The sequence below is a fragment of the Nuphar pumila genome, chromosome 9 (assembly GCF_984573655.1).
Source record: "Nuphar pumila chromosome 9, dmNupPumi1.hap1.1, whole genome shotgun sequence".
Classification (NCBI taxonomy): domain Eukaryota; kingdom Viridiplantae; phylum Streptophyta; class Magnoliopsida; order Nymphaeales; family Nymphaeaceae; genus Nuphar; species Nuphar pumila.
The window spans coordinates 116,279,245-116,340,192 of NC_143257.1; the positions used below are offsets into that span (position 1 = coordinate 116,279,245).

Below are 60,948 nucleotides of genomic sequence, written 5' to 3' on the forward strand. Positions count from 1 at the left end.
CCGCATTCCCCTTTGGTATTTGCACTCGCCCACCTGCTCTACTGGTCTCCTTATTACGGAGAAGAGGCATTAAACTTTCCATTGTTGAAAGGTTGGTATCAATACTTGTCAATCATTCAATAATTTAGAAAAAAAGAGCGATAACAATGAAGGCCATATTCATGGAATTATCAATATGGAACTGGAGTCAACGTCAATTTGATTGAAAGAAAAGAGCAGCACCAGAGGGATTGCACATGGGTTCACGTGTTGTTAACAGAGTTCATCATTATCACCATCCTTTGAGTTTGAACACACAAAGATTTATACTCAAAATGTGTGATCTGCTGTTGCGGTTCAATTGCTGTCCCCAAAGCTTCCCAAATGCACATGCACATTTTACCATTATTATCGTGCATGGTTCTGGGAAGTTCCTCCATATGCGAAACCTGACGTTTCTGTTAAACACTTCCATGAGTTTGGTCTGAAACTGTAGACCAGCTTTTTGGACTATTTAGAAACTTGCTGGATCTAGACTTTGATGCGTGTGATCTGAGTGCGCGCCCCTTGCGTTTTTTAAACCTGAGGTGGCTTGGGCCCAACCTTGATTTGATTGTAATTACATATAATTCAGTTTTTCAAATGGCCATGAACCATTTGTTGGATTTTTGGATAGGATTCAACCTAGATGTAACTCATATTGACCCGGGCATATCAAGAGACCAAGTGGTTGTGGTTTATCAATTTTTTGGGGTTTTGTTGGTTACGGAACAGTTATGAGAATGTAAAGAGATCTCATAACTGACCATGCATGATAACCACCTATTATGAGCCTCCTACCAATCTCCCACTATAATAAGGCCACCATGAGAGCTATATGTGTAATACATGTTTCTCATTCTCTCTGGGGTTTAAGGGGCCTATTCACCTCTCACTTGACAGCTTGAGCTCATCGAGGATGTCGATTGACTGAGGAGAACGCTGACAACTTGCCTTCACTGAAGCATCGTTCGGATCGATAATGGCCACTTTCGATAAGTGGCTCTCCCATTAAGATTATGCTAACATTAGGTTATGGGCTCACATTGTGTTTTTGCTGCGCGTGTTATGGTTGTCAGTGCATTGACGTCCATGCCATGCTTGCCGGATTTGTCGGTAGTATCTTCTCCCTTGCCAGACTCTCGTTCAGTTTGTGGAAGTCGGTTGGAGAAAGGGAAGATGTCGACAAGTGACCCACCACCATACAGGGCCCTGTCAAGACCAATGATGGTCGCCGCCAATAAGCAAGAACATTAGGAGCCAGGATAAATCCAGCCCACCACCCCACCTCCCCTGCATTTTCTTTCTGTTTCTATCAAGACCGCTGGCAACTGGTCATCGACAATGGCAGTCGTGGCCAGCCGCGCAACTGGCGGTTGCTAGCAGTGGAGGCAGTGGAAGTGGGTGTTTTCTTCACCCACTTCCCTCCTGCATTTTTTTCCTTTTCTTTTCCTTTCGTTCTTCATCGTTGTAGTCACCAGCAGATGGTTGAGGCTGATGACAGTTGGCTGCCGGAGGTCGGCCGTCACCGACGGCAACCATGGCAGAGGTGGTAAAGGAAGTTGGAGGGGGCGTAACCCTTAAAAAATTTGTTGATTGCAAAGTGAGGGGTTGGGTTTCACTGTAACACTATAGCTATAGTGAATACCCGATCTGGTTGGACCGGACCCTATACAGGGTTTCTGGGTAGATCGGATCTGTGTCTGAACCGGTCAACCCTGGTCCTAGACCCAGACCCGTTTTGAGGTTTCGGGTGGACCAGGTCTGGCCCGATCCTGAACCTGGATCCATTTCCAGGGTTCTGGGTGGACCTGATCTGTCCATGATCTGGTTGGACCCAATCCTAGACCCGAACCCATTTTGGGAATTCTGGGTGGATCGGGTGTGTTCCTGACCCGGTCCTAGACCCAGACCCATTTTTGTGGTTCTGGATGGACTGGTTAGGTGCTCTACCCGACTGGACTCGGTCTAAGACCTAGATCCAGTATTTGGGTTTTTGTGTGGATCGGGTTTGTCCTTGATCCAGTGCAACCCAGTCTAGGACCCGAACCCATTATTGGGTTTTAGGTGGACTGGGTCAGAGCCTTGGGTTTGATCAGGTCCAAAACCAGACCTTGTTAACTCATTATTGGATAGAATCAGCTATGAAATCGATTTGGTCCTTCTGGGATCTATTTGGGTATTCTGAAACCGGTTTTGGGCCTTTCAGGATCGGTTCAGGGTTTTTCTGGATCGGTTTAGGGGTTCTGGGACCGGTTCAGGGCTTTCTGGGACTGATTCAAAGGTTTTTTGGGACCTATTCAGGCCATTTTCAAACCTAATTCCAGGTATTACTTATAGAAGCATGCTTTTGTCAATTCTCTCATACTTTTATATGGTATTTTTATCATGGATGATGACTTTAGCATGATATTATGTTTATTTCATGTTGTTTTTTATTTGTCTATGATATTTAAGCAAGAGATTATGACTGAATTCAAAGTATATATGTTATAGCATGCGTTACAATATGAATATATTTACGGTAAAAGATCTTGATCAACTCACTCTTGCAATTACCAAAGTGATCTGAGTTGTTGATAGAGGATTCTTTAGACCGTGTTGATATTGAAATTCGGTATTGCGATTGTGTGTGACTTTATGAAGCAATGATTCTACCCAGAAACAGGTCATTGTGTTTCAAATGCACATTGAGTGTAATAGTAGGTGTGTACACCAGCCTATGAAGCATATTCGTATCCAAAGGTATAGTGTTGAATTGCCTTTGGTCACATGATCTACTTGTTTCACCAATTAAGTGTCAATTTCTTAAGAATTGGGGAAGCAAAGCAACTCTAAATATTATTGTTTTCACCAAAGTGAAAAGATAATGACCATATTATGCTTGCCTTTAAAAAAGTAAATACTAAAGGGTTTTATGTTTTGCATTTTCGATATGAATCTCGTATAGAGCAATTAACCCACTCCTACAGCGAATGGCACAAGTAATCAGGAGGTTGACTATGAAAAGTGGAAGCACTCAAATAGGTTTAGCCTGTTACTTTTGCAATCTTGAGTGACTAAGAATATTTGAGGCATCATCTCTCATTGCAGGACAGTGAAGAAATTTCTGAAAGCCATTGATGTAGAAATTATTGCTCTACACGATACTTCATCTCAGACCATATAGATTAAAAACTTCATTTTAGGTCTTGATATTATGGATTTTATTGAGAGATCACTGAAGTTTTTTTGTGATAATGAAGTTGTAGCTTTCTCTAATAACAACAAGAGCTTCACTTCATGTAGACACATGGAGTTAAAGTACTTTGCTGTTAAAAAAATAACTGAGAATCATTTAATGTATATTGATACAATTGAAACAGAAAAAAATGAGTGTGAATCTTTTTACTAAAGGTAGAGAGAATAGTAGAATAACAATATTTAAATGACCAAATAAAATAGGTTAGAGACCAACTTGTTCATAAATGTACTCTTGACATGCTAAACACTTAAAATGAATGAAATTGTGATATATGAAAATATGACATGTGATTCATTGTTATGATTTAGTATAGTATATGAACCCACATGAAAATTGAATTGAGATAACAGTAAAGAACCTCGATAATGTGCTTTTTTATGTCAATGAATCAAGTGAGAGAGTATTGAATTTTTTGATCGGATCCAACTTAGATGTGACCCATATTGACTCAGGCACATCAAGGGACCAAGTGGTTGTGGCTTAGTTTTTTGGGGTTTTGTTGGTTACAGGAAAGTTATGAGAATGTGAAGAGATCTCATAACTGCTAATAAGATAAGATACATGTAACTCTTAATAAGAGCATCCTTCGTAAACAAGACTCCCATAATTGTATGAACTCTAAGAAGATGTTGAATTGTAGTGTCCCAATCAATATATACGTGATTCTATAAATAAACCAGGACCAGCTCCTCCTCTCAACATGTATTAGAGAGAGAGCTTTAACCATGTACGTAGGTCAGTCTCGACCAAACCACTTTAATCAAGTGTGTGCATTTTTGTTTATGTGTTCACATTCGAGCATTTTAAATATTTTGCTAATGGTTTTTGTGTGAAGGATCTACAAAGCGGGACTACTCTCCTAAAATGATCGATTATAGGAGGACTCTATCCATGGCTGAATGGTCAATGTGAGAATGCGGACCAACTCCCCTCAGTTAGTTTTGCTAAAGTTGGAAATAATAAATTTAGATTTTCTCATGTTGGGCATTGTTGTTTGGTCACCCCAGTTTTAAACTTTTGAAAAAACTTGGAAAAAACAATTATGTTTTATTTATGAATGATAAATTTGATTTATGTATGTCATGTGCTATACACAAGATTCACATGTTGCCTTTTAATAAGGCTGATTTTTCTACGCAAGATCCTCTGGAGATGATTTATGCAGACCTCTGAGGTCCTTCCTCTATATCGTCTCATGAAGGGTACCTATTTTATCGGCTTCTTGTAGATGATTTTTCAAAGTTTTCATAGTTATTCCCTTTAGTCAAGAAATGTGATGCTTTCTCATGCTTTATAAACTTCAAAAACATCATTGAAAAGCAAATTAGTAGCCAAATCAAGATCTTCCATAGTGATGGGTGTGGAAAGTTTGTCAATAACGATTTTACAAAAATTCTATATCAATGTGGCATCAACCATTGGTTGTCATGTCCTCACATCCTCGAACAAAATGGTGTGGTAGAAAGGAAACACTAACATGTTAAATCGATTCTGGCTTTGTTATTTCATGCCTCTTTGAATCATATTTTTTTAATAGATACTTTTAGAACTGCTACTTATCTCATTAATCATCTTTCTACACCAAACCTTAACCAAAAGTCCCCATATTAGCTTTTTCTTAAACATGTTTTTGGGTAGGAGCATTTAATAATTTTTTGGTGCACTTGCTACCCGTATCTGGTTCCCTACACCAAGGTCAAGCTTGATATGAGATTCAAACCCTATGTTATGGTATCAATTATAAAGGTTATTTATGTTATGATTCCATAACCAAGAAAACCTTTATCTCATGACATGTTGTCTTTAGTGAAGGACAATTCAGTCCTACTATTCATGAAATTCTAAAAAAGTCATTCACCTAGTCTTATGTCCTTAACTAACCCTGAGGTCATCCATCCTAATGTCAATGGATCCATCCCATGATCTACCTCAGGACACATGTCCCCCTAAGTCACCTCACCATGAACTTGAAACTCAATCTAATCAAACCAACACCAACCAAGATGTTCCATACAGCTCTGCATCTTCAGGTTTGAACCTTATTCTTGACCTTCCTCATCAAACCCCAGTTATAACTCATCACATAGTTACTAGGTCTCAAGGTAAAACCCTAAACCAATATTATTTCTTAGAGTCAAATATCCTATAGCTCTTCTCAGTTGATTGAGGGTAGAAGAACAAGAACCATACTCATTTCACCAAGCTCTTATTGAACCCAAATGGTGTTAAGCTGTAAAAGAGGAAGTTAAGGTTCCTTATCAAAATCATACCTGGTCTCTAGTACCTCCAAATAAAGCTACCAATTTTGTTGGGTGTAAATGGATCTATAAAATCAGGAAGCATGTTGATGGGTCTATAGCTAGATATAAAGACAGACTTGTGTTTAAGAGCTACAATTAACAGGAGAGTACTGATTATTTTGAAACTTTCAGTCTTGTTGTTAAGCATACATCGGTCAGAATGGTTCTTTTTATAATTGTTGGTTTGGGTTGGTCAATTCATCAGTTAGATGTAAATAATGCTTTTCTTCATGGTGTCCTAAAAGAAGTATATATGAGTCAGCCTTGAGGATTTAAAGCAAGACTCGCCATGTGCAAACTCAATCATGCTCTCTATAGCTTAAAGCAAGCTACCCATATGTGGTTCGAAAGGTTACGCACTTATCTAGAGAAATTGGGATTCACTGAGTCAAAGGTTGATCCATCATTGTTTATGTCTCACAATAAAGAGTTACATATGTTTGTCCTGATTTATGTCGGTGATATCATTATTACAAGAAACTCACATAAAAATATCAAAAATCTTATTGAAGACTTTGAGCTTGAGTTTTCTATTAAGGATCTAGGTAATCTACGTTATTTTCTTGGTGTAGAAGTCATTCATCAGGCTTCAGGCATCACCCTTTATCAAAGAAAGTGTATCCTAGACCTCTTGGTGAAGACATGTATGACCGATTGCAAGCTAGTTGTAACTCTTGCAGCTCCAAATGTGGTCTTGTCAAAACATGAGGGACAACTATTAGAAGATGTCACACAATACAAGAGTGTTGTTAGGATATTGCAGTATGCCTGATTTACCAGACCAGATATTGTATACTCAGTTAACACAGCTTGTCAGTTTATGCACGAACCAAGACAGGACCACTGGGCTCACGTAAAGCAGATCTTGCATTATATGAAATGAACCATTAACCTGGGCTTACAGATTAAGAAGTCCTCTTCTCTTTGTTTATCTACATTTTATGATGGTGACTGGGTAGGATGTCTAGATGATCATAAGTCCATAATTGGTTATCTAACATATATGGGAGCTAACTTCTTGTCATGGAGTTCTACCAAACAGCGAAATGTTGTCAGGTCTAGCATAGAGGCCAAATATAGAGTTATTGTTGGTGTTGTGTCTCAGCTTGCATGGCTCAAAAAATTGTTAACAGAGTTAAACCGTTCTCTCTAGTGAAGTCCCCCACCTTGTGGTACGATAATCTTGGTGCCACTTACCTTGCGACTAACTTAATTTTTCATGCTCAGACTAAGCACATTGAAATTGACTATCACTTAAGGTTTACAAAGGCGAATTTAATGTTGAGTTCATCTCTTCTCAAGAGCAAATTGTCGATATTTTGACCAAGCTACTTCTAGGACCTAAATTCAAGAATAAGCTCTACCTCTTGGAGGTAGGCTTGAGGGGGCGTGTGAAGATAATAGATCTTATCGTCAATCCAAAAGGAGCTTAGGAATCCAGAAGACTCTAGATCATGATCTTATAAAAGGAATCCAGAAGACTCCAAAAAATTCCAAAGAAGCCCATATTGATAAAGAGTCTCAAGCACTCATACAAATAAGATACATGTTGTAACTCTTAATGAGAGCAAATCCTTCATAAATAGGACTCCCATAGTTACATGAACGATAAGATGTTGAATTGTAGAGTCCTTAATCAATATGTATATGGATCTATAAATAAACAGAAAGCAGCTCCTCCTCTCAACGTGTACTAGAGACAGAGAGCTTTCACCGTAAACCTAACTCAGTCTCGACTAAACCACGTTAATCAGGTGTGTGCCTTTGTGTTTGTATGTTTACATTCCAGCTTTTTCAATATTTTCAAGTAATTGTTTGTTTAATTTGACCTCCAAATGTATTCAGAAATTTTGAATTATATTAGACATGTTTTTTAACATTTTAGATGTCTTTTCAAGCAATAAAAAATCAATGACTCATATTGCACTAAAAGTTGATGGAAAAAATGGAATATTTTGTATAAATAGATTCCATTCAAAATATGCTTTTAATAAATAATAATGACAAACACATTTAGATGTTCGGATTAAGCAAACAATGCCTACATCTCAAATATTTAAATGCTTTGGAGATAAAACTCTCTCTATCATACTTTTTTTTTTAATATCTACATGGAGAAACCACCCTTAGGATCAGAGACCTAGCCGCTGGCCCTACTTACAGTTGCTATACTAGCAGTGTAAAAGTCTGCGGGCTTACCCCCTTGCTCACATAGAGTCGCCATACTTCAGCTTGCGCAAGAAGTGATGCTTATGGAATTTGAACCTATACCACCTGCCTAGCAGCCTAGGTCTCATCCCACTAGGCCAAATCCCTTTGAGGCTCTCTCTCATACTTTTTCTAAAGAGATTTATGGAGTTTAAAATTTTAGGGGGAACTTTATTATCTTTTCACAAGATGGTAAAACAACTAGTAATTAATCAGTGGCTCAAACTTTAAATAAACTTAATAATGCCTGCCCTTTTACTGAACTATATATAAAAAAAAAACCCTCAGCAAATTAAGAATAATATATATATATATATATATATGTAAATTTATAAAAAAAAAAAACATTCCAAACACCCTTAACCCTAAATCTCTGGATAAGTTCGTCCCATCCCTTTCTAGGTTCGAACTCATTTGGGTGGTGGGCTTGCTTTGCAGACGTAACGTGACACCCCAGAGGCTACATGCCATGTGAAGCACAAGTGACTATCTCCAAATAATGAAAAAAGGGACTTTTAGCATGAATCTCTGCACATGATGAGAGGCTTCCAAAAATTCCTGTGGCCCCTCATGCACTCACCCATCACTGCCATGGGTAGGCAGTCTTGCAAACGGATCGGTCCAGGCCTGAGCCCGACACGTGGGACCCATATGCTTGGATCCGTTAGAGCTCGCTTGCTGATGGTGAGAGTAGGGGTGTCATTATCGTGTTTGGTTCGGACTCAGGTTGGATCAGACTTGGACCAGATTTGGTATTAGGTTTGGACCCAGGTCTAATCGGGTCCACTATAAAAAAATCATACCTAGACCCGATAAGAACTACATGAACCAAACTCGGACCATACCCGGTAAAACCATATTTTCTTATCATTTTTACATTGAAAAATTGCAGGTCTCAATCAAAACTCAGTTGAATCCGGGTCTGGTATAAAATTTCACAAACTATGCCTGAGTCCATTTATTAATCGGACCTTTGGATCTGAACCCGGGTCTTAATCAGGTCTTATTATTTATCACCATACCCAGGCTCTATAGGGTTTGGTTAAGGTCGGGTCCGGGTAAACAAGGACCGTTGACACCCCTAGTTAGGGAGGGGCGACGAGGGTTCATGGAATTTCTGCAGGTCTCAGAACAGAATCTGTAGTGCTTAGATCCGAACAGAATCTGCCCCGTATTCTCTCTCTCTCTCTCTCAAGTAAATTCAGTAGATGGTGATACACATGTTTTGGTGCATAAAATATTTACTTATTAATGACATTTAAAACTTCAAAAATATTGTTAACACTTAGAATCTCTCTTTTTTTAAGTGGTACAGAGAACCTTAATTAGCTGCATCCTATCGTCTGTTGTGTCAGAGAACCTTAATTTAATTTGATAAAAATGACATTAGATTCGGGTCATTAACTTACGAAACAAGCACAAGTAGATGCATAAGACTAGGTCTACTGATCATGAAATTCGTGTATAATGGTTAGATTCATGTACAAGTTAATCAAATTTTAAACCCTTAAAAAATGGTAAGAATTGATGTTTGATTGCAAGTTCAAATCCCAATGGTATAATTGTATAACTGGTAGGGATCTGGATCTGCCTAACCCCAGCTTGCCTTTCAAAAAAACACGTGATCGACAGGTCAGATTTTACTAAATCAAACATATAGTTCACATCTAGAAAGTCAAATATACAAAAAATTAAAAATAAAAATAAAAAGTTGAAGTTTTTCGCTTGGATTTGAAACCCATGAAGGTAGCAAACATTATCCCAAACACACACATTTGGAGCAATGTTGTCAGTATCGGTATCGATCCTCAATAGTTTGGCCAACAATTCAGGTGAATCCGTCGATACTGATTCTCAAGTAGTAAATCGTTCTGAATTTGTAATTAAAAACATTTTGTGTCAATAAAAATGTGACACATGTTAAAACCATTAAAATAATATTAAAATTTTTAATTTTAAGCAGTTTTTTACATTTATTAAAAAATAACAGATCCAGGTTAATATCATATCGATTTTCTCGGCCGAATTCAGGCTGGTACTGGCAGGCATTGATTTGGAGGGTTAATGTGAAAAAAAAAAAGTGTTTTCATTAGGGGATTCAGAACCCACGAGGGTAGCAAACACTATATATATATATATATATATATATATATATATATATATATATATATATATATATATATATATATATATATATATATATATATATATATATATATATATATATATATATATATATATATATTTGTCTACCCACATGGGTTCCAAGGTCTTTATATATATATATATATATATATATATATATATATATATATATATATATTGTGCATCTAACAATCTAAATATGATTTATGTTTGAAAAATCAATGGTTTACAATGTGGCAAATTTTAAATCACCAAAAAAATGTATTTTTATGTTGAAAAAATATAGCCCAAAGGTCGATCACATGTAGAGGTCAGATTTTGATAAAAAGACTTCCTATTATGAATTTCAAGTAGAGTGCTTAAAACCAATGCAAGCCACTGCAAATTCTAATGTTGACACACAATTTTGGGTGTTTCGTTGAGTTAAAAAAATAAAAATAAAAATAAAATAAAAAAAAATTCAGAGGGGAAGGATTTTCCCTTGTACTATCCCAAAAAAAAAAAAAAAAACTGATCATCATAAATTAAAGAATTTTTGTGGTGGTCCAGGACAAAATTTCACATGTGCCTTGGACAGCTCATGGATTCACCAAAGGACAAGCTCTTCATAACGTGGAAAAGAGAGATGATTGCTTCATTTTAAAAGCAAAATGTTCCCTTCTTGGCAACACAAAGCCTCAATTAGAGAATCCTGATAATATTCTTTGTATTATTATTATTTATTGTCCTTTACTATGTGGCACATTTTTTTTTATAATTCGTCCATTAAATTATGTGCATAAAAACCTTGAGCTAGGTTGGGCAGCTCTAAACAACATATACAAATTCTTTTATCTTTTGCTTTTGGTTATCTTGATTATGCACTCAGATTGGACCCATAAGGTTGAATGTTAAGGTGGGACCCATGAACCACATTAATGATTAGGATTCTCTTAAACATGATTAGATACTTTTAGTGCTTTATCCAGCGTAGCACCTACTTCTTTTGAGTTGTATTAGAGAAAGATCAGGTAAAACGTTTTTTGTAAAATGTCTACTGCAAAAGCAACACCTGTCCTGTATTGTTTGAGGATGCAGCTACTTTGAATAGGTGTCACGTCGTGTTAGTGTTTTACATTATAGTTGTAACCCACCATTTTACCTAATCCACTTCTTGCTGTATAGGGCTGTCAAAGCCATATCCACCATGCTCTCCTCCGTCGGTCACCCCCATCACGTTCTATGTCATCTCCACCCGGCTAAATGACCTTTGCTTCCACTGCTGCGTTGGCCGGCCACCCCAAAATCATCCTTTCCTCCTTCGAGCCGACCATCGCCCCCGTCGTGGTGTCGGTCCCGACATAATCGTCGTATTCACCAAGAACTTAGTCGTCTACAAGAACCAAACACTACCAGCACCCTCATGATCCAAGCATGAGCTGATGGAGCCCTCTCAGTTTTTTCATGCTACACAAATAAGTGAAAAATTTTCATTTAGAAAAGTTATCATACCAAAACTTCGCAAAATTTTATTTTCTCCGGCCTCGAAAATTTTTCTTGTTTCAAAACGTGCCTTAAAAAAATATATAGATTTAACCTATAAATTAAGTTTCATAAAAAATAATAAAAAATTAAAATTTAAAAAGGTATGTGTACCTCATGTGGCTGTTATCAATTGTTACCCCCATTTCTCCATATTGAGTTGGATTAAAATGGTTGGGTAGTGTTCGATATGATATGAAACAAGGTTCTTATTGTACATGTGGAAAGATCTTGTCAGTTCTTGAGACTAAAATCCAAGGTATACTCACATCTCATAGGTCCGGCCCATATTATCCGTTGCACATAGCCATATATTCAAATCCCAGTAAGATTTGGAATATGGCCATATTTGAGTGCATTTGGGTCTGGTTCAGAATCACATGGATGAATATATTCAGATCCGGATGAAAATTGTGTACCAACAAGGGAGGATCAGGCGAAATGTCATTGCACACATCTAGTGTACTGCTGCGCTTGATGGCCCACCACGTTTGGGATACCGCATGTCAGCTGTGGGGCCCAACACCAGGTGATGAGACAAGTGCATCAGCACACACATAGTGTGCAATCACATTGCACCAGACCCCAACTAATCTCACCTGTTTTAACTTTTCGCTTTGAAAATCTATAGATTTTTTTTGGCTTGGTTTTTACTTTTCTGAAAGTTAGGCTGTGTGCCAGTGGGGTTTGATCCAGTGCCTTCATCTCAGCACCTTCACAACCACACCACTGGCCATGCTGGCTACCCTTGTCGTGGGTAGAAACAAGTTTTTTTTTTTTTTTAATTGGCAGCTATCATGTCTAAACCATTGTTCAGTAGGGTTTGATGAGGGTTTTTTTGGCATAGCAATAGAAAATTAAAGTCTCGAAACACCATTAAAATGTTAATTGGTTCTAATAGTTGATTGAATTTTGATTAATTCGTACATAGGTGCTGAGCTTATGGTAAGTTTATGTTTAGTCTCTTCAATTAGTAAATGATTAACACTTGCCTTTTCAAGAAATGACTAAAATGACCATGACGGCCTCATTTATTTTATATATATATATATATATATATATATATATATATATATATATATCACCTGATTCTAGTTAATTATTTAAAATACTTCTTTTAAACTTTATCTTCACTTTTGTAGCTTCCCATTTCCAAAGAGTAAAAATAACACGGGTGGTGTCTCTCTCTCACCAAAAAAAAAGTACACAGGTGGTCACTAGAGTAAGGAACCGAGCCAACTCGGGCTCGGGTCGTCCTGTAAATGAGCCAAGCTTGAATTAAGCTTGTGGCTTGGCTGAGCAAACGAGCTGAGTTTAATCGGCCTACCGAGCTCGATAAGGCTTGACTCATATATATATATATATAATATAAAAATAAAGCTCGATAAAGATCGCCTCTCTCTATATCTTGAATGCCCCCCATCTCTATTCTGAGCCTCGTCCAAGTCATCCCATCTCTCTTGAGCCTTGTCTCATCTATAACGACCTCAACTCATACCTGTTAAAAAGAGATTTTTTTTTTAACATTTGCAGAAACATTCTTAGAGACCCGAGATTTTTATAGTCATAACCAATCCACAACCACAAGAAATCTTACACTACCATTATTCAAACCAAACTAATTTTATTAATCAAAAGCAAAGATTCTAATAACAAGATATAAAGGAATATAAATGAATCAAAAAATACAGTGATGTTGTCCCTAAGTAAAACTGTCAACTAGTCGTGTAGCTCTCATAGGCCCTCGTAGTAGCAGGTCCCTTCATTGGGTGTCAAATATTGTGAAAAGCATATAAATAAGGGTGTCAGAATCATTGATTATGTGTACGAGTTTCTCTAATAAATTAAATTAGTAAAAGAATACAAATAAGATTCATGTAATATTTTTGAGGACTACAGTTAAAATAAATTTATAATTTAATTAATTATTCATGCAATAGAAAATAATTATTAAACAATAAAAAATACTATTAAGCAATAGAGAACAAGTATCATACATTTGAGAACAATGATCATGCAATCGCTAACATAACACAAGCAAAAAAGCAGGTAAATATGCATGACAAAAATATTCATGATATCAATGTACATGCATGAACAATTTATTATCTTTTATTAGAGTTTTCTTTTATATGCATATCCCTATTAAATGCACAACATTTTTGTTCATCTTTTTATTACTATAGCATGCAGATACTCAAAACGGTTAAACAATTCTCAAGATCAAGTTAGGTTCTTAGTTATAGCTCAACACACAATTTGTATTTTATTATTGAGTTTCATACTTAGCCTTTGACCGATTTCAGGAATCAACATCATCCATTAGAACAATAAAAATTAACATTTAATGTCGGGATACTAAGGAAATCAACATCTACTAATATTACTTTCTTGGTATACCAATAACAATAGTTGTGTCTACACACCACCTCCAGGCAAAGTGGTGGAATCTCTCTAAAACCGTGGTCGAGAGATGAATCACCTAGTTGAATTCAAATGCACACAGAGTTTTAGTATCTTCATGGTTCTCCAAAACTGCAGTCTAGGATTTTCACTCTAAAAAAGAGACATTTAGGATAACGTAAATTACACTGTTATCTTCTTTTCATCTTTTTTATTATTTCAAATTCTTTATTTTACAAATAAACATGCAAAACCAATAACATACATTTCACAAATTAACATATGAAACTCATCATAGGACCACAACCCATGACAACATGAAACAATGCAATTAGTTCAATAAACATTAAATTGATTTTTGTGATGCATAACAAAAACAAAACATTGAGCCACACCTGCTCAAGGCCCACACGGCCTATGATGATTCATTTTTTACCACCGATGCATTTAATGCAAAAACCATAATGAACATGTCACTTATGCATTCATTTCAATGCTTTCAAATGCACATTCACACATGCTAAGCAAGAATGTACATGAATAACAATTTTCATATGCATGTATTCATATGTTCATGCAAAATAATGTCTTTTTATGCTTAATATACAAATATGCATATACATAACAACATAAATTTCCACGTTTAAACATGCACATGTGAGTAACATTGCATCAAAAATATTGATTATGCATAATCAATCAATCATAAGCACTCAAAAACTCAATGTTTAACATACGTATTGCCCAATTGTTCCTTATAGACAAATTTGGGAATTTACTACACCAAACTAAATTTTCATCAAACTCAAAACAAAGTATTTAATATGCATAAATCCGAATGTCAATTCCACGTAATTTGATACATAAACCATATCAAAAATTCTAAATGTATGACAAGCATGAATCTACATGGTTACTAAGTTTGGCACATATGAGAAATTCTGCTTTTATATATAAGTTTGAGCAAACTGAGCCTAGCCGACCCAATCGGTTGGGGCTCATATTCAACCCAGTCCAACCCTGTCGACTGGGGCTCAAATCCAACCAAACCGAGTCTAGTCGGTTGGCAGTCCAGACGACTGTCGCCTGGGCTTGCCAATCGAGTGGCAGCCTCAAAACACCAAGACCCCTTTTTTATGCTTTTTTTTTTTACAGAGTCCCAACACTAGCCAAACTCAGTTGGCTCAGACTAAACCAACCTACTTCAATCCAATCAGCCCAACCCAGCCCAGTCGACTGAGGGCTTAAAAGAGGCCATTTAGAATGAACAGAAAAAAAAATCTCTTTTACTTACCTTTTTGTATATATATATATATATATATTGTCATACTTAACATCATTTTTTTCTGATAGTGACAGCCCAACTGAATCAGTCGGTTGGGACTGAGCTGTCTCAGTTCAGTCCAGCCGACTGATTCGGCTAGAGGCTCGCTTATATATATATATATTCCCTTTTTTTTAACAAAGACTCAGTTCCAACCGATCAGTCGGTTGAGACTGGACAGGGATTTGTCTGGTCCCCCAAAACCCACTCTGGAATATTTTTTTCTTTGAGCTATATATATATATATATATATATATATATATGAGTGTGTGTGTGTACCACTTTTTTTTTTTAAACAGGGGCCTAGTCTCAGCCTTGACAGTCGGCTGGGATTGGACAGTTGTTTGTTTCATCCCGGACAAAAACATATAAAAACCTTAAAATTTCTTTCTTTTTTAATAGATATATATACAAGTCTTTTCGCTTGTTCATATTCAAATTTCAAGCACTGCAGTCCCTTATCCACCTGTCTGAAATCATCCACTTATCCAGCGGACAGATCTGTCTAGGACGGACAGAATGAACAAAGGTTCAGATCTGTCTAGATCTGCCCACCATCGTGATGGTCAGATCTATCCAGATCTGTCTGCTTATAACATGGGACAGATCTGGATAGATCTGTCCAAATACATATGTAAATACGTATGCTTCACATATGTATATATGTGTATATATAAAAAAATACATGAATATATGCATGTAAACTAGCGTAAGAATAAAAAATATATATTCTAACCATGCAAGCACCGATTCCTATAGATCAGAATGGTGAAATTAAAATAAAATCCATGATTTTCTTTTAAAAATCATGCCTAAAGCTTATTTATGCTTTTTTTTCATCTGAAACAAGAGAGAACACCCGTACTTGGATGAAGTTTGAAAAGAGGGATCAAGGAAAATGTTGGATATCCGTGGAGGGCAATGGTCTTCTCCTCTACCTTCATCTTCCTTCTCTTTCTCCTTCTCCTCCTGTCCTCTCTCTCTTTTTTTTGAGCTTATATAAAAAAATAGGCCCTTATCCTTTCGGCCCCTTCTAATGTGGGCTGGAGAGAGAACTTTTCATTTGAGAATCCTTCTCCAGCATCTTTTCAATTTTTTGAAATTCTTTTTATGTTGACTTTTTCACTTCCTTACTTAATTCAAGTAGCCTTTCTTATTTGTACTCTATCTTCTTCAAATGAGTAATGACTTTATTAAGGAGTCCTAATTAATTAACAAATGTTGAAATTTGAAATTAATTATAATTTAATAATTAATTAATTAATTATTAAAATAAAATATTAAAAAACTTTCAGAGGGTACCTTATCCCTCTGAGAATCATTTTTACTCTAATTAACTTTAATTCAAGAATAATTATCGAATTTAAAGCTTTATTTTCATTGGACATAGATTTTAGATCTGGATCTGGATTCAAGATCCAAATTCATATCCAAAATCCAATTGAATCCCAAGTTGGATCAGTGCCAATTTAATATGGGTCTTAGACTGAGTTCAGGTTTATATTAATTTGGATCATGCACATTGGATCCGGTCTGATCCAAATCTGAACCCAACTCGTCGAGGCGGTCATTTTTTAAAAAATTATGATTTTTGAGCCGACCGTAGCTCGAATTCAAAAAAGCAAAATACCATAATACTTAAAAGTTTGAGATGCATCTAACGATATATAACGCAAATTTTATCTTTAAAATTTGTTCGAATTTAATTCGAATTTAGCTTAAATTTAAAAGTTAAAAATAAAACTTTTTATCATCTTTTAATTGACTCGTTTTGATCTCGTCAACGAGACCTGGGCTATACCCAGACTCAATTATCGCATCCTAATATCGAGGGTTTTCTTATATTTCTACAACACTTAGCCAAATTTCAGAAATCTCAAAATTTAACAAAATACATGATATTGCATCCCATCTCTCTCTCTCTCTACATATTGGATCTATTTTTATTTTTTTTAGTTGTTTGTAAACTTGTTCTACTTAAAAACTAACATTTGAATCATTTTTTTTTCTTCATATGTCATATTTTATGAGAGTTAAAAAATTAACGACTTACAATGTATCAAATATTCAAACATAAAAATACCTAGGTAGTATCGGACCATGTGCCACGCTGTAGACCCAGGTTAGAGAATCCGTCTCTCACATTAGGCTTAAGAGATGTCTGGTAGGGTTAGACGGAAGCAGATCAGGTCATGCATGCCAACATCGTGGCCGTCTGTTTGCATTTTGGATGAATGCCACGTGGTTTTGTTGACTTTTCAGCTTGTTAAAATGCAAATAGGATGGCCACGATGTCCGCATGAGAAAAAACACTCATGTTCACAGCATGACCTGGTTTGCCTAACACCAGCTTGCCTTTTGAAAAATAAAAATAAAATTAAAAATAAAAATAAAAATAAAAATAAAAATATTCAAGCCTAAAAAACATTTTTTTACATTAAAAAAATGATCCAAAAGTCAATTCTTACTAGTTTAACCGCGCTGAACATTTCCATGGGATTGGCTTAAAAGGCCTTCAGCCTGAAGGACATCGCAAGTTCAATACTCAAGGTGTGCATCTTTCGCCCGTAATACTGAACCTGCCAGTACGGCTGAACAGGACCCGCTGGGTTCGTAACCATTTCGGCCACGGCCCACGATAACTGGATTTCAAATTTTCAAAGCGTATTATTCTTTTCTTCACCACGAGAAAAGCAATATCGTTTTCACTTGGAGAACAAGTCTGGCATGTGTGATCGATCACCTGAGCCTTGATTGAACTCAGAATCTTTGAATCGACGGTCTGGATTCGCTGTGATGAGCTGATAGAGATTAATTTCCACCAATAACATTCGCCGATCCAGTAAAACACACGCCGGTTCTTTGGTTTTTGATCGGCAGAATGGTCGCCAAGTCCTCCTGCCAGATGGCAACCGATCTGCGAAAGCGAGCTTTCCGGTTCCGAAGCTTTCTGTGGGCCCCACGTGGACACTGGTAGATGGCCAATCAAGAGAGAGCGGTGTGGATCGTGCCACGCTAGCTTGATCTTCTTCGGAGCTCGCACGTGTAAGGAATGTGCTTGCCAGGGTGGACGCTACTGACAGCTGGTGTGACCAGTGGCGCGAAACCGTGCGCTCCGTGCCTCCGGGCAGCGGGCAGCTGCCAGGCTGGCAGAGGGGCGTGGCTCACAAGAAAGGCCCGACTTTTCTTACCCCGCACCACGGTGGGGGGTGGGCGCCTCCTTGTTTGAGATGGATTTACTGAATGCCTCTCATTTCAGCCATAAATGCCGTTGATGTCCCCTGCCCGCTTAAGGAGGGAAAAAAGTATGCAAAAGGGCAAACGGACAAAGACGCGCCAGGCTTTATGTCTCATCGGTACGGCAGTTCCCCTGATCGGCCCAAGAAAAAGGACGGTTTTGGGGTTCGACTTTTTCTCGGGTCACGAGGTGGAGCTGTAGAAGGGCAAGCTACTGCGGTTTTCCCGGGTCGAAGTTCAGCAAATTATGAACCATATCCGAGACCCAATTCAGTCTATTTTGCGTTACCTTAAACTTAAATCGCTAATACTAAATAGGCTAAACAGATCCTGATTTGGTTGAACTTTGGGTCCAAATTCAAAATCCCAACCATCGACATTCCCTCCGAACCATTACCCCGAATTGAGAAATTGATCAAGCCCGAGTCTAATGTGCCATGTGCAATCTTGACGCACAAGCCGAGTTTTGTGCAGCTCAAGTTTCAACTTTCAAAGCGTTCACACTACACCGTGTTGTTTTTTTGTCTCTTCTTTGAGGTTAAAAACAGAAAAAAATATTTAATATAACTAAGTATTTACAGATCTTATGCTATAAAAAACGAAGAAAAAAAGGGAATCTCTTACCAAATCAACTTAAAAAAAAAAAACTAATTTTAAAATTGGTAACTTTGTAAGTGTTTTTAAAGGGAAATTCATCATAACGGTAAATTACATCGCCGAGAGACTTCCTGCAACGTTGTCCTTCGAAACACGAAATCCCGAAACTACCCTTCGCCGAGCACCCCCCCAGATAAATTGCAGCCTCCAACTGCTCTGCTTCTCATCGTTCCCACTCTGTCTCTCTTCACGCGGGTTGGTGGAAAAGTCTAAGTCTCTGTCTTTGGTTCGGAAACCCAGAATACCGAAACTGCCCCTACCGGCTCCGGCGATGTGGCGGCCGAAGAACCAGCGGCAGCTCTCATACATCTCCGTCCCGGCCGACCTCGTCCGGTCCTTCTCCTCCTCCTCCCTCAACTCTCTCCTCCTCTCCCCTAAGAAGAATCGCCGAGGAAACCTCCGGTGGATCTCCGGAAGGAGGTTCTGGCTCCTGCTTCTCTCGCTCGTCGCCATCCTCAAGATAGGCTTCGACCTCGATCCCTTCCTCCCGCCCTTCTCTTCCAAGCCTTGCTCTGATGCTCAGGCAATCGACTCGGGTGCATTGGCAAGTGGTGGCGGCGTCTCGGGCTTCGAGGCGCCGCTCCCGGCGCACGAGTTGGCGGGGAGGGGGATCGGCGGCGAGGAGTTGGAGTTCTGGAGGCAGCCGGACGGGGAGGGATACCGGCCGTGTCTCGGGTTCAGCAAGGAGTATCGGAGGGAGAGTGAGACGGTGGCGCGGGAGAGGCGGAAGTTCCTCGTGGTGGTCGTCTCGGGCGGGCTGAACCAGCAGAGGAACCAGATCGTCGACGCCGTCGTCATCGCCAGGATACTGGGCGCGGCGCTCGTCGTGCCCATACTCCAGGTGAACGTCGTCTGGGAGGACGAGAGGTAAGCGTCCCGTTCCCGTCGAATTCCTCGTCGGAGCTCCGCCGAGTTTTTGATAAGCTACGGCGTTGGTTCCTCGGCTACTTCTTAAGCACGCAAGTGTCTTTGAACACTTTTGTTTCAGTGAGTTCTCGGACATCTTCGACGTGGAGCATTTCAAGAGGTCCTTAGAGGGCCACGTCCGAGTCGTATCGTCTCTGCCGTCGACTCATCTCATGACCAGACCCGTCGAGGAGAAGCGGACGCCGGTTCACGTCTCACCCCGTTGGGTTCGATCCCGGTACCTCAGAAGGGTGAGTCCCTAAAACCCAATACACCCCTTGACATTTTGGTGTTTTGCCACTGTTCTCGGCCCTTGGCACGCGGCTGAAAATAACGTCTTATTAAAAATTTATGTTTTATATGCTGTTGCCAACTTGCCAGGGCCAGGAAAACGGGCCCGTCCATTGGAAACGCATCACTCGTTTTTTTCAGAACTTTAGTGAATATTTCGTGTTCAAGTTCTTTTGCGATTCCGCGTGTTACTACTGTGTTCACCGAGTCGCCCGTGTTGACTATGCGTGTGTTGCATCCTGCAGCTTAACAAAGAAGGGGTGCTGCTTTTGAGGGGTTTGGATTCAAGGCTGTCCAAAGATCTACCGCCCGATTTCCAGAAGCTTCGATGCAAGGTATGACGACCGAGAACGCCTTGCACCAAAGTTTTCTTTTTTATTTCCTTGCACCAAAGTTTGCTTTTTGATGCGTCGATGACCATACTTCCGTGTTCTTTACTGCTAAATACCCACTCACTGTGATGAGCGCCGAACTTGATTTATGAGGATCATAAGTTTGTTTGATGCTGATTTTTTTGCTTTGAAGGTGGCCTTTCATGCTTTGCGGATTTCGGCGCCGATACGGGAGCTGGGAAACAGACTTGCAGAAAGAATGTGGAAGCAGGGGCCGTACATGGCGCTACATCTGCGAATGGAGAAGGATGTGTGGGTCAGAACCGGCTGTCTTCCGGGCCTAAGCCGCGAACTCGATGAGATGATAAACCGAGAGAGAAAATCCCGGCCGGAATTGCTAACGGCGAGATCGAACATGACGTACCAAGAGCGGAAGCTCGCCGGCCTCTGCCCCTTGAATGCCATGGAGGTGGCTAGGTAAATCTCTTCTCTTCTTTATGCATTCAGTGAAACTCGACCGAGTCCGCTAAATTACACTATGGAGTTCATGATCTCCATAAAGATTCATTATGTTGCAGTTTTGATTGTTACAATGTAGTTCAGAAACTTGGTTGTGTTTTCACATGATGTTGAGTGCACAATTACTTGTCGAAGTCTTAAGTCAGGGATAGACCAAACAGAGAAATAAAAGGTTGTCTTCCTTTATTTTCCTCAGATTGCTTAAAGCATTGGGAGCACCAAAAAATGCAAGGATATACTGGGCTGGAGGCGTTCCTTTTGGTGGTATGGAAGCACTTGAACCGTTGACGAGGGAATTCCCTCATTTTTACAACAAATACAACCTGTCTTTGCCTGGAGAACTGGAGCCCTTTACGAACAGAGCGTCTCTTCTTGCGGCCATTGACTACATTGTCTCTGTAAACAGTGATGTCTTCATGCCTTCCCATGGTGGAAACATGGGGCATGCAATTCAGGTATTACTTACTTCTTCATCCCCTTCTTTTCCTTGTTATAAAGGAACTGGTCGGTAGCGAATTCTGTTCCTTTACAGCATTGCCATGTTCTATACTCCTACTGTCCTACAGGCGTTCCATGCTTCTCTGATTCATCTCTTCAGTTGGGAGATTTGCTAATCTGAGCTGCATTTTGCTTGAGCTTATAAAAAAGCAATCCAAAAACTTTGGGCTCGAAATATCCATCTGTTGTATCAAAACTACTGCAACAGATAAAATCCTTTGCATACTTTTGCTGCCAAAACTATTGAGTTTCTGTCTGCTTGTTTCCAATCTATGTCACATGGGCTCCCCATTTTGGCCTGCGCATCCCGTCCCCTTATATGCCAGTCATATTGAAACTTCATAAAATTGCTGCATTTCCGTATCCACAACCGTATCCATGTGCCATAGTTTTCGATAGCTTGCTTGCTTGAAACCCGATGCTGAGCACATTAGTTTCATTGATTAGCTTTCTTTATTGAACTGCTTGTTTTGAAACCAACTTGGCTAAGATCAGAAATGGTTGCAAACTTTCCATTACATCAAGCTGAAGAGCATGAATCAGAATTGGTCCCACTGGGCTTAAAGATTGAGACCGACACCCGGGAGGCCACAGTGCTAGATAACTTATATAGCCTAGGATCAGTCCAAAGTCGTGGCCAATTACACCCAGACTCATAATTTGATAAAATTAGGTCAATTGATTTCTAGAGTTACTAAACTCTGCAACCTGCTTAATTGATCTTCTATTCCTTGTAATTGCAGGGGCACAGGGCATATGCTGGTCACAGGAAATACATAGTTCCGAACAAAAGGGTGATGCTTCCTTATTTTCTTAACACCTCCTTACCAGAGCCGGAGTTCAACAGAATCATAAAAGAGTTGCACCAGGAGTCATTAGGTCAACCAGAAATTCGGACAGCGAAGGTCGGCCGGGATGTCATTGCATATCCAGTCCCAGAATGCATGTGCAAGGGCAACCCCACAACAAGCTAGCTGGCATCTATGACAAGCTTATGGAGACTAGCATTCAAATCAAACAAATGTGTATGGATTGGCATCATTCAGGAAACAAGGTCTATGAAGGCCGCATGTGCAGCACATGATTTGTCTGGTCTCAAGGGACATGGCTAATCATGCACATGGAAGGCAAAATAGCATCTCACTATGATGCATTAGAGATTTGTTCTTGAAGGAGGGTACAGGGTAAAGTGGGGCTTTAGCCAACTCTTGGATGTTATTGGTTACTGTGGTGAGTCGGGTTTTGTTCTTGGACATTCTGGGGAGTGAAGTTTTAGCATTTTATGTGGACATCAGTTTATTGGATTGGAAAGGGGTTTAGTTGGAAATTAGTGGGGGCAATCAGGGATAGCTGGTTATATTTTTCTGTATTATTTTTTTAGTTCATTCTTTTTAGGGGCTATTTTTGTATAACATTTATTCATTCTTTGTTGATATGATTACTGATGTATACAGCATTACTAGATAAAAATTTTGCTTCATGGTTTTCATGCAATTGATAAAGTACCAAACATTGTGGTATGTTAAATCCAAAGTCAATAGACAGGAGAGGATGATAAATTCTCTTCATAAATGAAAACCTAACTCCTGTTTCAGAAATGACTCCTCGACTCGATCTTTGCCATGTTTGGTTCAGTTAACCTGGCTCAAACGTGGTCCCTCCCAGTACACATTCAATAAAGGCATAAACAATATGTTTAATGGATTTAGTTCATATTCAAGTAAGTCTATGAATGTTCGTCACATGCGATTAATAAATGATAAAAAATCAAAAAGAAAAAAGAAAGATGATTAACGCTACAGAGAAGGAAGAATAGCTTATGTTGGTGATTATTACCATGATTTGAGTCTATAATTGATTAAATTATAATTATTTTCCAATTCTACTGTTCAGTCTACAATTATTTTCAGTTGTCTACCAACGTGGCTCCACCTGTCTGGTAGGATCCCCTAGTGCACGTCACTTTGTATTGGGATGTTGCAGGTTCAAAACCCAATGGTATAGTTGTATAACTGGTAGGGGTCTGCCTAACCCCAGCTTGCCTTTCAAAAAAAAATGATTTTCAGTTGTCCATTGTTAAATAAAAAAAAAAGAGTTGCATTAGGAAATAGAATCCAGGACTTTGAATTCCTAACTTGGATGTGTTAGTAAGAATCCTTTTGAATCAAGATATCCAAATCAAAATTGTTTTTTTTTTTGCTAAGGAAAAGACAAACACGTTCAACTCTTCCCTTGCATCTACAAGCCAACCTTGAGTCCATAAGAAACTATAGAAGAAAGCAAAATATTGGGTTCCAGTAAATTTATGGCAGCTCTTCTATTCAATAAAAAACCAATATTATTATTTGACCTGAAACAACAGAAGTCCTAATTAACCAAAAATATTAAAAGGAAGTTTTACTTAAAGCCAAAAGAATAACAAAAACTGAACTTTAGCCCCTAAAACTTTATTCACCCTGTTAACTTTATGAATCACTTGAGATGAAATCACATGAGATCCAAGCAAATCTCGTTGTGATTTCATCATTTCTAATGCCCTGTGATTTGCAATGACCTGAGATTCTTGAATTTTTACTAGACCCTGTGTTTGCTAATCACAATCACAACACTTTCTTAAGGTTGGTGAAACATGAGGAAAGTACAAGGTGTAATTGTGATTGCCAGCTGTGATTGCTTTTGTCTTGAATATAGTGAAAGTTGGTCACAAGATTCCAACAATTACTTTATCAACTGTGATTCATCCCCACCTCTGACCAAAGCAAACATGCCCATGCATGTGATCTGAAATCACGTGATTCCAAAATCACAGGGCTGGACAATGAGATCTATAATCACATAAATTTTTTATAAATTGACCTCAAATTTGATTTCAAATCTAACAGCCTCATTTTTTTCATGTTTGCTTGCACATGAGAAATGAGAAATGGGGTAAGTAAAAATAATTCTTTAAGCATGAAAGTGTTGGCTCACAGGCCCATCTCACTTAAGTATTGATTTCACTTCAAGATGTCTACTTTCACCTGAAAGCAGAACTCAAGGAAACCTTTCACCCATGACATCATAGATAGGAACTAGTTATTTTATTTTATTTTTTTCATAAAGGATGTAGAAACAGCCCTCAGAATCTGGGACCAAGTTGCGCTGACTAAGCCTGCTGTACTTACCGTCGCTGTTTCAATCAAGGTGCATCTCCTGCTCCAGGGAGTTGCCAAGCTTCGGCTGAGCAAATGGTTATCCCTTGCCCTCATTAATGCAAGGGGCTGATGCTCATGGGAATGGAACCCTAACCACCCGTCTAGTGGCCAAGACCCCTTGGGGATAGAAACGAGTTGTTACCAGGTTACAGGAAGACATCAACACCTGCCCCCAACAATAACCCCCAGAATACGAGGGAATCACTATACCCACTAGGCTGCTGATGACTTAACCATTTTGTAAGCTTCAAATATGAAGTTTTGTAGAATAAGAATTACATCACAACTTGAATTCCTTCCAATACTGAGCATCAGTAGTGCCCCCATATCTGGCAGTTGAGAAACGGAAATGTCTAGAAGGTGACAATTCAATATTTCTATTTGTTTTAGATACTTATGTTCTTACTTGGTAGTCTTGTTTAACTCTTTAATAAATGAAAAATAAAATTGTCTCCTTATGAAAACTTTATATATATATATATATATGTGTGTGTGTGTGTGCCCTCGATGGTAGTACATTCTTTGATTTACATAAATAAGCTCCAAAAGCAAAATCTGACTGTTGCATCATGCATGGTTGACATATTCTATTTATTACCTTTTCATGTTAAAGTTGACTCAAATATCATGTTTTATACCATTTTTAAGCTACCCTTATTTTTATAAAATGTGAGTAATTAATTTTCACCATCTCAAAAATAAATTTTTATGACATATTAAACATGATAAAACCTTCTAATATAGCAAATAAGTCATGTTAAACACATATGAGTGGTTAGATTTACCATTTAGTCACTAAATCTATGCAAACAAAAGTGTTTGCCACCCTATGATATCATATGGTATAGAACCACCATATATATATATATATAGTCACTAGAATATGAGAACTAATGTGTGAACTGCAATTTTTGTGGATTTTTTCTTCTTTTCTATTGAATCTAACCGTATGAATGTAATCTATAAGCTTGGTTTTACAAGAAATCTCTCTTGAATCATCTGATTTTAATGCATAAATGAGAATTTTTTAAGGCTTTAAAATCAATGCCTCATAATCTTCATAAATATTCAAGCATTCAAAACTCACATTTTTTCATCAAAAATACATAATCCAATGGTTGATTCCTACCAAATTCACCATGCCAAGCACATCCACATGGTTGAATTTGCAAAAAGTGTTGGAAATGCCCATATTTATAGTTTTCATATTTCAGTTCTCATATATATATATATAAAATGTTTCAAGACATGTTTTGCCAATCGGAGATTATAGATATGTTCAACATGATATATTTGCTAGGAATAGACTGTTGAATTATGCTTTTGATAAAAAACATGTTTTTTATGAGCTTTGAAATTTATAAAAATTTTAGGCCATTGATTTTTGAAGCCTTAAAAAGACCTGCTCACATGTGGTAATCAGACGATGTAACATTTGATGACCATGCAGATCACATTTGTAAGCTCAAATAAAAAAATAAAATAAACTCTCCATATCCTACCCGGGTGTGAGTAGTTGCCTACCACCAGTCTAATGGGCTTTCGAAAGTTTTTCTTCACATTTTCCTTAAATATGACTATACAGATAAGTTCTACATGCTTGAATTTGTATGAATTGACTCTTGAATCATCTGATTCTAACACACAAGTTTTTATAAGGTTTAAAAGTCAGCAGTTTAAAAATTATTCAAATATTAAAGGCTAAAAAAAACATACATTTTTTTTATAATAAAACATTATCCAAGTGTCATTTCCTAGCAAATCAATCATGCTAAATACATTTGTAGGGTTAGATTTATGAAAAAATAACTTAAAAACATGTGTTTGCTAGTGGTAGGCTAGCGTTAGATAGCTATCCTTTTTGTTTTATATATATATATATATATATATATATATATATATATATATATATATATAGAGAGAGAGAGAGAGAGAGAGAGAGAGAGAGAGATGCACTGGTGCTGCCACTTTTCTCATTCTGCCCCGTTAGGCCCCTTTAAAAATTGTATTTGTTTGCAATTTTTCACACATCTAAAACCATAGATGTGATCTGCAAGTTTTTTTTAGTGGGAACCGGCTTTTGGATCACCAAAATATGACATGTATGCAAGGTTTTTCAGTAATCCAAAATCAATGGCTATGAAGGCATCAGTTTTTCCCGGCTGATAAAATCACATTTTTCATAAAAAAAAGTAATCCAAGAGTTGATTCCCACTAAATTGAAAATGCTAAACACATCTAAAGGTTCAGATCTATCATAAAACACTTCAAACTATGAGGCCAAATGAGGCAGAACGCGAAAAGTGGGACTAATATGTTCAGTTCTCATATATATATATATATATATATATATATATATATATATATATATATATATATATATATATATATATATATATATATGTGTGTGTGTGTGTGTGTGTGTGTGTGTGTGTGTGTGTGTGTGAAAAAGTAGTAGCTGCTAACCGCTCAGCTAACCAAACATTTAATGGGGGTTTTCACGTTTTAGTTAAATCTGACCGTATAGATGTGTTCTACATGCTCGATTTTATAAGAATCAACATTTAGATCATTTGATTCTTATGCACAAGTAGGCTTTATAAGGTTAAAAAAATGACAATTTGAGATTTTTGTAAATATTTAAAGCATAAAAAATCATGTTTTTATCAAAAAACATAATTCAAGTATTGTTTCCTAGTAAATCCAACACATATGTACAATCAGATTTAAGAAAACAAAAAAACCCCTTCGAAAGTCCCATTAGCTAAAAAAGTAGGAACTAATGTGTGAACCACAATTTTCAAGAATTTTGCATTCTCTTCTCTTGAATCTAACCATACGGATGTGATTTGCATGTTTGGTTTTATAAGAACACATTCTTGAACCATCCTATTTTGATGCATAAATAAGATTTTTTAAGGTTTTAAAATCAATGACTGATATTCTTCATAAATATTCAAGTGTTCAAAAATCATATTTTTTCATAAAAAATACATGATCTAACAGCTGATTCCTAGCAAATTCATCATGCCAAACACATCCACATGGTTGGATTTGAAAAAAAAGTGTTGGAAATGCCCATATTTCCATCTCATATTTTAGTTTTCATATTCTAGGGATTATATATATATATATATATATATATATATATATATATATATATATATATATATATATAATTGAACATATTAGGCCCCATTTCTCATTCTGTCCCATAGGTTTTAAGTGTTTTATGACATATATGAACCGTTAGATGTGTTTAGCAAACTCGATTTAGTGGGAATCGACTCTTTGATCATGTTTTTTTGACAAAAAAACATATTTTTTTGAGTCGAGAAAAACTTAGACCTTTATAGCCATTGATTTGGATCACCAGATCAGATTCCAGCAATCCAAAAGTCAATTTCCACTAAACAAAACCTATAGATCACATCTGCAGTGTAAGAAGTGAGAAAAAATACTTAAAACAATGATTTTTGGAGAGGCCTAACAAGACATAACGAAAAAGGGTGCCTAAGGAATGCATTACTCTCTCTCTCTCTCTCTATATATATATATATATATAAAATCACTAGAATATGAGAACTGAAAATATGGGCATTTTCAGCACTGTTTTTGCAAATCCAACCATGTGGATGTGCTTGGCATGATGAATTTGCTAGGAATCAACCATTGGATTGTGTATTTTTGATGAAAAATATGATTTTTGAATGCTTGAACCTTTTTGAAGAATATGAGCCATTGATTTTAAGTACTTAAAAAAATCTCATTTATGCATCAAAATCGGATGATTCAAGAGTGTGTTCATATGAAACCAAGCATGTAGATCACATCCATATGGTTAGATTCAAGAGAGAATAAAAAATTCATAAAACTTGTGGTTCACACATTAGTTATCATATTTCCCCTTCTCATATTCTAGTGACTATATATATATAATAGAATGAATACCTCCATGGTGGAAACCATCCTAAACCTCATCAATGATTTTTTTTGGTATTTCTTTTTAAAATTTTGACCATACAAATGTGTTCAACATGATTGATTTACTATAAATCGACACTTGGATAATGAATTTTGGATAAAAAATAGTATTGGAGCCTAAAAAATTTATGAAAATCGTACGTTGTTGACTTTGAATCTTATAAAAACCTATCCATGCATAAGAATCAAATGCTTCAAGAACTTATTCCTATAAAAACAAGCATATAGATCACATCTGTATGATCAAAATTTTGAAAAAAATACAAAAAATCCAATAAAATGTTCATTCGAGAGGTTTGGGAGGGTTTTCCATTGAAAAGGTCTTCATTTACACACACACACATATATATATATATATATATATATATGTATAGGTGGTATAGCTGCCTACCACTTCTCTAGCCTACCGCTAGCTTATTAGGATTTTGAAGGGGTTTTTCTATTTTTTTTAAATCTGATCTACATGCATGATTTTGTAGGAATCAACTCTTGGATCGTCCAATTCTGACATTCAAGTAGATTTTTGTAAGATTTAAAAATTGTTGGTGTGTAATTTTTTATAAATATTCAATGCTTAAAAGATCATGTTTTTTTATTGAAAAAAACATGATCAAACTGTCATTTTTTTAGCAAATCAACTATGCAAAACACATCTGTAGGGTCAGATTTGCGAAAAACAAACTGAAAACATCAATCAGCTGGTGGTAGAATAAAAAAGTAGTAGAAAACTACCACTTCTCTCTCTCTCTCTCTCTCTCTCTCTATATATATATATATATATATATATATATATATATATATATATATATATATATATATATATGAGAGTAGACAATGCTGGATTTTGAAGTTTGAAGAGATGTTTGTTAAATACGACCTTAAGGATGTGTTCAATATGTCCCATTTGCTAGGGATCGATTGTTGGATCGTGTTTTTTTAATGAAAAATATGATTTTATGAATATTTAAATTTATAAAAATGTTGAGCCATCGATTTTGAATCCTTATATATACTTGGTCACATGTTATAATTAAATGATCCAAAAGTCTATTTCTACTAAACCGAGCAATCTATACGTCTAGATTCTAAAAAAAGAACAAAAAAATTGAAAGTTAAGACTGTCTGCACCCTCCTAATGTTAGGAGGAACCAATCTCTCTCTCTATATATATAATTGCATTCTACAATAACAAGATATATAGAAAACGACCATTTTATATTAAATTATTCATTTTTTGGTTTCAATAATAAATCTTCACATGATAAATATTACTTTCCAACAAAATTTGTAGTCAACACCTAGATACATTTTTTTAGGCAAAAGTGTAGTATGTGATTCATGATTTGTCCTGTCTCAACAAAAACCTTAGTGTTGAATTGAAATTTAAGATTTTTCTTTTTGCATGGTCAAGGGAAAGAGTATTGTTTTATTACAAACAATTTTTTAAGTACAAATGCCTTTAGATCTCTATACTGCAGATTTTTTTTATCCATTCGGACCACATAAATGGATTTAGCATGTCCAAATTAACAGGGACTTACCTTTCATATCCTTTAATTTGGATCACATCACCATAAAGAAAAAACCAAATCCAGGTTCGATCGATACAATCACTTTGCATTTCGATATGGATCCAGATATGCAGTTTAAGAAGTTAGATCCAAACCCGATCAACTATGATTTGACTCCTACCGTTGTCTCCTCTAGCTGGAGTTCACCAAACTTGATTTACTACTTGCGATTCATCAGAAACCGAATCGATCCAAGTCGAGAGTGGATCCATTTGGTCGTCAGTTTCCGTATAAGTCCTCAAAATGTGTCTGCTATTGAAAAAGAGCACCCCGACTTTTCAATTATTACAGTTTGCGTCGCCACACAGCCCTTACAAATAAAATAATTGTTTTTAACAAACAACTCAACTTATGTCTAGGGATGGCAGTGGACCCGGGGAAAGCGGGGCCCCGCCCCGCCTCGCCCCATTTGGACCGGGGATGAAGGGTATGAAACAGGGATGGAGGCGGGGACGAAGGTTAAAATCCATCCCTGTCCAGGGGTGGAGGCGAGGATGGAGGTGAGGATGGACGTGCACTTTTCCCCGCCCCGCCCCGTCCCTGCCACGATCCCCGCCTCATCTCCGCCCCGACCACTTTTCCCCGCAATATCCCCGCCCCGCCCCACCTCATCCTCGTTTGAACGGGGGATGGAGGACATGAAACGGGGATGAAGGCGGGGATGGAGGATAAAATCCATTCCCCGCCCGGGATGGAGGCGGGGGTGGAGGATAAAATCTTGAGGCGGGGCAGGGGTGGAGACCTTGTCCCCCGCCCCACTGCCATCCCTACTTATGTCAACCTACCCCGCTTGCTTAAGATGAGGGCATTTTAGTCACTTTTTGTTTGGAAAAACAAAATGACTTTAAGAATAGCATTGGTTTGAACAAAAATGATAAAGAATCAGGCTGATGGTAATAACTGGAATTTTAAGAAGTTTTCTGTGAAATAGAGATACATTCTGCCGCTTCTTGTAAATTACTGACATAAAAAACAGCGTTTTTCTTCCTCCTCTGCTGCTACGATCGCCGCTCTTTCTTCTTGCGGGGGCACTTTTTCCGGCAGCAACTCGCCGGAAAATGACTGATCCGGCGGATGTCAGGAACCTTCCGATAGATATCTCTTTCCCTCGCCTTGGAGGTAATCGGAGAACTCTCTCTCTCTCTCTCTCTCTGTTTTCTGCTTGACTTTCGACGATTCTTGAATTGATATCTGAGTGTTTTGATTCAATTGTTGTTGAATTGGAAGAATGGCTGGTCGATCGGAAGAGGATACCAGCGGATTGGCGAAAACGGTTAGCGTCGATAAGGGCTCGGATTTCGTCGGCGTTTGCTTCATTGCCGAAGGATTTGAATCCCATTTTCCTAACCCTAGACTCTGATTGTAAGGCCCAAAATTGGGATATCTCTCTTTCTTATTCTTTGCTCCAAAATTTGGTATTTTTTCCGATAACTATGTTGACATTCATAAGATGAGATGATTTGTGAAGGAAAAAAGAAAAGGAAAATTCATGGTTTGCGTGATGTTTGTTATGGGTTTCTCTTGATTCAGTTGTGTGCTTTTAAATCATTGTATTGGATTGAGTCGCTCGATGAATGTGATGAGAGTGACTTGAGTATGTTATCTTGTGCTTGTTATGTTGGAGGTACTTGGATTTTCCTTTATTTTTGTGAGTGTGAATCATTCGTGCATTGGTCTTGATGACCCAACTGTGTTCGTGGATTGAATGTTCATTTCTTTGAAAATTATAGCGTATGATTAGGCTTCCTGTGTATATTTTGGAGAGAATGTTTGATTTTGGTATAGTGTGTCTTCTCCAATTGGCCTTTTCTCGAGGGTTTTTGGCCCTTCGCCCGTCCAAATATATTTTTCTTTGTAAGTGGTCATGGGGAATATGATGACAAGTTAGCTGATTAAAGTCTAGGGATTGCGCTTGGTGATTTGTGTGCATTCTGTTGTGGGTTGTGGAATGTAATCAGAGGGAAAATGTGTTACTGAATATGAAAGAATGATTTGAGGCTTTAAATTTAGAGCTTTTATTGGAATTCAAGGACGTTCAGAGGGGGTCGTCCTCTGTTTTAGGATGAACAACGTGTTGCACTCTATTAGGATTTCTATAGATTTAGTCCTCTGTTTTAGGATGAACCACTATTTGCGCTCTATTAGGATTTCTATAGATTCTAAATGGCTGATATTTCATTGTTAACTTCTTTTAGTTTGAGATAAAGTCATGCTCTCACTGTAATGTGTAAGGAAATGAGAATCTTTCACAAAGCACAAATGCTTGCAATAAGTGTCTATCAAGGACACTTTAATCATAACCCACAAAAGGGCATAAATGAGAGAACTCAAACGAAAAATAATAAACATTCTTAAGAAACATTGTTACAATGAGAGGGAGTTACCCTTATTTATATACATTGAGAGAGGGAGAGAGGAGCTTTTAGAGGACTCAAGAAAGTCGTTGGAGCTAGTCCAACGGCTCTATTTGTAGCCGTTGGACTAGCTCTAACGGCTATTCAAAACTAGTCAAATCTTTGACTAGTTTTGAGTCTAGTTTAATATGAACTAGACAATCCTAAAATATAAAAAATAAAGAGAAGAAAAAGAAAAAGAAAAAGAAAAAGAAAAAGAAAAAGAAATAATATATAAATGATTATATATAATTGTATTTATGTGTATATATACTTTTTAACACTCTCCATAAAACTTACGGTACAATGAGCAAAAGTTTATTTAAGAGGAAATGAAATATAAAAGCAGCGAGATGTTTGGTGAAGAAATTCGTTAATTGGTATTATGATGTAATATAAGGCAGATCGATGGTTCTATGTGGATACTCCTCTCAGACATAGTGATAATCCATTTCAATATGTTTGGTACGTTCATGAAATGCTCGGTTATTGGCAATGTAGATCAAATTCTTGTTGTCACAGTACATGCATGAGGCTTTTGTCACTTCTGTTAAAAATAAAATTGTATTAAAATACCCGATAAGGGTATTTTTGTCTTTTATTATATAGTACAGTCCACTAGGGACTGAAATGTAATTTAGCATTGTAATAAATATTTTTTCCAACAGTCATATTTATGACTGTTGGGCACAACAATCAAAATATGACTGTTGGGAGGCACTCCAACTAGACGTTGGACTGCCTCCCATGTGATGGAGTGAGGCTCTATAAATAGCACCTCACTCCCTTGTAATAAATATTTTGCCCAAGAGTCATATTTATGACTGTTGGGCACAACAATCAAAATATGACTGTTGGGAGGCAGTCCAACTAGACGTTGGACTGCCTCCCATGTGCTGGAGTGAGGCTCTATAAATAGCGCCTCACTCCCTTGTTATTCTACAATGCTCTTAGAAGCATTTGAGGATTTTCTCTAGAGTTTTTCCCATCTTATAGGCTTGTATGCCTCTTGTGTTGTTTGATATTTTTATCTCTTTTGAGATTGTATTTGGTCCATTAGTGACCAACCTTAAGTGAGTTTATTAAAGCCCTTTGTTGGCATTGTGTTTGTTTCACTATTGTTTCATTGTATCTTGTTTCATTACATGGTATCAGAGCTAGGCTCTTGAAAGAAGGAGAATCTCGTGAAGGAAGTGTTCTTCGATCATTGATCATTCCCTATCTCCTCTATTGTAAACTCAAGTATTCATTATGGGACAAAGAGAGTTCGCCACCGTCATCACCTATAAACTCAATGAAAACAACTACTTGATGTGGGCGACGGCTATGAAGAATCATATCAAAGGAAAAAGATTGTGGGGTTTTGTTAGTGGTTCTACTAGTGAACCAAAACTCAAATTGACTAGAAGAGAAGGAGATCAAGTCAAAGCCTTGTCCGAAGAAGAAAAAAAAAAGCCTTGGAAGAATACCAAAATAAATTGGAAGATTGTCAGGCAAGCAATGCACAAATACTCTCATGGTTTATGAATACCATGGAGTTCAAGATCGCCACCAATATCATCGAATTCAAGAAGGCATGTGACACATGGAGCTTACTTTATTATCTCCAAGACAAGGTACGTAATTCAAAACAAGGAGATAAATGTGTAAGAGATTTTTACGGTATTTTATCTCTTATTTGGGATGAATTAGCCATGCTGGAACCAAAATGGGAAGGTTCGACTATTGATATGAGAAGAACCCAAATCGAAAGAGAAAACCTTTTCTCCTTTCTTTATGGCCTTCGACCGAAATTTGAGCAAGTAAGATCTTCCTTACTTCATAGGACCACTTATCCTTCTATAAGTGAGGCCCTTGCTCAAATTTGTCAAGAAGAGACAAGACTTGGAATGCACAAGTCTAATGATGAGTTCCTTGCCATGGCAAGACCCAAAAATTTTGTGAAAACATATAAACCACCTCACTTTGAGAAGAAGTTCAATGGGGAATGACACAATGAAGAATGATACAAAGGAAAAATTATTTGTCATCATTGTAAGGAACCCAGACATATAAGACCGGAATGTCCCAAATTTAAAAAGGTGGCTGCCTTAAGTGAAAAACCTCAAGGATCAAGAAAAGGAGCAACTTCAATGAATTAAATCTTGCTCAAATAGCAGAAGCTGTGTCACAACTTCTTAAGGCTACACCTTCTACATCTGGGGCTGCCATCTCTTCCTCGTCTCCTCCAGGTAAGACCTCTTGGATTCTAGACTCAGGTGCTTCTTTCCACATGACTCATAATGAGTCTCTATTATCTGATTGCACTAAATAATATTTCTCATATGTGTCAATTGCCGATGGTACCTCTTTAAAAGTCAAAATATTTCAAAAAAATTCTTTGTTCCAAAAGTGAGAGTCATTTCCAAACTGGATTTAAATCTTTTTTCAGTCTCTCAAATTGTTGACTATGGTTGTAAAGTATTCTCCTCATCTAAGGCGTGTTGGGTGCAGGATCTCCAGTCAGCGAAGCTGATTGGGCAAGGCCATAGACTAGGAGACCTTTACTACATGGATTTCCTGTGTTTACCAAAATACTCGTTTTGTAATCATGTCAAAGACATTAATATAGATCTTTGGCATAAAAGATTAGGACACCCAAGTATAACTAAATTATCTCTTTTTCCATTTTTGAAAATTTTTTGTAAAGATAAAAATTTTGTATGTGAATATTGTATACTTAGAAAAATGCAAATGATACCTTTTGGGTCTAGGACCTCTCTGACACATAAAAATTTTGAATTAGTGCATTCAGATGTGTGGGGTCCCGCTCCTGTTATGTCAAAAGGTGGTTATTCGTACTATGTTACATTTATAGCTGATTTTAGTAGACATACTTGGATTTACTTTCTAAAACTTAAATCCAAAGTTTTTTCATGTTTTAAAAACTTTCATAATCTAGTTAAAAATCAATTTAAAACAAATATTAAAGTCTTCCACTCCGACTCTGGGGGAGAGTTTCTTTCAAATGAATTTCAATTATATCTAAAAAATCATGGAATTGTGCATAAAAAAACATGCCCTAGGACACCTCAACAAAATGAGATTTCTGAAAGAAAACATCGTCGTATCATTGAAACTACTATAACCCTACTTATTTCAAAAGAAATTCCAAAGCAATTTTGGGTTGAAGCTGCTCTAACCGCAGTCTATCTAATAAATAGAATGCCTTCTCAAACTTTGGAAAACAAGTCTCCTATTGAAAAACTCTTTAAAATTTCTCATGGTTTAAAAAGGCTAAGGGTATTTGGTTGTAAATGCTTCGTGCTTCTTGAAAAATATAACAAACTCTCTCCTAAAGTCATAAAATGTGTCTTTCTTGATTAGTTTTAAAAATATATATATAGCCGAGTGCCGAGTCCCCGTGTCCAAAATTTTTGAAATTGCGCTGCACCCGTGTCGCACCCGTACCCGCACCCGCACCCGCACCCGCACCCGCACCCGCACCATGTGACAGATATTCTCTAATACTTTTGTCCCTTTGGGTCATAGTTCGCACCTTGTCTTGTAAATTGCACACATGTGCAATGTCTTTAAGAGAATACATATTTCTAAGATATTCTCAACCTTATTGACATGCTCAAATTTTACAAGACTAAAACATTTCTTGATATCTACGCTATTAATTAGCCATGACATGATCTTGGTATGTCCCATATTCCATTCTTTTCACTTTTTCTCATAGGTAGTTAATGCCTTAGTTTTCTCTCATTTCGTGAGAGGTACCTCTTTCTCATTTTCAATATTTGTGAGAATTAGTTTTGGTTCCGAATTAGAACCATCTACTAACCCCCGCAACCCCTTCCCCCAAATGTAGTGCTTCATAATCGAAGCCCATATCAAATAATTGGTATCATTTAGTTTTACGGCATGATGAGGACTTTATCATTATCATCCATTTTTACAACCACAACCATCTACTAACCCCCACAACCCCTTCTCCCAAATGTGGGGCTTCATAATTGAAGCCCACATTACATAATTGGTATCATTTAGTTTTACGGGCTTGATGGTGACTTTATCATTGTCATCCATTCTTACAAAGGTGAAGAAGAAAGCGAGAAGATGAAAATGAAAAGAAAAAGAAGAATGAGAGAAGATGAGCACAATCACGATCTTTGAGTAGTTAATGATCCTTCAAATCACTTGTTTCTTCAACTATGTAGGCACAAAAGCACTTGAATCACAAACAATGAGACAAATCAACTTTTTGCTATAATGACACAAAAAACAAGGTGACAACTTTCTAATATCTAGAAGCCTCCAAGTTTTGATACCATGTAAGAAAATGATGATCTTACATGAAAGCACAAATGCTTGCAATAAAAGTCTATCAAAGGCATTTTAATCATAACCCACAAAAAGGCATAAATGAGAGAACTCAAAATAAAAATAATAAACTTTATTTCATTCACATAAAATGCTTAAGAAGCATTGTTACAATGAGAAGGGAGCTACCCTTATTTATATACATTGAGAGAGGGAGAGAGAGGAGCTTTTAGAGGACTCAAGAGAGTCGTTGGAGCTAGTACAATGGCTCTATTTGTAGCCGTTGGACTAGCTCAAACGTCTATTCAAAACTAGTCAAATCTTTGACTAGTTTTGAGTCTAGTTTAATATGAACTAGACAATCATAACAACAACAACAACAACTACGCCTTCATCCCAAAACAATTGGGGTCGGCGATATGAACCAAAAAAGAAAATCATTCTGGGTCTTCCACATGAATCCTTCTCCTCTAATCATTTCTATCCAATGCCATGTCCTCAGTGAGGTTCAAAGCATTCATATCCTTTCCTATCATCTCCATCCAAGTCTTCTTAGGCCTACCCCGACCTCTTTTAACTAATATATTTTCCCATTTCTCCATCCTTCTAACTGGAGCATCATTAGGCCTTCGCCGAATATGTCCAAACCACCTTAAACGATTTTCTCTCATCTTATTTTCAATGGATGCAACACCTACCTTCTTACGTATCTCCTCGTTTCAAATCTTATCTTTTATTGCATTTCCACACATCCATCTAAGCATACGCATCTTAGCTACACTCATTTTTTGAATATGATGTCTCTTGGTAGCCGAACATTCCGTACCATATAGTAAAGCGGGCCTAATTGTCGTCCTATAAAACTTTCCCTTTAACCACAATGGCATTCTATGATCGCATAACACTCCAGTTGCACTTTTCCATTTCATCCACCCAACCTTTATCCTATAATTTACATCTCCATCAATTTCTCCATACTTTTGAATGATAGATCCCAAATATTTGAAATAGTCATCCACCGATATTTCTTGCTCACCAAGCTTCACTACACTCCCATCACTACTTACTTAGCATTAACCCCAACTCTTGACTCATCAATCAAAATAATATCATCAACAGACAACATACACCATGGCACATTTTCTTGAATTGATCTCGTAAGCTCATCCATCACTATAGCAAATAGGAAATGGCTTATTGCAGATCCTTGATGTAACCCAACTGTTATAGGAAAATTGGTTGTCACCCCTCCGCAAGTGCGGACATTGGTTACTATTCCTTCGTACATATCTTTAATTATACTAATGTATTTGAGAGAAACATCTTTCTTCATTATTGTCCACCAGAGAACATCCCTAGGTACTCTATCGTATGCCTTCTCCAAATCAATAAAAACCATATGCAAATCTTTGTTCATCTCTCTATATCTCTCAATAAGTTGTCTAAGAAGATGTATAGCTTTCATAGTTGATCTTCCAGGCATAAAACCAAATTGATTCTCCGATATCATGACAACCTTCCTCAACCTATACTCAATCACTCTCTCCCAAAGTTTCATAGTATGACTCATGAGTTTTATACCACGATAGTGTGTGCAATCTTGTATATCACTGTTATTCTTATATAGAGGCACCAAAGTACTCTTCCTCCACTCATTAGGCATCTTATTTGTCCGTCAAATCTTGTCTGAATAAATTTTGATCTGGGAAGATCAATTAGATGCTGTCACCTTCATCCAGCTTTGTGATCTGAAAACTATGACTTCTTTTAACTGAAATCAGAACATGTATTTATAATTTGTGATTGAAATGTTCGTTGTTTAAGGGTTTTGAAGTTTCCATTTTTCAGTTAAATGTATTGTGTTGCCAAATTTCAGCGATAGGATACCTGGAAGCAAAACGAATAAGTGAAATTCTTCTGAAGTCAACTCCGGAGACTAGAAATATTTTTGGCCGCCTATCAGGTTCAGCTGTAAGGCCTCATTCATCCTATACATTTTCCTCTTATCTATAACATGCTATTTTGTTTCTCTATATTTTTCTTTCTATCTCCCATTGTGTATATGTATGTAGATTATTGTTTTTCACAGGGTGAATGGGAATATATTGTGCGAGCATATGAAAAGGATCATCTTTATCTTGGTGAGGCTGCCCAAATTATGGTTCAGAATGTGAATTATGACATGTATGTCAATTTGTTCTTAAAGATTATTATCTTTGTCTTGTATCTTGATAAGACGAATATGTCATTTTTGTATGTTGTTAGTTGTGCTTTATGTATGCTATGTTGCTGTGGTGTTTGATATTTTGTGCTTGGTCAATTGAAGCCCCTATCAGAAAAAGCAGATACAGAAGCTTCAGCAACAACTATCAGAAATGGAGCGTAAAGAGGTTGACATCAAAAGAGCCATATCTTTATCAGCAGCTAAATATGAAGAATCCTGCCAAGAGCTAGGATTGCAGGTCAGTTCTGGGTTATCCTTTCATCAATTTTGAACTTTAAGACTTTCTTTTCTGCTGCTGAGGGATCAGTGATTCCGTAAGTAACTGTCAATATCTCCAGTATCTTTTATTTGATGAGTTTAACCTATAAGGTTTGCTTCTGAAGGGGAAAAACATCAGAGTTGAACTTCTGGAATCTGCAAAGTCTCTTTCTGATATGTTCAGCAAGACTTGTGAAGTTCTTAATGGTGATTCAGTATCAAAAGCCATGGAATATTACTTGAGTTTTGTGAGAGATATTCATACTGAGACAGAGGTACTTTGGAAAAAGCACTAAAGGATTTAACACAAGGAATTGTTGGAGGCCTTGAATCTTAATCTGTAATCTCGTGCTTACACAATATTCACATTTAGGTTGATGCTGTTGCATGTGCTGATTGATTTAGTTTTTCATTGCTGACTACAGAAAAGTTCTGTCACCGTGCTTCCAAATTTGAGAGATCTTTGTGAAAATCCTCCTTCCTCGAATATCTCAATGGACCCTGAGATCGTGGCTTCAGACGAAGCTCAGTTCAAGTTGAATTCATCTTTGCCTATGATGGAGAAACAGGAGCATGATGTGGGAGACAGAGCAGATTCTATTGACTGGAATATCACACTGGATAGTTCTAGTATTGACTGGGAAATTGGTCCTGTAGATCAAGCAGAGGAACCTGATACTGGATTTGGCTCAAATGAAATAGTCAACCTAGAAGAAAACCTGAATGAATCCTCGTCAAATGGTGGCATACACTCTGATGACATTCCACCAAATGAGTTGGTGAACGGCCTCAATAAAGAGAGTTCTAACAATGAAATATGTTGGGATATTAGTATCGAAAATGCTCAGGTGGAAATACCAGATGAAAGCATTATATTTGATACAGATCAGGAAGCTAAATTTTCTGATTTGGATATCTCTTCACTCAACAAGGCCAAAGGAGAACCTAGAAGTAAGCTTTTAGAGACGGAGCATAGGAATAGACTCCTTGATGATTTGTTTGAGGTATGCCATGTACATTATTGCTGTATTCTTTATTTTGCTTCATTGAAGAGTTTATTACCTTTTAATAGTCTGTGAAATGAGATCTTATTTTTATTGCCTCGGTTAGGAAATGTGTGTGTGTGTGGGTGGGTGTGCATGTCCGTGTGTGTGTGCACGTGCATGCACACATGTAGGTCTAGAGAAATATTGGGAGTTCTTGGAGATGCCAAGCATTGGTTACATCTCCTAGATCAAAGTCATCCCTTTCCTACACCATTTACTGTTACGGTTCATTGTTGATCGAGGTTGTTCAGTGGACTGCTTTATGGGCTTAGACCACACATGCATGTAGTTCTGGAAAAAAATTCTTCATATGTGAAGTTCTAGGAGATGCCAAGTAGCCACTACATCTCCCAGATCAAGATCTGCTCTTACTATGCCATTCGCTGTTATCTGAGTTTGATTTCATTAAGAATTTCTTCACAGTTCACACTGGCTTGGCCTGGGATAGCTAATGTAGTCTCACTAGGGAGCTTGTTGTTAGCCAATTGATTAGATTACACTGGTAAGAAGTGGATGATGGCCTTGATTTGGTGGACTTTTGGTAGTTGATTTTACTTGTTTCAGGGCCAGAATTCCTCCTGTGGAAAAAAATCACTATCTTTTACCAAGTAGCACCAGGATGCTGCCAGAGCTCATTGGCCTGACTCAAGTACTGTATGCTATGACCACATCTGTTATGGTCATGATCTGAATACTGGTGTCGATGACTGTTTTGCCACATATCCTTCTTTTCCTCATTATTGTTACAGTTTGTTCATAGGGGATTCTTTTTATGTCTTCTGAAAGAAGAAAAGCATAAAAGACTACTTGAGGATCTCATGCAGTAGAAGATATGAGGTTAACATCAGTTGAAAAATGCTACAATAAGGGACCTAAAATGCAACTTCCAAATGCCAAGGGTTACTGAAAATTGCAACAGCTAGTTATATGTATCTTCAACGTGAAAAATCAAATGTAGTTGTTTAATAGAAATATAAAGCAATATAGGATTCAGGGCTTGTATAATGCACATGGACTCTGCAAAATTTTCATGTGGAATTTGTCCCTTGATGTGCTTGGTCTTAATTTTTGGGACCAAGCTATTGTTGCAGGACCTGCTTGTGCAATAGTTAAGATGCCTTCTTTACATAGTTTAAGCATGTCATCTTTCATTGGAGATTAGCGCTATGTAATTCTTTTGTTAAGCTCTTGAATTTACCCTTAGATATATATTTACAGCTTAAATCATTTCTTACACGACGACTTGTGGAAATGGGAAATGAGGAGACAGCCTCCTTACAACATCAAGTTCAGGCCGTTGCTCCTTTGGTACTACAGCAGTACTCTTCTGATGTCATTCAGACCATGCTATCTGACATCTCGTCAGCCATCTTTCTGCTTTCAAATAGGAAGACACGTGATCTGATTATGATTTTGAATTCCAAAAGGTAATTCTTGATTATCTTGTTAAATTGTAATCCATTATCATTGTAATGCCCATATACATTTTATATATATAAAGAAAGATACATATACATATACATATATATTTCATATATATGTATATGTATCTATCTAATTATATATATATATATATATATATATATATATATATATATATATATATATAGTATTTTAGTCTTTTACCTTTTTGCGCATATTCCCTTTGGAATGTGCATGTAATTTTCCTTTTTCTTTTTTCTTTTTCTTTTTTTATTCTTTTTGATTTGCCTTGGGAGGGACCCAATATGATTGTTGGGCCCAAAGTTACCGGAAGCTTCTTAGGTAGGTGGGAAGCTCGCTTCCCGGAAAATCGCTTCGGAAGCGCGATACTCCTCGCTTCCGAAACTTCATGGGAATCTCGATTCCCCCACGCTTCTTCTATGCTTCCCACACACATGGTCTATTCTTCCTATATGCTTTTCTCACGTTTCTTTTTATGTTTTTTATATATTTTCTCACACTTTCCATATACTTTCTTTAAATTAGTAACCATCATTGTTAGATTTTAACAAAAATTTGACTCTTTTACTGAAAATCATGAAATATAAGAATGATCAATTTTATTTTAGTTTTTATTTGTTTCTTGTTCGATTCCTATCTAATTACCATATTGCTTTATTTTTTTAATATTTTGCTTTTAAATTGATACTTCGCTTCCTGCTTCCTATAAATTTTAAAATGCTTCGCTTCTCGCTTCCGCTTCCCGCATCGTTTCCTGCTTCCGCTTCCTAGTTTGGCAACCTTGGTTGGGCCCCTCCAACAGTCACATTTGTGACCGTTGGAGGGGCTCCAACGATCACATTGGGGCCTCTCCAAGGTCCTCTTTTTGTGTTATATATAGGGGTCTTCTCCCCTTTGTAAAGACATTCTTTGGAGCTTATGCTCTCCAATTTCTTCAATATAAATTTCATATATTTTTATGCCTTTGTGCATTTGAGTTCTTTTTGTACCTTTGTGTACATTTGTTCTAAATGTTCTTGTGCCTTTGTGCACATATCTCTTTGTGGTGTTTGTGCTCATAGTGCACATTATCTCTCTTGAGGTATTCTTCACATATCTTATCATTGAGTGCTAAATATTTGAACCAGTATTGCCTGATTAACTAAGATGGAATATGTTTGTTTTTTAACTTGCAGCTATTTTTCTCTATGGCTCAACTAGTTTACTACTTAATGATATGATATGCATTTACTCCCTTCTTGAGTGAATTGTCTATATGCTTTTGAAGTTATTACACTTACACACTCGCTGCAACGACCATAGTTCTGACTCTACTACTATGATCTCCTGAAGTCCAGGGTTGATGATATTTTCAGTAAAATGTTTATTAATTGGAACAAATTATGTCCTACAGTCCTTGAGCTTTAACTGGCTTCTTTTTCATTCTTTTCAACATGATATTATTGTGATGGTCTGTAGGAGGACATTGAGCTATTCTAACAGATGCCTGATTTATATATGCAAGTAGTTAGCATGAGTTCCCACTTAACATGAGTTCCCACTCAGATGCATCTTGAAGTGATTTTTCTTGATATCCTTGAAATTCTGTCTTTATCAGAACAAGTTAGGTGTCTGTTCTGGATTCAAATTGTCATATACACCAGGAGCCAAATACATCTCAAACATTTTCATTCCCCATAATTTGTTAAAAGTTTAATCTGTATGATGGAAAGTTTTCATGGTCAACTATGTCACGTGGACACTTCACTTAGAATGTGTGCATCCAATGTCAACATGACACTACACAATAAGACACTTTATGGGCACAATCTAACTTATGTCAGACACACACAACACCATGTCCTTAACTTCTTTTTATGATTTTGAATGTTTATTTTTCAAGTACTTGCACTTTTCTTCCAAAATGTGTCATTATTTGCAGTACATTTCAAATTTCAAATTGAATGTATTAATTACTGTTTATGTTAATAATATTTTAGAATTGTTGTCAAAGAATTTATGGTTAAAATGTATTTATTATTTAATGATTATAGCAATAATAATTTATAATTTTTGTTAAAAAAATTCCAAATAAAATGTATTCATGCTTTATTGCATTAGATTTTGCATGTACCTAATCATGTACACTTTTTACCTAAATTAAATATATTTATATTTAATGCACATTCGTGTCCCTATTTGCTAGTTTTACAAAAATTGTATACATGTTTCTATGTCTATGTGACATACATGATCAAGCATGAAGTCCAATATCAAGAATGTTCTTTGTACATTGGTTTGGTGATGCATTTTGGTGGGCCTGGGTGTTAGGTGGGCTAGGTTAGGTTTATTGAAAGTCTATATAATATAGTGTATCATAAGGTTACATAAAGTAACTTGTTTGACTAATATGTACCTACCCTATAAAGAAGGGGTATACTAGTCTTTTTACTTTTTTCTTTTTGATGTCTCAAGGATGGTCGAGCCCTTTATTTGTAATATGCTCTCATTCACGATTTTTATTTTAAATAGAACATTGTATTTCTAACGCCCCAAAATTTTAAACTTATAAACCTTTCTAAAAAGTTCAAAAGACTAGAAAATTCTTTTTCTTTTCAGAGTTTTGTTTAATAAATCAGCGGAAACGATTTTCTATGAATGAGAAAGATGAAAGGCAAGTTGACAACCTTGGGCGCATTAGCGTAAAATACACATTTCCAAACAGAAGTAACTCGCTAACACTTTAATAAGCCATTTGTATTAGAAATAACTTTAGGTTGTACAAAATTAGGATTTTTTGAGAAAACCTTGGCAAAAAACCAAAAAGGTCCAGGACGCGAGCTGACAGAAGAAACACTTTAATAAGCCATTTGTATTAGAAATAACTTTAAGTTGTACAAAATTAGGATTTTCTGAGAAAACCTTGGCAAAAAAACCAAAAAGGTCCAGGACGTGAGCTGCCAGAAGAAACAATGGGATCTTGAGATCATCTTGTAATCGCGCCATCGCCTGTCTCGTAACCTATTCATCACCTGTGCCCATAAAATGGGTCAGTTTGGCAAAAAATTGGTAGGTACACAAAAGACAATAGAGAACATAATTAAATACTTGCATTTAATTCTATTATGCTTAGCAGTTTAAACAAGTGAAAAACTACTATTAACATTAACAATTAATCAGCGCAAGAGAAACACCACAACTAGCATTAACAGTTTAATAAACACACAATGCACATCCAACAAGTAATGTGAGCAGTATAACTTTTGTTTCGATAATTAGCTGGCCTGCGGGTACGCGCAAGGCACGAATCGTAGAAACAACTGAGACTAGTTCGGGGGTCTATTATGCCATGTATTTTCAATATCCCGAATAGCTAGCTGAGTCTGCTTCTAAGGGTACGGTCAATGACCGAGAGAGGATTCCTCACAGGCGTAAGTAGACAACGGATGCATCCTACTTCTGCAGAAGTCTATGAGATCTACTACCTAGGATAATCTCCAGTAATCCCGTTCCCTAACTTCGATAACTGGGGATACCGAGTCATTGCTCAAGGGGGGGTGGTTAACAACCTTTCCACCAGAGTTTTTGTACCATCCCATCCTCTTCCTTGATGAGAAACAATTGGTCGAATGGGTGCTTCAGGTTTATTTAACTAAAAACCCATTCGGTATGCTCTGGTCCTTCGACCCAACTCGAGCATCTTGCCTGTAAAGGCGAATCATCACTATTTATGTGATTTCAGCATTGTGCTAATAGCACTATTCGAGTTCGCATGATTGTCTCATCCAATCATCGTAGTACTAACATGGCACGCATGTCTACAAGTACGCTACGATGAAATGGGTATATGTTTCTCAAAGGGAAACCCCAACACAATGTTTCACAAAGATGTAATGTAATGCAAAAACTCATTTTTGACATGATTTATCTTTCAAAACAGAAGTACAACTCTTATGCCATTCGCACAGTACGAGATCATCACGGATCTCTCATCTGTTTATCATAGTACCCATATGCTGCGTATGACTCGATACTAGCTTTGATAAACGGAATATGGGTTTCTCAACAGAATCCCGCCTAATCACTTGCTCGTGCCCCTCATCGGGGTTTTCTGAGTCATATCAGATATGCAATAGAAGCACTAGAGATACTTCTCCCAAATATAGCAATTTGAGAGGCTTGGTTGTTATCTTGCAACAGGAAAACAAGAAAGACTTTCAATTTTTGCTTTGCAAATACGCATTTGGGAAAGCAGATTCGCGCTAGGAATCAACCTTTTTTAGAGAATTGAAATGCATAAGTGTGACTCGCATATAATAAAACTATGAGTGAAACGGGATACGTTCAAGGTTGTACTTATGTAAGTGCAAGTCACCAATATACGAGCTCAAGCAAAAATTCAGTGCGACTGCAAGATGCAAGCAATCATCATTGTGCGAAACTGCACATCGATCGTAAAAAAATGCGTAAGCAATGCATGAAGTACGAAACCGTACCCCAGCTAAATAAATGTGTAAGCAGGTGAATGCATAAAGCCAATAGCCTGTGCACTAAAGCGCAATGGCAAGGTAAATAACTGAAAGCAGTAGGTGCAAACGCAATAGCCTGTGCACTACGACAAAGTAAATGATATAATGAAATGGACAAGGATCGCAAAACTGCGTCCTTGAGTTAAAAAACATACTTCTATAAGAAATATATATATATATATTTAATTGTTTTAATTCCCATTTTTAGTGTTTTAACTTAGTTTAGTTCATCCAAAGTTCATTGTACAACTTTCCCTTACCTTGGGGAGTCTCGGGGTTGCGCTTGCCTTCGAGAGTATATAACGAAGGACTCAGGCCGCGGGGCACGAGCGGGATCCGTCGTGCGAGCTGCGAAAGATAAGAAGTGATTATTTTAACATCGAAAGAAGCGTCAACCCTCTCTAGGGGTAGACCTAAGGAAATGAAAGAAAGGGGGCAGGGGGCACAACCCCTTCCCACCGGGCTGTCCTGAAAAAAGAAAGGGGCAGGGGCGCAACCCCTGTCCGCCTGTATGCCAGAAAAGGAAAAAGAGAAGGGAAGGAGGCTATGCCTCTTCCTGCCTCTAACGGTCAACAAGGAAGGGGCACAACCCCTTCCCCGATGGCTGAAAAACAGAGGGAGCAAGGAGGCGGAGGCAGGGGCTTCGCCCCTACTGGCCAGCAAAGCAAAGAGGCAGGGCTTCGCCCCTGCCTGATGAAGGTAAAAGAGGCAGGGGTGAAGCCCCTGCTTGCCGAAAAATAGAGGCAGTGCCCCTGCCAGTTTGCTGGAAAAAGAAGGGCAGGGGCTTTGGCCCTGCCTGCTACTTGTCGAAAATACTCAGAAGGCAGGGGCAAGGCCCTTGCCGACTTACCGAAAGAGAGAGAAAAAAATGAGGCAGGGGCCAAAGGCCCCTGTCGAATGTCTGATTGCAGGCGGTAGGGGCTCGACCCCTCCCCTGCGAAAAAGAAGGAGACGGTGAGGTGGGGGCAGGGGCTTTGCCCTTGCTTGCCGGAGATACCCAGTCAGGAGAGAGAGAGAGAGAGAGAGAGAGAGAGAGAGAGAGAGAGAGAGAGAGAGAGAGAGAGAGGGGCGGGGGTTGGAAACCCCTACCGTTGGATCAAAACAGGCGGCAGGGGAGTGTCGCCCCCTACCGACCTGTTGGAAAATGAGAGGCATGGGCAAAAAGCCCTTGCCGTCCTTGTCAAACACAGGCGGCAGGGGCGATGCCCCTGCCGGCCTGTCGACAAAAGGAAAAGAAGAAGAAGAAGACAACAAGAGAAGAAGAGGACAACGAAGAGGAGAGGGTAGAAGTTACCTGCAACTGCCACGAAAGAGGGCTGAGGTTGTCGGCGTGGGTAGACAAGTGAGAGAACGAGGGCGGCTGAGAGGGAGGTGTCGAGGTCGGGGAGAGGGAAGAGGCTGGGGGAGGGTTTCTGTGAATGAGGAAACCCTCCCCGTCTGCATGCCTATTTAAAGGTATGCGAGGGGGAAAAATGACCCAGGATTGGATCCGGGTCGGATCTGGATCCGACCTGGGTCCATTTTTTTCATTGGATTTTACAGTATTCTCTCCATTTGTATTGAGCTTCCTGTAATCCTAACCTCTCTGCCTCGTATTTCTTCACATTGTAACATGGTATCAGAGCCTGTTTGAGGTCGCCAGAGGAGGGTTCATTCTGAAGCTGTGTGAAGGCTTGCTGATGTCATCTTTGAAGGGTCGGGTTGTACGAACGTCTGAGATCTGGCACATCAGAAGGCAGCACCAGGTAGATCATTATTTTAGATGATTTGTGTGTAAAAATCATCTTCGTCGGAGGCATGGTTGATTTAATATGTTTTTTCTTATGATTTTTCAAAAGAGGCGTGAATAGTTACCATATTTGGGTTTTTTGCTCAAACTGTGTGAATCAGTGGGTATTTAAGGCCCATATTGGATGCTTCTAGGTCATTTTTGACTTAGAAACATTATTATGGTGGTGTGATGCTCTTGTTTATCATTTTGGGAGCGTTCTATCGAAGTTTTGGGTTGCTCTAGCTTGTGGTAACCCATTTTTCTGTAGTTTTGGTTCAGATTCACTGTGATTTAGTGTTGGGTCATTGTTATTGGGTGTGAAATTTGTGTGGAAGTGGTTTGTGAAGGGTCTTGGTCATAGTGACTGTGGTTATTGTATTTTTGGAGAAGATTTATACAAGATTTGGGGCATTTTAGCTTGCGGTAAGCTATTTTTGGGTTTTTTCAAGGTGTGGACTGCATCTAGATTGGTAAGGTTGTACTGCATTTGTGTGGACTCAAAATGCTGTTATGTTATGGTAAAAAAAAAACAAGTTTGATGCTGTTATGTTATGGTAAAAAAACACACATGTTTGATGCTGTTATGTTGACTACTGTCAACATTATTTATGAAATTGTTTTGTATGCTGTTATGCAGTCGATCTTCAAACCTGAATTTCTTTGTTGTAAACCACCATCAGAACTGAATTTATGTTATGTAAATTGCCATCAAAACTGAATATATGCTGTTATGGGAACTGTTATCAAATTGGTATATGCATGTCTTGTTGACTGATTTACAAACTGATTATTTTGTTAAAAGTGTTAGCTGTTTTTTGGTTGCCTGTAGATATGTGTTTAGTAGTTGTTCAGGGCAACACATTGCTGCATATTTGTGCTGCAATGGCATGCTGTCCACAGCATGCTGCTGTGCATGAATTTGCAGCATCAACATGCTGCTGACAGCATGTTGCTGCTCACATTAGTGCAGCCACGACATGCTGTTAACAACATGTTGATACGGTTCTGCAGTAGAATAAAAATCAGATTTTGCAACTCCTTGCGGGCGTACAATCTGACCAGATTTGTGCACATGCAATCTAATCGGATTTGACACTGATTGCACATGTGTAATCCGATCAGATTGTCGAATGGTGAGTTATGTGCAATCTGGTCAGATTTGTCAGAGGGTGTGTTTGTGCATCCCGATCAGATTGCCAGTATGTTATTTCTGAACAGTGATGTTATGTTCAGGCCTGCATTCATGTGCATTGCAGGGTGCTATATATGTTTCAGATTTGATCGTGCATGTTTATGCATTCAAGTCTATGTTGCAAATGTGCATATCATATGCATGAAAATTCTGAAGTTATTTTGATGTTTGCATAAGTATGATCGTGTGCATATTTGTGTGTTCATGCATGAAATGAATCATGTTAATGTATGTTGCAAGCATCTCTTCGCATGCGTGTGTGTTTGTATGTGCATTGTGGATATCTTGTAAAACAAGGTGTGTGTTGCATGCTCACTAAAATTTTGCAAAAATATGCATAAATTACTTTGAGATGCTTTTGTGGTTAGATGTAAGCAGTGCATGCCGTGTGGGCCAGGAGCATGTGATGCTCTAATGTTGATTTTAATTTATGCATTGCAAAATTTATTTATGAAAATTATTGTTTTTTCCAAAATTAATTGCACTATTATATTGTGCAGGCTAGGGCTCAAATTTGGTTTTGCATGTTGATTTGCAAAACGGTTATTGTGTAAATAACCTGAATTTGTTTAACTTCCTCGATGTCCCTTCCACAGTGTGAAAATCTTGGATGACGGTTTTGGAGAAACCGTGAGGATACTAAAACTCCATGTACGACTGTGCACCTGAACCCGATATGATGGTTCGCCTCCTGGTCACAGTTTTAGGGAGATTCAGCTACTTTGCCGGGGGTAGTGATGTTGACTTAACTATAGTTATTGGCATGCCAATAAAGTTACGTCAGTGAATGTTGTTTTTCCTGATGTCCCATCATTAGATGTTGATTTCTAATGTTCCGATGGATGATACTGATTCCTTATATCAGTCGAGGAACAAGTGTGAAACTCAATAATAAAATGCAAATTATGTGTTAAGTTATAACTGAGAACCTAACTTAGGCTTCGAAAAATTGTGCCTGTTTTGATTATATGCGGGTTTAAGGAAAAGTGAAAATTAAAATTGTGTGCATTTAATAAGGACATACATGCAAAAATAACTCTAATAAATAACTTAATAAGTTATTCATGCATATGCATTGAATCATGCATCTTTAAAGTTCTGCATTAATTCATGTATTCATGCTTATTCTGTTTCGCATGATATTTGTTATTGTATGATACTTGTTTAAATGCTGGAATGGTAAGTTGATTATGAAAATTGTTGCTGCGATATTCCTCTGAAATTATGCATGAATTTTGTTTTTGTTATTTCCTTACTGTTTGGATTTTTAGAAGAATTCGTACAAAGGATTTTGGTTCTTACCCATTTTCAAAAACTGTTTTACAAGACTAGGAGCTCAGTGATGGGTTGACTTGCTAGTTGGAGACTGCGTGCTTTGCGTTACATGTTATGGGTTCTTGACAGAGTGGCTCCTTGTGATAAACAATTTTATTATTTCAGCTTATTTTGACATTTATTCAATTGATTAATAAAGTTGATTATTCTTCATTGATTAAATACACTATCTGATGTGGTTTGATATATATTAAATCTGTGAGACCCCGGATCCTTGAGTATTGTTTATGCAATTGCCTTAAATTTTTTTTCTACTATTTTTACAAGGATTAGTTTGGGTTGTTACAAAATGCCTTTCTAGGCTGCTGAACTACAAGAAGTGGATGTTGCATGCGATCTCAATGGTCTAAGACCTGGAATCGTTCAGTGTAGGGTGTGCTCAGTAAGTTATTACCTGAGTTAGAAGTGATTAGGTTGATGTCAAGGACTTTCTGTTAGAAGTTTTGGAAAATTAAAAAGTTCATGCATTTGATGAGAACTTTTAAGAATCCTTTTACGATACCAAGTTCTGGATGAAACTGTTTACATGGTCTTCTGCATATATGGTGGTTTATGTTGCAGTTTTCATGGCTAATAATTGAAGGAAATAACTATTGAGGAGTAGTAGGTCCATAAGTTGATCCTACCTAGATGGGGCAAGGACTGATGCTGCTGCTGAGAATTTTGAAGATCTTAGCAAGAAAGAAGAAATTCTTTCCTATTTGATGGGAAAGGTCATCAAAGAGGATAAAGAAGATGAATGCATATTGATGGGCTTATAGAATCTATGACTTTTAATGTATGAACCTCTTTTTAAAGATGATCGATAAAAAAATGCATGCACCTCTTTCTTTTTGTTATACGAGGTTATTCTGTGAGAATGATTGTGACTTCTCTTAAGAGATGTGGAATGAAAAGGATTTTCCTGTAGTTGTGTAATGCTTGTAGACCATCCTAAACATAGTAATAGTTTCTGAATGGTCAAGATGAGGGATTTCTTATGGAGAGCACTAGCTTATCTTGTTAGTGGAAGTTGTGCTTGACAGTGGAAGTCAGAAAATTAAAGAACATTTTCGGGGATAATCTCCAAACAGATAATCTTGGCATGCGGGGACTGCTGGATATTTTATTATGCTACTATATACGTACAACCTTCATGTCTTTAAATGTCATATTCCTAAATCAACCTCTAATCCTAATAGTTCAATACCTTCATATCCAAAAAAATTTATTCATGGATGCTTCTTTAAGATCAATTTTAACATTATTTTCTGCCTTTTGATTCTGAAGTTACATCTTGAGCATAGTACTGTAGTGCTTGACCAGATGACAGAAATTAAAGAATAGATTCTGGGTGGTTCCTCAACATTTTTGTTTTAGACTTTTTGATTGCAAGTGGTAGCCTGTCACTAAGTCTTGATGCTGCTCCTATGCATCCAGATTTCTCAACAGACTAGTATTGACTCTGGAGGAAAAAAAGCACCATGAAGTAAAATTGAAAGAGAGCTTGAAGAATCTATCAGTGAGGCGCTTGGAACTTCAAAATGCATTGTCTTCATCATGGCCTAAACAGGTGAGTTAACTTTGTTGGCTTTCTGGTGCCTTGAGTTGTTCCTTGTTGATGTACAGCTGTTGTAGCCAAAGTAATGGTATGCTTAGCAGTACATATGGAGAAAAACTGCCCTTTACACAGTTTTATCAAGAATAAAAAAGGAATATCTTCCAACCTAATTTATCAGTGTAATTGGTTCATAATACTTGCAGTCCTGAAGTAGGAAAAGGAAACTATCCTTTTGAAGTAGCCAAGTAGGTAGAAGATAAATTGTCATTGATTCGTTGCTAACCAGTCTTTGCAATGTTCTACTTCAAATAGAAGTCGAAAAGGAAGAATAAACAGGAAGATGCTTCCATCTCAAAACTTTATTACCTTTTATATTCTCGTTGAAATCTAATTCTTCAAGAACTTTGCTTGGATATATGTATAAAATATATTTCAAAAGAATAGTGCATGTAGTAAATGCAAACATAACTTGTATGATCATCAAGAAAAATTACAAAATAAGTCAGATTTGCTTGCATGGAATTTTATGTTTCCCGGAAAGGAAAAAAATGCAAAGATAGAATTGTTATTGTTATTTATTGTCACCATCATTTGTCTCATCATTTCGTTTACCAAAAGTTTTTTTTTCTCACTTCTATGCTTGGTAGGTATGAGTTGAAAGGAAGTAAAACCCCAAACGGAACTTCAAAAGAAGCACACAAAAGATCTTTCTCAATGAACACAAAGGTTCATTCAACACACTCGCAAGAACCGAAATATTCAAAAGAGTGCACATACAAAGGGAGAAAAAATGTATCTCATTAAAGTGGGATAAACCCACACACAAAAGGCCTACAAATACAAAAGTAAAAGCCCATATTTATAGGGCTGAAAAGAGCTAAGAAAGGGAGAGTCGTTGGGCTCCCAACAGATCTAATTGGAGCTGTTGGGAGTCCAACGTCTCCCAATAAATGCCAATAAATGCTTTATGCTTTATTGAGTGAAAAGTCAATAAAGGCATAAGCCTATTTGAATGTCCTAAAAACAGAAAATAAAACTGCTGTATGCTTTATTGATTGAAAAGTCAATAAAGGCATAAGCCTATTTGAATGTCCTAAAAATAGAAAATAAAAGTGCTGTATGCTTTATTAACTGAAAAGTCAGTAAAGGCATAAGTCTATTTGAATGTCCTGAAAACATAAAATAAAAGTCATTGTAACTGGCCTAATTCTAACTGAACTAAGAAGCTAAACTAAAGAATAAGATTACATATGATATAGTTATCTCACATATGAGATTAACTATGAGATTACAATTTTAACACTCCCCCTCAAACTTACTGTTGGGCAACCAAAAGTTTGTCTAAGAGAAAATGGAACCAGGGAGCAGCAAGAGGTTTTGTAAAGAAATCGGTCAACTGATATTCTGAGGAGACATATGGGAGATCAATAGTGCCGTGTAGAAATTCCTCTCGTACATAGTGACAATCCATTTCGATATTCTTCGTTCGTTCATGGAATGTTCGGTTGCTGACAATGTAAACAGAGCTTTTGTTGTCGCAGCATAGTTGTGCTGGCCCCGTAGTCGTAACACCCATGTTTTGAAACAGTCTTCTTAGCCATACTACTTCCATAGTGGTTGTAGCAATGACTCTATATTCAGCTTCAGTTGATGAAAGAGAGACTTTTTGTTGCTTCTTGTACCGCCAAGAAATCAAGGATTTGCCTAAAAACACACAAAGACCAGTAGTTGAGTGTCGATCATTGGGATCACCGCCCAATCTGCATCAGTATAAGCAGTTAATTGTTGTGAAGAAGCAACAGACAAAAAAAATCCTCTACAAACGGAGGTTTTAAGATATCTGATAATTCGTAATACTGCTCCCATATGAACAGTAGTGGGGGCATGCTGGAATTGACTTGCTGTGTGGACAATATGTGCGATGTCCGGTCGTGTGATGTAAAGGTAAGACAATGCCCCAACAAGCTGTCTGTAAGGTGTTGGGTTCTCAAGTGGTTCTCCATCATCAATCTTCATTTTGGCATTGATCACTTCAGGAGTGTCAACATGTTTTTCATCTGTGATTTCAGACCTGTTAATAATATCAAGAGCAAATTTTGATTGAGTTAGTAAATAACCTCTAGGAGAATAAACCACTTCTATTCCAAGGAAAAATCTTAAGAAACCCAAGTCACTCATTTCAAAATTGTTTTTGAGAAATTTTTTGATATTGTCAACGCTCTGTTTATCACTCTCTATGATGATCATGTCATCCACATAAAGGAGAATAATAATAATACCCACATTAGATTTCTTAATAAACAAAGCTGTGTTAGTAAGACAAAATTGAAAGTCAAAAGCAAGCATAACTTAACTAAATTTGTCATACCAAGCCTTTGGGGCTTGTTTAAGTCCATATAAGGCCTTATGTAAACGAAGAACTTTTCCTTAAGGAATCTTAATACCAGGTGAAGATTCCATATAAACTTCTTCAGCTAGACTACCATTGAGGAACACATTCTTGACATCCATCTGAAAGATATGTCATTTCTTTACAGAGGCAATTTCTTTACAGAGGCAAGAGCAATCAAAGTTCTTACAATGGTCATTCTAGTGACCGATGCAAAAGTTTCCTCATAGTCTATTTCATATTCCTGAGTATAGCCTTTAGCAACTAGCCGAGCCTTAAAACGTTCAAGAGTGCCATTACTCTTGGTTTTGACTTTATATACCCAACGACATCCTATAGGTTTCTTTTCTGATGAAATATCTTGAATAGTCCATGTATTCACCTTTTTTAAGGCACATAACTCTACTGACATGGCTTCAACCCATTCGGGATGTTCTTTTGCAGTATCATAATTAGAAGGTTCTACGTAGGAATGTAACAGGGCAATATATGCTTGGTACTTTGTCGAAAAAGACTCATAAGATACGATTTTTCCAGGTACTTTTGACACCCTAGAGGATCTTGTTTCTATACGATCCCGTGCTTTAGTATATTTTTCTAGAGCACAAGGTTGCTCTAGGTTACCTTGTTTGAAGTATTGAATGCATTCTGGATGAGATGATTTAATACTTATCACATTTTGATCTTCTTGATCACCATCTTCCTTATCAATCTCTGGAACTAAGTCCAGTAGAAAGGAATATTCATCGATTTTTGTAGAGTTTTTAATTTCAAAAAAACTTTTATTTTCTAAGGATACATTTCGTGACACATATAGCTTTCTAGTTTCAAGATCAAGGCATCTATAACCTTTTTGATTGCTTGCATAACCAAGAAACACACATGGAATATCACGAGGTGAGAGTTTGTCATTTTTGTTGAAGAAAACAAAACATTTACAACCAAATACCCTTAACCTTGAATAATCTGGGATTTGTTTGAAGAGTTTTTCAACAGGTGAAATATTGCTTAACCTAGAGGATGGCATTCTATTACTGAGATATACTGCGGTTAGAGTGACTTCGACCTAAAATTTTTTTGGTACTAGATAAGTGATGAGTAGGGTTCTTGTTGTTTCTATAATATGTCTATGTTTTCTTTCTGCTAGGCCATTTTGCTGAGGGTATACAGACATGATCTTTGATGCATGTAAATTTAAGTAATTATTAAATTCTTTTGACAAAAATTTTTCTCCTGAATCAGTACGAAAAATGGAGATATCATTCTTAAATTGATTCTTAACCAGTATATGAAATATTTGAAAAAAAATAAAAAATACTTCGGATTTATGTTTGAGAAAATAAATCCAAGTATGTCTTGTAAAATCATCTATAAAAATAACATAATATGAAAAACCCCCTTCGGACATAATAGGTGCAGGACTCCATATATTTAAATGCACTAACTCAAAAGGCCGAGAGGAGACAAAATTTCTTTCTTGAAAGGGTAATCTCTTCATTTTTCCTAGAATACATTTTTCAGATTTAAATGTTTTAGAATTACAAAAGTTTTCCATATTTGGAAAAAACTGAATCTTGGATATGCTAGGATGACCATGTCTCCTGTGCCATAGATTCAAGTTCATTTTCTGAACATTATAACAAAGTGTATTCTTAGGAATTTTCAAAAAATTCATGTAGTAGAAGCCTCCTTTTCTATGGCCTTTCTCAATCAGCTTTCCTGACTGGTGATCCTGCACTCGACAACCACGAGAGGAGAATGAAATGTTATATCCATGGTCAGATAGTTGAGAAACAGACAAGAGATTGAGATTTAATTTGAGAATATATCTAATTTGTGGAATATGAAATCCTTTTAAGTTCTGAGATTTTTTTTTTCAAAATTTCCTATTGCTTTGATTTCTAGTGATGTTCCATCGGCAGTAAAAACATTAGATCTATTTGAGTTATGACATTCGGATAATATTTCCACATTCAGAGTCATATGAAAAAAAACACCAGAGTCAAGAAGACATAAAGTTTTACCTAGATTGGAGGTGTTCACAGAAGAGACAACAACTCCCGTAGATGAAGATGCTCCCTTGAGTAGTGGTTCGAGTGCTTCCACCAATTGTGCAAGAGACATGCTCCCAATGAAAGTTTCGCTTGATTCTTTTGGTGGTCCGACGGAGGCAACCTTTTTATCATAAGGTCTCTTTAATTTTGGACAATGAGTTTTCACATGTCCAGGTTCACGGCAATAATAGCAAATAATTTTGTTTTTCTCAAAATCATCATTTTCTCTTCCATAGTTGGGAGGTTTGTAAGTTTTGACAAAGCTTTCAGGTTTCGAGACGGTTAGAATTGTGTCGTCATCGCTCTTGAAAATTCTACTTCTATTGACGATACTTTTCCACGATGGAGAAGAATAGACTCAGTGGATTCAAATTCCGATCGTAATCCACTAATAAAATGAAAAAATGCTCCACATTGATTTGGTTTTGGCGGAATTCAATATCTTGTGGACAATGCCACTTTGGTTCAAGAAGAACTAATTCTTCCCACAATTCCGGCAAACCATTGTAGTATTCTCTAATGCTCTTGTTTCCTTGAACCATATTCCGAACTTTAGTTTGTAGATTGCATACATGTGCAATATCCTTAAGAGAATACATTCTCTTAAGGTAATCCCACGCATCATTAGCATACTCGAATTTAGCAAGACTCGAGCATTTCTTTATGTCAACACTTGTAATAAGCCAATGCATAATTTTGGCATGACCCATTTGTCATTCCTTCCATTTTTTTTCATAAGTGAAAATGACCTTGATCCTTTTTACTTCCGTTAGTGTAGGTTCCATATCGGTCCCGTCTACTAATCCCCATAACTCCTTTCCCCATATAAGTGTTTCATAATTGATGCTCATGTGACATAGTTTGAATCATTAAGCTTAATGGGTTTAATGGTGACGTTATCATTGTTATCCATTTTACAAGGCTTAATAAGAAAAAGAAAGAAAGAATGAGTGCAGAGAAGAGAGATGTACCCTACCACGAATGGTAGATACGAACACACCTCCAAGCTTGTTGATCACTCTGTTATATATACTTGAAGAAGAGCACCTCTTCTCCAAAACTTGAGTGGCACACTTTTCAATTCTCAATGCACCGAGATAAGTAGCTTGATACCATGAAAGGAAATAAAACCCCAAACGAAACTTCAAAAGAAGCACACAAAAGATCTTTCTCAATGAACACAAAGGTTCATTCAACACACTCGCAAGAACCGAAATATTCAAAAGAGTGCACACACAAAGAGAGAAAAAATACATCTCATTAAAGTGGGATAAACTTACACACAAAAGGCCTACAAATACAAAAGTAAAAGCCCATATTTATAGGGCTGAAAAGAGCTAAGAGAGGGGGAGTCGTTGGGCTCCCAACGGCTCTAATTGGAGCTGTTAAGAGTCCAACGTCTCCCAATAAATACCAATAAATGCTTTATGCTTTATTGAGTGAAAAGTCAATAAAGGCCATACGCATATTTGAATGTCCTAAAAACAGAAAATAAAAGTGCTGTATGCTTTATTGACTGAAAAGTCAAAGGCATAAGCCTATTTGAATGTCCTGAAAACAGAAAACAAAAGTTATTCTAACTAGCCTAATTCTAACTAAACTAAGAAGCTAAACTAAAGAATAAGATTACATATGATATAGTTATCTCACATATGAGATTAACTATGATATTACAATTTTAACATGAGTGCTGTTATTCTTAATAGTAAGCATTTCAGTAGGAACTTGCCCCTTTCCATTTCTTTCTTCTAGGTTTCTCTTTTAGATCACAGGAACATTTAAATGAAAAAATAGAAACTGCGAAAATGGCTGGGAGTTTTTTTTGAACCATTGTTGAAGCTTTTAGAATTGGTAATTTTTAGTTGCAACATTTTTTTGGGGTAATAGCATTTGCAGCTGAATGCTCTGGAGCACCACTTTTGAAAACTGTTGCTCTGGATGACTGCATGGCTATCCATGTTGAGCCGAACACCTAGAAACCATGCTAATATGGCTTGGCCATTAACAAATGGCGAGACCATGGATGTGTAACTAATTTTCTGGCAATAGAACCCTTAAGGGGGTGTTTGTGTTGCATGGTTGCACTTTCCACGTAGTGTTACCCGGAAATTGGCCAGTGGCTTTCCATGTGGAGTCACTCTGTGCTTGTGCCGCATGGTGGGGTCTGCAGAAATATGCAAGGGCGGATCCAGGGCAGGGGGGGTGGGGGCGAGGAGGGGCTCGAGCCCCTCCTAAAGTTTTGAATTTTTTTATTATTTTATTATAAAATTTATATTGCCCCCCTTTATATTTTAGTTTTGTATTTTATTTTATTATAAAAAGTTTTTGTCCCCTTTTAAGCAAAATATAAAAATTTATATTGCCCCCCTTTATATTTTAGTTTTATATTTTATTTTATTATAACATTTTTTTGTCCCCCTTTAAGCAAAATATAAAAAATTATATTGCCCCTTTATATTTTATTTTATTATAATTTTTTTTGCCCTCCTTTAAGCAAAATATAAAAATTTATATTGCCCTTCTTTATATTTTAGTTTTATGTTCTATTTTATTATTACCCCCATCCCCCCCCCCCCCCTACACACACACACACTTTAAGCAAAATCTTTATCTGCCACTAGAAGCAGGGGTTGTTTCTGCATAAACAAGCAGCTTTTGCACAAAGTAAATGCATCCGAAATATCTATGCTCTTTATTTCAATTTATCTTTATCTCCTTGATCGGTTACACGAGACATTGTTTGGTATTGCAGGAAGCAGCACTACAGAAAACAAGGGAACTTAAGAAGTTGTGTGAAGCAACTTTGTCTTCCATTTTTGATGGAAGACCTGTTAATATTATAGGAGAAATCAATTCCCTGTTAAGCAGCACGTAGAAAAGAACAAAATACTAGAAAAGATTTTGATAGTTTTCATAAGCACTGGTTCGTTATAATGCCCAGGATGAATTTTGTGATGGTTTTACTTTCATAAACACTGGTTCGTTGTAGGCTACACTGGATGAGTGGGTGGTTGGAACACACGGAGCATTTTCTGGGTTTATGGACCCTTCGGATGCTCTGGTGATGAATTGTGTGATTTGCAGGTGGCAGAAATCCTCAATAGGCTACAATTTATGGGTTTATGGATCGTTCAGGTGTTGGCAAGGCTGGTGATGCATTGTGTGATCTTCAGGCTGCTTAAATTCTCGTCAGGATCTCCACCACATAGTGTGGCTAAGAAACTAAGGCTCTGTTTGGGAGCTTTGAATCACGACGGAAACACCATTTCCAGTGTTGCCAAAATGTGCTGAGGATGGATTTGCCAGAATGGTGTTGAAATGTGGTTCTGGAGCTGCCAACTCCATTTTCAGTGCAGTGCTTTGGCAACACAACTGCTCCAAACAGTCAGAGAACATTAAAGCACTGGAGAAACCACAATACATTTATAGAGCCTAAGGTTATGTTTCGGTGGAAAATGATCATACTGTATGACAAAAAATGATGCATTTTTTAAAAAATCTTATAATTTTTGAAAATCCACTTATGTTCAAAATCACAACTTTTCGATTGTAAATGGACCTTTTCACCTATTGCACTAATATGCAAATTTCCTTCTCAAATATCCAAATATGTGATTTTTCTCTATATTTGTGATTTTTTTTCACAAATATGTGAATATTTTCACACATTTGCTAACGTCTTCCTGCCTGTCCTCTTTATGCGAATTTTAGTAAAAAGAGTTTGTGACACTTTAAAATTGTCGTTAAAGCCTTTAGCACCTTTATCCCAGCTTCAAAATCACGTACATATTTCATAAACTGACAAAAGCTTTACATATAAGTTTTTGCTAATCAAGGTTTTGCATCCTTCTTACCCATAACTTTGAATCCAGATGCATCCACAAAGAGTCTGACAAGATGTGGATCAAACAAAGAGGCCATGTGAATTCCATGAACATCTGGACCCACTATAACCAGTCTGTTGCTTATTATGAAGATTGCGACTTTTAGTTGAACTTGATGCCAGAGCCTTCCAATAAAGCTATTCAGTTTTGTCCTTGTGACCTGTTTATTTATTTTATAGTATTTGGATTCCTTTTCTTAAGTACGGCACCTGTCGGGATGTGAATCGATGGATGCCTACTTGAATCACTAA

At 37.1% G+C, this 60,948-nt stretch overlaps 2 protein-coding genes across 3 annotated transcripts; both read left to right on the forward strand.

Moving 5' to 3' along the window:
* The first annotated feature begins 18,955 nt into the window (after positions 1–18,955).
* On the forward strand, positions 18,956–23,097 carry LOC149828987 (O-fucosyltransferase 20-like). The gene is made up of 6 exons (XM_090017021.1): positions 18,956–19,924; positions 20,046–20,214; positions 20,500–20,589; positions 20,780–21,063; positions 21,302–21,560; positions 22,347–23,097. The coding sequence occupies exons 1-6, from the start codon at positions 19,329–19,331 to the stop codon at positions 22,575–22,577; spliced, it is 1,629 nt and encodes a 542-aa protein (XP_089873147.1). The 5' UTR covers positions 18,956–19,328; the 3' UTR covers positions 22,578–23,097.
* Positions 23,098–31,352: 8,255 nt separating this feature from the next.
* LOC149828988 (CDK5RAP3 protein homolog) lies at positions 31,353–59,933 on the forward strand. 2 transcript variants are annotated; one of them, XM_090017850.1, is made up of 10 exons: positions 31,353–31,471; positions 31,580–31,714; positions 38,930–39,024; positions 39,143–39,237; positions 39,380–39,515; positions 39,661–39,810; positions 39,961–40,539; positions 41,800–42,008; positions 52,250–52,382; positions 59,566–59,786. In XM_090017850.1, the coding sequence occupies exons 1-10, from the start codon at positions 31,411–31,413 to the stop codon at positions 59,686–59,688; spliced, it is 1,716 nt and encodes a 571-aa protein (XP_089873976.1). In that variant the 5' UTR covers positions 31,353–31,410; the 3' UTR covers positions 59,689–59,786. The 2 variants fall into 2 exon arrangements, with proteins under 2 accessions (XP_089873976.1, XP_089873977.1); XM_090017851.1 differs by lacking the exon at positions 52,250–52,382 and having other exon boundaries at positions 59,566–59,933.
* The last annotated feature ends 1,015 nt before the right edge of the window (positions 59,934–60,948 follow it).

Bases quoted from the DNA above. Each gene is read 5' to 3' on its own strand.
- LOC149828987 (XM_090017021.1), top strand. From the start codon at position 19,329: ATGTGGCGGCCGAAGAACCAGCGGCAGCTCTCATACATCTCCGTCCCG. The intron at 19,925-20,045 runs GTAAGCGTCCCG...CTTTTGTTTCAG, and splicing joins GTCGTCTGGGAGGACGAGAG to TGAGTTCTCGGACATCTTCG. The intron at 20,590-20,779 runs GTATGACGACCG...TTTGCTTTGAAG, and splicing joins TCCAGAAGCTTCGATGCAAG to GTGGCCTTTCATGCTTTGCG.
- LOC149828988 (XM_090017850.1), top strand. From the start codon at position 31,411: ATGACTGATCCGGCGGATGTCAGGAACCTTCCGATAGATATCTCTTTC. The intron at 39,025-39,142 runs GTAAGGCCTCAT...TGTTTTTCACAG, and splicing joins GCCGCCTATCAGGTTCAGCT to GGTGAATGGGAATATATTGT. The intron at 42,009-52,249 runs GTAATTCTTGAT...CTATGCATCCAG, and splicing joins ATGATTTTGAATTCCAAAAG to ATTTCTCAACAGACTAGTAT.